Source organism: Anomaloglossus baeobatrachus, chromosome 2, assembly GCF_048569485.1.
Source record: "Anomaloglossus baeobatrachus isolate aAnoBae1 chromosome 2, aAnoBae1.hap1, whole genome shotgun sequence".
Classification (NCBI taxonomy): Eukaryota; Metazoa; Chordata; class Amphibia; order Anura; family Aromobatidae; genus Anomaloglossus; species Anomaloglossus baeobatrachus.
In genome coordinates, this window is record NC_134354.1 from 355,742,502 (window position 1) to 355,814,590 (window position 72,089).

Sequence of the window (72,089 nt, forward strand, 5' to 3'; positions counted from 1 at the left end):
TACACTATGAAACCTTTGAAATCCTGCAAAATAATGGCAACTAGAGACGAGTTTTGACCGCCAGGGGAAAAAAAACAAATTCGTAGCTCTGTTGGTGATGGAAGCTAAAACATCCCGTTATTCAGCAACAAAGCCAAGAACTTTATATACTGCAGGTTGATAGGGGATTATTTCAACACCAAGAAAACATGGGTTTTACTGGGGATTGAACCCAGGACCTTCTGCGTGTAAAGCAGACGTGAATTCCACTACACTATGAAACCTTTGAAAGCCTGCAAAGTAATGGCAATTAGAGACGAGTTTTGACCGCCAGGGAAAAAAAAACAAATTCGTAGCTCTGTTGGTGATGGAAGCTAAAACATCCCGTTATTCGGCAACAAAGCCAAGAACTTCATATATCGTAGATTAACTGAGTATTATTTCAACACCAAGAACAGATTGGTTTTACTGGGGATTGAACGCAGGACCTTCTGCGTGTTAAGCAGACGTGATGACCACTACACTATGAAACCTGACGATAAGTTACTGTGTATTCGCTAGCAGAGCAGAATTGTGACTGACGGGGCCTTTTTATTGCTGAAGGAAAGTATTTTTGGTTAATGAAACATTTACAAATATTATTACATATTTTACCAGTTTTATTCCTACAAAAGGATTTTGCTTAAATTGAAGTTTATATTGAATGTGTTACTTTTTTCTACATAGTTTGGTCTTTTGCTTTAGTATTTATGTAAACTATATATTTTGAAACAAATAGGATTTTTATAATATGGAATTATGTTTTCTGCTAAAATGGTTAATAAAAAAGAAACCCAAAATCGTAGTTCTCTTTGTGATGGAAGCCAAAATGTATTGTCATTTGGCAACGAAATCAAGAATTTCACATATTACAAGTCGATAGGAAATTACTTCAACACCAAAAACAGATTGGTTTCACTGGGGATTGAAACCAGGACCTTCTGCGTGTGAAGCAGGTGTGATGACCACTACACTATGAAACCTTTGAAATCCTGCAAAGTAATGGCAATTAGAGACGAGTTTTGACCGCCAGGGGAAAAAAAAACAAATTTGTAGCTCTGTTGGTGATGGAAGCTAAAACATCCCGTTATTCAGCAACAAAGCCAAGAACTTTATATACTGCAGGTTGATAAGGGATTATTTCAACACCAAGAACACATGGGTTTCACTGGGGATTGACCCCAGGACCTTCTGCGTGTAAAGCAGACGTGATGACCACTACACTATGAAACCTTTGAAAGCCTGCAAAGTAATGGCAATTAGAGACGAGTTTTGACCGCCAGGGAAAAAAAAAAACAAATTCGTAGCTCTGTTGGGGATGGAAGCCAAAACATCCCATCATTCGGCAACAAAGCCAAGAACTTCATATATTGTAGTTTAATTGAGTATTATTTCAACACCAAGAACAGATTGGTTTTACTGGGGATTGAACGCAGGACCTTCTGCGTGTTATGCAGATGTGATGACCACTACTCTATGAAACCTGATGGAAAGTTACTGTGTATTGGCTAGCAGAGCAGAATTGTGACTGACGGGGCCTTTTTATTGCTGAAGGAAAGTATTTTTGGTTAATGAAACATTTACAATTTTTATTACATATTTTACCAGTTTTATTCCTACAAAGGGATTTTGCTTAAAAGGAAGTTTACATTGAATGTGTTACTTTTTTCCACATAGTTTAGTTGTTTGCTTTTGTATTTAAAGGAACTATATATTTTGAAACAAACAGGATTTTTATAATATGGGATTATGTTTTCTGCTAAAATGGTCAATAAAAAAGAAACCCAAAATCGTAGTTCTCTTGGTGAGGGAAGCCAAAATATATTATCAGTTGGCAATAAAACCAAGAATTTCATATATTACAGGTTGATAGAAAATTACTTCAACAGCGAAAACGGCTTGTTTTTACTGGGGATTGAACCCAGGACCTTCTGCGTGTGAAGTAGACGTGATGACCACTCCACTATGAAACCTGTGAAATCCTGCAAAGTAATGGCATTTAGAGACGAGTTTTGACCGCCAGGGGAAAAAAAAAAATAATTTGTAGTTCTGTTTGTGATGGAAGCCAAAACATCCCGTCATTCGGCAACAAAGCCGAGAACTTCATATATTGGAGTTGGATAGCGTATTATTTCAACACCAAGAACACATGGGTTTCACTGGGGATTTTACCCAGGACCTTCTGCATGTAAAGCAGACGTGATTTCCACTACACTATGAAACCTTTGAAAGCCTGCAAAGTAATGGCAATTAGAGACGAGTTTTGACCGCCAGGGAAAAAAAAAACAAATTCGTAGCTCTGTTGGGGATGGAAGGCAAAACATCCCATCATTCAGCAACAAAGCCAAGAACTTCATATATTGTAGTTTAATTGAGAATTATTTCAACACCAAGAACAGATTGGTTTTACTGGGGATTGAACGCAGGACCTTCTGCGTGTTAAGCAGATGCGATGACCACTACTCTATGAAACCTGATGGAAAGTTACTGTGTATTGGCTAGCAGAGCAGAATTGTGACTGACGGGGCCTTTTTATTGCTGAAGGAAAGTATTTTTGGTTAATGAAACATTTACAATTTTTATTACATATTTTACCAGTTTTATTCCTACAAAGGGATTTTGCTTAAAAGGAAGTTTACATTGAATGTGTTACTTTTTTCCACATAGTTTAGTTGTTTGCTGTTGTATTTAAAAGAACTATATATTTTGAAACAAACAGGATTTTTATAATATGGGATTATGTTTTCTGCTAAAATGGTCAATAAAAAAGAAACCCAAAATCGTAGTTCTCTTGGTGATGGAAGCCAAAATATATTATCAGTTGGCAACAAAACAAAGAATTTCATATGTTACAGGTTGATAGCAAATTACTTCAACAGTGAAAACGGCTTGATTTTACTGGGGATTGAACCCAGGACCTTCTGCGTGTGAAGTAGACGTGATGACGACTCCACTATGAAACCTGTGAAATCCTGCAAAGTCATGGCATTTAGAGACGAGTTTTGACCGCCAAGGGAAAAAAACAATAATTTGTAGTTCTGTTTGTGATGGAAGCCAAAACATCCCATCATTCGGCAACAAAGCCGAGAACGTCATATATTGTAGTTGGATAGCATATTATTTCACCACTTAGAACAGATTTGTTTCACTGGTGATTGAACCCAGGACCTTCTGCGTGTTAAGCAGACGTGATGACCACTACACTATGAAACCTGAAAAAAAGTAACTGTGTATTGGCTAGCAGAGCAGAATTGTGACTGACGGGGCCTTTTTATTGCAGAAGGAAAGTATTTTTGGTTAATGAAACAATTACAATTATTATTACATATTTTACCAGTTTTATTCCTACAAAGGGATTTTGCTTAAATTGAAGTTTATATTGAATGTGTTACTTTTTTCTCCATAGTTTGGTCTTTTGCTTTTGTATTTATGGGAACTATATATTTTGAAACAAATAGGATTTTTATAATATGGGATTATGTTTTCTGCTAAAATGGTCAATAAAAAAGAAACCCAAAATCGTAGTTCTCTTTGTGATGGAAGCCAAAATGTATTGTCATTTGGCAACGAAACCAAGAATTTCACATATTACAAGTCGATAGGAAATTACTTCAACACCAAAAACAGATTGGTTTCACTGGGGATTGAACCCAGGACCTTCTGTGTGTGAAGCAGACGTGATGACCACTACACTATGAAACCTGTGAAATCCTGCAAAGTAATGGCAATTAGAGACGAGTTTTGACCACCAGGGGAAAAAAAACAAATTCGTAGCTCTGTTGGTGATGGAAGCTAAAACATCCCGTTATTCGGCAACAAAGCCAAGAACTTTATATACTGCAGGTCGATAGGGGATTATTTCAACACCAAGAACACATGGGTTTCACTGGGGATTGAATCCAGGACCTTCTGCGTGTAAAGCAGATGTGATTTCCACTACACTATGAAACCTTTGAAAGCCTGCAAAGTAATGGCATTTAGAGACGAGTTTTGACCGCCAGGGGAAAAAAATAAAATAATTTGTAGTTCTGTTTGTGATGGAAGCCAAAACATCCCGTCATTCGGCAACAAAGCCGAGAACTTCATATATTGGAGTTGGATAGCGTATTATTTCAACACTAAGAACAGATTGGTTTCACTTGGGATTGAACCCAGGACCTTCTGCGTGTTAAGCAGAAATGATGACCACTACACTAAGAAACCTGACGAAAAGTTACTGTGTATTGGCTAGCAGAGCAGAATTGTGACTGACGGGGCCTTTTTATTGCTGAAGGAAAGTATTTTTGGTTAATGAAACATTTACAATTATTATTACATATTTTACCAGTTTTATTCCTACAAAGGGATTTTGCTTAAATTGAAGTTTATATTGAATGTGTTACTTTTTTCTCCATAGTTTGGTCTTTTGCTTTTGTATTTATGGGAACTATATATTTTGAAACAAATAGCATTTTTATAATATGGGATTATGTTTTCTGCTAAAATAATCAATAAAAAAGAAACCCAAAATCGTAGTTCTCTTTGTGATGGAAGCCAAAATGTATTGTCATTTGGCAACGAAACCAAGAATTTCACATATTACAAGTCGATAGGAAATTACTTCAACACCAAAAACAGATTGGTTTCACTGGGGATTGAACCCAGGACTTTCTGCGTGTGAAGCAGACGTGATGACCACTACACTATGAGACCTTTGAAATCCTGCAAAATAATGGCAATTAGAGACGAGTTTTGACCGCCAGGGAAAAAAAAAAACAAATTCGTAGCTCTGTTGGGGATGGAAGCCAAAACATCCCATCATTCAGCAACAAAGCCAAGAACTTCATATATTGTAGTTTAATTGAGTATTATTTCAACACCAAGAACAGATTGGTTTTACTGGGGATTGAACGCAGGACCTTCTGCGTGTTAAGCAGACGTGATGACCACTCCTCTATGAAACATGATGGAAAGTTACTGTGTATTGGCTAGCAGAGCAGAATTGTGACTGACGGGGCCTTTTTATTGCTGAAGGAAAGTATTTTTTGTTAATGAAACATTTACAATTTTTATTACATGTTATACCAGTTTTATTCCTACAAAGGGATTTTGCTTAAAAGGAAGTTTACATTGAATGTGTTACTTTTTTCCACATAGTTTAGTTGTTTGCTTTTGTATTTAAAGGAACTATATATTTGGAAACAAACAGGATTTTTATAATATGGGATTATGTTTTCTGCTAAAATGGTCAATAAAAAAGAAATCCAAAATCGTAGTTCTCTTGGTGATAAAAGCCAAAATATATTATCAGTTGGCAACAAAACAAAGACTTTCATATGTTACAGGTTGATAGCAAATTACTTCAACAGCGAAAACGGCTTGTTTTTACTGGGGATTTAACCCAGGACCTTCTGCGTGTGAAGTAGACGTGATGACGACTCCACTATGAAACCTGTGAAATCCTGCAAAGTAATGGCATTTAGAGACGAGTTTTGACCGCCAGGGGAAAAAAAAATAATAATTTGAGTTCTGTTTGTGATGGAAGCCAAAACATCCCATCATACGGCAACAAAACCGAGAACTTCATATATTGTAGTTGGATAGCGTATCGTTTCAACACTAAGAACAGATTGGTTTCACTGGGGATTGAACCCAGGACCTTCTTCGTGTTAAGCAGACGTGATGACCACTACACTATGAAACCTGACTATAAGTTACTGTGTATTGGCTAGCAGAGCAGAATTGTGACTGACGGGGCCTTTTTATTGCTGAAGGAAAGTATTTTTGGTTAATGAAACATTTACAATTTTTATTACATATTTTACCAGTTTTATTCCTACAAAGGGATTTTGCTTAAAAGGAAGTTTACATTGAATGTGTTAATTTTTTCCACATAGTTTAGTTGTTTGCTTTTGTATTTAAAGGAACTATATATTTGGAAACAAACAGGATTTTTATAATATGGGATTATGTTTTCCGCTAAAATGGTCAATAAAAATGAAACCCAAAATCGTAGTTCTCTTGGTGAGGGAAGCCAAAATATATTATCAGTTGGCAACAAAACCAAGAATTTCATATATTACGGGTTGATAGCAAATTACTTCAACAGCAAGAACGGCTTGTTTTTACTGGGGATTGAACCCAGGACCTTCTGCGTGTGAAGTAGACGTGATGACCACTCGACTATGAAACCTGTGAAATCCTGCAAAGTAATGGCATTTAGAGACGAGTTTTGACCGCCAGGGGAAAAAAAAAAAATAATTTGTAGTTCTGTTTGTGATGGAAGCCAAAACATACCGTCATTCGGCAACAATGCTGAGAACTTCATATATTGTAGTTGGATAGCGTATTATTTCAACACTAAGAACAGATTGGTTTCACTGGGGATTGAAACCAGGACCTTCTGCGTGTTAAGCAGACGTGATGACCATTTTACTATGAAACCTGACAAAAAGTTACTGTGTATTCGCTAGCAGAGCAGAATTGTGACTGACGGGGCCTTTTTATTGCTGAAGGAAAGTATTTTTGGTTAATGAAACATTTACAATTATTATTACATATTTTACCTGTTTTATTCCTACAAAAGGATTTTGCTTAAATTGAAGTTTATATTGAATGTGTTACTTTTTTCTCCATAGTTTGGTCTTTTGCTTTTGTATTTATGGGAACTATATATTTTGAAACAATTAGGATTTTTATAATATGGGATTATGTTTTCTGCTAAAATGGTCAATAAAAAAGAAACCCACAATCGTAGTTCTCTTGGTGATGGAAGCCAAAATATATTATCAGTTGGCAACAAAACAAAGAATTTCATATGTTACAGGTTGATAGCAAATTACTTCAACAGCGAAAACGGCTTGTTTTTACTGGGGATTGAACCTAGGACCTTCTGCTTTGGAAGTAGACGTGATGACGACTCCACTATGAAACCTGTGAAATCCTGCAAAGTAATGGCATTTAGAGATGAGTTTTGACCGCCAGGGGAAAAAAAAAAAAAAATTGTAGTTCTGTTTGTGATGGAAGCCAAAACATCCCGTCATTCGGCAACAAAGCCGAGAACTTCATATATTGGAGTTGGATAGCGTATTATTTCAACACTAAGAACAGATTGGTTTCACTGGAGATTAAACCCAGGACCTTCTGCGTGTTAAGCAGAAATGATGACCACTACACTATGAAACCTGACGAAAAGTTACTGTGTATTGGCTAGCAGAGCAGAATTGTGACTGACGGGGCCTTTTTATTGCTGAAGGAAAGTATATTTGGTTAATGAAACATTTACAATTATTATTACATATTTTACCAGTTTTATTCCTACAAAGGGATTTTGTTAAATTGAAGTTTATATTGAATGTGTTACTTTTTTCTCCATAGTTTGGTCTTTTGCTTTTGTATTTATGGGAACTATATATTTTGAAACAAATAGGATTTTTTTAATATGGGATTATGTTTTCTGCTAAAATGGTCAATAAAAAAGAAACCCAAAATCGTAGTTCTCTTTGTGATGGAAGCCAAAATGTATTGTCATTTGGCAATGAAACCAAGAATTTCACATATTACAAGTCGATAGGAAATTACTTCAACACCAAAAACAGATTGGTTTCACTGGGGATTGAACCCAGGACGTTCAGCGTGTGAAGCAGACGTGATGACCACTACACTATGAAACCTTAGAAATCATGCAAAATAATGGCAATTAGAGACGAGTTTTGACCGCCAGGGGAAAAAAAACAAATTCGTAGCTCTGTTGGTGATGGAAGCTAAAACATCCCGTTATTCGGCAACAAACCCAAGAACTTTATATACTGCAGGTTGATAGGGGATTCTTTTAACACCAAGAACACATGGGTTTCACTGGGGATTGAACCCAGGACCTTCTGCGTGTAAAGCAGACGTGATTTCCACTACACTATGAAACCTTTGAAAGCCTGCACAGTAATGGCAATTAGAGACGAGTTTTGACCGCCAGGGAAAAAAAAACCAAATTCGTAGCTCTGTTGGGGATGGAAGCCAAAACATCCCATCATTCGGCAACAAAGCCAAGAACTTCATATATTGTAGCTTAATTGAGTATTATTTCAACACCAAGAACAGATTGGTTTTACTGGGGATTGAACGCAGTACCTTCTGCGTGTTAAGCAGACGTGATGACCACTACTCTATGAAACCTGATGGAAAGTTACTGTGTATTGGCTAGCAGAGCAGAATTGTGACTGACGGGGCCTTTTTATTGCTGAAGGAAAGTATTTTTGGTTAATGAAACATTTACAATTTTTATTACATATTTTACCAGTTTTATTCCTACAAAGGGATTTTGCTTAAAAGGAAGTTTACATTGAATGTGTTACTTTTTTCCACATAGTTTAGTTGTTTGCTTTTGTATTTAAAGGAACTATATATTTGGAAACAAACAGGATTTTTATAATATGGGATTATGCTTTCTGCTAAAATGGTCAAAAAAAAAGAAACCCAAAGTCGTAGTTCTCTTGGTGAGGGAAGCCAAAATATATTATCAGTTGGCAACAAAACCAAGAATTTCATATATTATAGGTTGATAGCAAATTACTTCAACAGCGAAAACGGCTTGTTTTTACTGGGGATTGAACCCAGGACCTTCAGCGTGTGAAGTAGATGTGATGACCACTCGACTATGAAACCTGTGAAATCCTGCAAAGTAATGGCATTTAGAGACGAGTTTTGACCGCCAGGGGAAAAAAAAAAAATGATTTGTAGTTCTGTTTGTGATGGAAGCCAAAACATACCGTCATTCGGCAACAATGTCGAGAACTTCATATATTGTAGTTGGATAGCGTATTATTTCAACACTAAGAACAGATTGGTTTCACTGGGGATTGAACGCAGGACCTTCTGCGTGTTAAGCAGACGTGATGACCACTACTCTATGAAACCTGATGGAAAGTTACTGTGTATTGGCTAGCAGAGCAGAATTGTGACTGACAGGGCCTATTTATTGCTGAAGGAAAGTATTTTTTGTTAATGAAACATTTACAATTTTTATTATATATTTTACCAGTTTTATTCCTACAAAGGGAATTTGCTTAAAAGGAAGTTTACATTGAATGTGTTACTTTTTTCTCCATAGTTTAGTTGTTTGCTTTTGTATTTAAAGGAACTATATATTTTGAAACAAACAGGATTTATATAATATGGGATTATGTTTTCTGCTAAAATGGTCAATAAAAAAGAAACCCAAAATCGTAGTTCTCTTGGTGATAAAAGCCAAAATATATTATCAGTTGGCAACAAAACAAAGAATTTCATATGTTACAGGTTGATAGCAAATTACTTCAACAGCGAAAACATATTGGTTTCACTGGGGATTGAATCCAGGACCTTCTGCGTGTGAAGCAGACGTGATGACCACTACACTATGAAACCTTTGAAATCCTGCAAAGTAATGGCAATTAGAGACGAGTTTTGACCGCCAGGGGAAAAAAAACAAATTCGTAGCTCTGTTGGTGATGGAAGCTAAAACATCCCATTCTTCGGCAACAAAGCCAAGAACTTTATATACTGCAGGTTGATAGGGGATTATTTCAACACCAAGAAAACATGGGTTTCACTGGGGATTGAACCCAGGACCTTCTGCGTGTAAAACAGACGTGATTTCCACTACACTATGAAACCTTTGAAAGCCTGCAAAGTAATGGCAATTAGAGACGAGTTTTGACCGCCAGGGAAAAAAAAAACAAATTCGTAGCTCTGTTGGGGATGGAAGCCAAAACATCCCATCATTCGGCAACAAAGCCAAAAACTTCATATATTGTAGTTTAATTGAGTATTATTTCAACACCAAGAACAGACTGGTTTTACTGGGGACTGAACGCAGGACCTTCTGCGTGTTAAGCAGACGTGATGACCACTACTCTATGAAACCTGATGGAAAGTTACTGTGTATTGGCTAGCAGAGCAGAATTGTGACTGACGGGGCCTCTTTATTGCTGAAGGAAAGTATTTTTGGTTAATGAAACATTTACAATTTTTATTACATATTTTACCAGTTTTATTCCTACAAAGGGATTTTGCTTAAAAGGAAGTTTACATTGAATGTGTTACTTTTTTCCACATAGTTTAGTTGTTTGCTGTTGTATTTAAAAGAACTATATATTTTGAAACAAACAGGATTTTTATAATATGGGATTATGTTTTCTGCTAAAATGGTCAATAAAAAAGAAACCCAAAATCGTAGTTCTCTTGGTGATGGAAGCCAAAATATATTATCAGTTGGCAACAAAACAAAGAATTTCATATGTTACAGGTTGATAGCAAATTACTTCAACAGTGAAAACGGCTTGATTTTACTGGGGATTGAACCCAGGACCTTCTGCGTGTGAAGTAGACGTGATGACGACTCCACTATGAAACCTGTGAAATCCTGCAAAGTCATGGCATTTAGAGACGAGTTTTGACCGCCAGGGGAAAAAAAAAAATAATTTGTAGTTCTGTTTGTGATGGAAGCCAAAACATCCCGTCATTCGGCAACAAAGCCGAGAACTTCATATATTGGAGTTGGATAGCGTATTATTTCAACACCAAGAACACATGGGTTTCACTGGGGATTTTACCCAGGACCTTCTGCATGTAAAGCAGACGTGATTTCCACTACACTATGAAACCTTTGAAAGCCTGCAAAGTAATGGCAATTAGAGACGAGTTTTGACCGCCAGGGAAAAAAAAAACAAATTCGTAGCTCTGTTGGGGATGGAAGGCAAAACATCCCATCATTCAGCAACAAAGCCAAGAACTTCATATATTGTAGTTTAATTGAGTATTATTTCAACACCAAGAACAGATTGGTTTTACTGGGGATTGAACGCAGGACCTTCTGCGTGTTAAGCAGATGCGATGACCACTACTCTATGAAACCTGATGGAAAGTTACTGTGTATTGGCTAGCAGAGCAGAATTGTGACTGACGGGGCCTTTTTATTGCTGAAGGAAAGTATTTTTGGTTAATGAAACATTTACAATTTTTATTACATATTTTACCAGTTTTATTCCTACAAAGGGATTTTGCTTAAAAGGAAGTTTACATTGAATGTGTTACTTTTTTCCACATAGTTTAGTTGTTTGCTGTTGTATTTAAAAGAACTATATATTTTGAAACAAACAGGATTTTTATAATATGGGATTATGTTTTCTGCTAAAATGGTCAATAAAAAAGAAACCCAAAATCGTAGTTCTCTTGGTGATGGAAGCCAAAATATATTATCAGTTGGCAACAAAACAAAGAATTTCATATGTTACAGGTTGATAGCAAATTACTTCAACAGTGAAAATGGCTTGATTTTACTGGGGATTGAACCCAGGACCTTCTGCGTGTGAAGTAGACGTGATGACGACTCCACTATGAAACCTGTGAAATCCTGCAAAGTCATGGCATTTAGAGACGAGTTTTGACCGCCAAGGGAAAAAAACAATAATTTGTAGTTCTGTTTGTGATGGAAGCCAAAACATCCCATCATTCGGCAACAAAGCCGAGAACGTCATATATTGTAGTTGGATAGCATATTATTTCACCACTAAGAACAGATTGTTTCACTGGTGATTGAACCCAGGACCTTCTGCGTGTTAAGCAGACGTGATGACCACTACACTATGAAACCTGAAAAAAAGTAACTGTGTATTGGCTAGCAGAGCAGAATTGTGACTGACGGGGCCTTTTTATTGCAGAAGGAAAGTATTTTTGGTTAATGAAACAATTACAATTATTATTACATATTTTACCAGTTTTATTCCTACAAAGGGATTTTGCTTAAATTGAAGTTTATATTGAATGTGTTACTTTTTTCTCCATAGTTTGGTCTTTTGCTTTTGTATTTATGGGAACTATATATTTTGAAACAAATAGGATTTTTTTAATATGGGATTATGTTTTCTGCTAAAATGGTCAATAAAAAAGAAACCCAAAATCGTAGTTCTCTTTGTGATGGAAGCCAAAATGTATTGTCATTTGGCAATGAAACCAAGAATTTCACATATTACAAGTCGATAGGAAATTACTTAAACACCAAAAACAGATTGGTTTCACTGGGGATTGAACCCAGGACGTTCAGCGTGTGAAGCAGACGTGATGACCACTACACTATGAAACCTTTGAAATCATGCAAAATAATGGCAATTAGAGACGAGTTTTGACCGCCAGGGGAAAAAAAACAAATTCGTAGCTCTGTTGGTGATGGAAGCTAAAACATCCCGTTATTCGGCAACAAACCCAAGAACTTTATATACTGCAGGTTGATAGGGGATTCTTTTAACACCAAGAACACATGGGTTTCACTGGGGATTGAACCCATGACCTTCTGCGTGTAAAGCAGACGTGATTTCCACTACACTATGAAACCTTTGAAAGCCTGCAAAGTAATGGCAATTAGAGACGAGTTTTGACCGCCAGGGAAAAAAAAACCAAATTCGTAGCTCTGTTGGGGATGGAAGCCAAAACATCCCATCATTCGGCAACAAAGCCAAGAACTTCATATATTGTAGCTTAATTGAGTATTATTTCAACACCAAGAACAGATTGGTTTTACTGGGGATTGAACGCAGTACCTTCTGCGTGTTAAGCAGACGTGATGACCACTACTCTATGAAACCTGATGGAAAGTTACTGTGTATTGGCTAGCAGAGCAGAATTGTGACTGACGGGGCCTTTTTATTGCTGAAGGAAAGTATTTTTGGTTAATGAAACATTTACAATTTTTATTACATATTTTACCAGTTTTATTCCTACAAAGGGATTTTGCTTAAAAGGAAGTTTACATTGAATGTGTTACTTTTTTCCACATAGTTTAGTTGTTTGCTTTTGTATTTAAAGGAACTATATATTTGGAAACAAACAGGATTTTTATAATATGGGATTATGCTTTCTGCTAAAATGGTCAAAAAAAAAGAAACCCAAAGTCGTAGTTCTCTTGGTGAGGGAAGCCAAAATATATTATCAGTTGGCAACAAAACCAAGAATTTCATATATTATAGGTTGATAGCAAATTACTTCAACAGCGAAAACGGCTTGTTTTTACTGGGGATTGAACCCAGGACCTTCAGCGTGTGAAGTAGATGTGATGACCACTCGACTATGAAACCTGTGAAATCCTGCAAAGTAATGGCATTTAGAGACGAGTTTTGACCGCCAGGGGAAAAAAATAAAATAATTTGTAGTTCTGTTTGTGATGGAAGCCAAAACATCCCGTCATTCGGCAACAAAGCCGAGAACTTCATATATTGGAGTTGGATAGCGTATTATTTCAACACTAAGAACAGATTGGTTTCACTTGGGATTGAACCCAGGACCTTCTGCGTGTTAAGCAGAAATGATGACCACTACACTAAGAAACCTGACGAAAAGTTACTGTGTATTGGCTAGCAGAGCAGAATTGTGACTGACGGGGCCTTTTTATTGCTGAAGGAAAGTATTTTTGGTTAATGAAACATTTACAATTATTATTACATATTTTACCAGTTTTATTCCTACAAAGGGATTTTGCTTAAATTGAAGTTTATATTGAATGTGTTACTTTTTTCTCCATAGTTTGGTCTTTTGCTTTTGTATTTATGGGAACTATATATTTTGAAACAAATAGCATTTTTATAATATGGGATTATGTTTTCTGCTAAAATAATCAATAAAAAAGAAACCCAAAATCGTAGTTCTCTTTGTGATGGAAACCAAAATGTATTGTCATTTGGCAACGAAACCAAGAATTTCACATATTACAAGTCGATAGGAAATTACTTCAACACCAAAAACAGATTGGTTTCACTGGGGATTGAACCCAGGACTTTCTGCGTGTGAAGCAGACGTGATGACCACTACACTATAAGACCTTTGAAATCCTGCAAAATAATGGCAATTAGAGACGAGTTTTGACCGCCAGGGAAAAAAAAAAACAAATTCGTAGCTCTGTTGGGGATGGAAGCCAAAACATCCCATCATTCAGCAACAAAGCCAAGAACTTCATATATTGTAGTTTAATTGAGTATTATTTCAACACCAAGAACAGATTGGTTTTACTGGGGATTGAACGCAGGACCTTCTGCGTGTTAAGCAGACGTGATGACCACTCCTCTATGAAACATGATGGAAAGTTACTGTGTATTGGCTAGCAGAGCAGAATTGTGACTGACGGGGCCTTTTTATTGCTGAAGGAAAGTATTTTTTGTTAATGAAACATTTACAATTTTTATTACATGTTATACCAGTTTTATTCCTACAAAGGGATTTTGCTTAAAAGGAAGTTTACATTGAATGTGTTACTTTTTTCCACATAGTTTAGTTGTTTGCTTTTGTATTTAAAGGAACTATATATTTGGAAACAAACAGGATTTTTATAATATGGGATTATGTTTTCTGCTAAAATGGTCAATAAAAAAGAAATCCAAAATCGTAGTTCTCTTGGTGATAAAAGCCAAAATATATTATCAGTTGGCAACAAAACAAAGACTTTCATATGTTACAGGTTGATAGCAAATTACTTCAACAGCGAAAACGGCTTGTTTTTACTGGGGATTTAACCCAGGACCTTCTGCGTGTGAAGTAGACGTGATGACGACTCCACTATGAAACCTGTGAAATCCTGCAAAGTAATGGCATTTAGAGACGAGTTTTGACCGCCAGGGGAAAAAAAAATAATAATTTGAGTTCTGTTTGTGATGGAAGCCAAAACATCCCATCATACGGCAACAAAACCGAGAACTTCATATATTGTAGTTGGATAGCGTATCGTTTCAACACTAAGAACAGATTGGTTTCACTGGGGATTGAACCCAGGACCTTCTTCGTGTTAAGCAGACGTGATGACCACTACACTATGAAACCTGACTATAAGTTACTGTGTATTGGCTAGCAGAGCAGAATTGTGACTGACGGGGCCTTTTTATTGCTGAAGGAAAGTATTTTTGGTTAATGAAACATTTACAATTTTTATTACATATTTTACCAGTTTTATTCCTACAAAGGGATTTTGCTTAAAAGGAAGTTTACATTGAATGTGTTAATTTTTTCCACATAGTTTAGTTGTTTGCTTTTGTATTTAAAGGAACTATATATTTGGAAACAAACAGGATTTTTATAATATGGGATTATGTTTTCTGCTAAAATGGTCAATAAAAAAGAAACCCAAAATCGTAGTTCTCTTTGTGATGGAAGCCAAAATGTATTGTCATTTGGCAACGAAACCAAGAATTTCACATATTTCAAGTCGACAGGAAATTACTTCAACACCAAAAACAGATTGGTTTCACTGGGGATTGAACCCAGGACGTTCTGCGTGTGAAGCAGACGTGATGACCACTACACTATGGAACCTTTGAAATCCTGCAAAGTAATGGCAATTAGAGACGAGTTTTGACCGCCACGGGAAAAAAAACAAATTCGTTGCTCTGTTGGTGATGGAAGCTAAAACATCCCGTTATTCGGCAACAAAGCCAAGAACTTTATATACTGCAGGTTGATAGGGGATTATTTCAACACCAAGAACACATGGGTTTCACTGGGGATTGAACCCAGGACCTTCTGCGTGTAAAGCAGACGTGATTTCCACTACACTATGAAACCTTAAAAAGCCTGCAAAGTAATGGCAATTAGAGACGAGTTTTGACTGCCAGGGAAAAAAAAACAAATTCGTAGCTCTGTTGGGGATGGAAGCCAAAACATCCCATCATTCGGCAACAAAGCCAAGAACTTCATATATTGTAGTTTAATTGAGTATTATTTCAACACCAAGAACAGTTTGGTTTTACTGGGGATTGAACGCTGGACCTTCTGCGTGTTAAGAAGACGTGATGACCACTACTCTATGAAACCTGATAGAAAGTTACTGTGTATTGGTTAGCAGAGCAGAATTGTGACTGACAGGGCCTTTTTATTGCTGAAGGAAAGTATTTTTGGTTAATGAAACATTTACAATTTTTATTACATATTTTACCAGTTTTATTCCTACAAAGGAATTTTGCTTAAATTGAAGTTTATATTGAATGTGTTACTTTTTTCCACATAGTTTAGTTGTTTGCTTTTGTATTTAAAGGAACTATATGTTTTGAAACAAACAGGATTTTTATAATATGGGATTATGTTTTCTGCTAAAATGGTCAATGAAAAAGAAACCCAAAATTGTAGTTCTCTTGGTGATGGAAGCCAAAATATATTATCAGTTGGCAACAAATCAAAGAATTTCATATGTTACAGGTTGATAGCAAATTACTTCAACAGCAAAAACAGCTTGTTTTTACTGGGGAATGAACTTAGGACCTTCTGCGTGTGAAGTAGCCGTGATGACGACTCCACTATGAAACCTGTGAAATCCAGCAAAGTAATGGCATTTAGAGACGAGTTTTGACCGCCAGGGGAAAAAAAAAATAATTTGTAGTTCTGTTTGTGATGGAAGCCAAAACATCCCGTCATTCGGCAACAAAGCCGAGAACTTCAAATATTGTAGTTGGATAGCGTATTATTTCAACACTAAGAACAGATTGGTTTCACTGGGGATTGAACTCAGGACCTTCTGCGTGTTAAGCAGACGTGTGACCACTACACTATGAAACCTGACAAAAAGTTACTGTGTATTGGCTAGCAGAGCAGAATTGTGACTGACGGGGCATTTTTATTGCTGAAGGAAAGTATTTTTAGTTAATGAAACATTTACAATTATTATTACATATTTTACCAGTTTTATTGCTACAAAGGGATTTTGCTTAAATTGAAGTTTATATTGAATGTGTTACTTTTTTCTCCATAGTTTGGTCTTTTGCTTTTGTATTTATGGGAACTATATAATTTGAAACAAGTAGGAGTTTTATAATACGGGATTATGTTTTCTGCTAAAATGGTCAATAAAAAAGAAACCCAAAATCGTAGTTCTCTTTGTGAAGGAAGCCAAAATGTATTGTCATTTGGCAACGAAACCAAGAATTTCACATATTACAAGTCGATAGGAAATTACTTCAACACCAAAAACAGATTGGTTTCACTGGGGATTGAACCCAGGACCTTCTGCGTGTGAAGCAGACGTGATGACCACTCCACTATGAAACCTTTGAAATCCTGCAAAGTAATGGCAATTAGAGACGAGTTTTGACCGCCATGGGAAAAAAAACAAATTCGTAGCTCTGTTGGTGATGAAAGCTAAAACATCCCGTTATTCGGCAACAAAGCCAAGAACTTCATATATTGTAGTTTAATTGAGTTTCATTTCAACACCAAGAACAGTTTGGTTTTACTGGGGATTGAACGCAGGATCTTCTGCGTGTTAAGCAGACGTGATGACCACTACTCTATGAAACCTGATGGAAAGATACTGTGTATTGGCTAGCAGAGCAGAATTGTGACTCACAGGGCATTTTTATTGATGAAGGAAAGTATTTTTGGTTAATGAAAGATTTACAATTTTTATTACATATTTTACCAGTTTTATTCCAACAAAGGGATTTTGCTTAAATTGAAGTTTATATTGAATGTGTTACTTTTTTCTCCATAGTTTGGTCTTTTGCTTTTGTATTTATGGGAACTATATAATTTGATACAAATAGGATTTTTATAATATGGGATTATGTTTTCTGCTAAAATGGTCAATAAAAAAGAAACCCAAAAGCGTAGTTCTCTTTGTGAAGGAAGCCAAAATGTATTGTCATTTGGCAACGAAACCAAGAATTTCACATATTACAAGTCGATAGGAAATTACTTCAACACCAAAAACAGATTGGTTTCACTGGAGATTGAACCCAGGACCTTCTGCGTGTGAAGCAGACGTGATGACCACTACTCTATGAAACCTTTGAAAACCTGCAAAGTAATGGCAATTAGAGACGAGTTTTGACCCCCAGGGGAAAAAAAACAAATTCGTAGCTCTGTTGGTGATGGAAGCTAAAACATCCCGTTATTCGGCAATAAAGCCAAGAACTTTATATACTGCAGGTTGATAGGGGATTATTTCAACACCAAGAACACATGGGTTTCACTGAGGTTTGAACCCAGGACATTCTGCGTGTAAAGCAGACGTGATTTCCACTACACTATGAAACCTTAGAAAGCCTGCAAAGTAATGGCAATTAGAGATGAGTTTTGACCGCCAGGGAAAAAAAGAAACAAATTCGTAGCTCTGTTGGGGATGGAAGCCAAAACATCCCATCATTCGGCAACAAAGCCAAGAACTTCATATATTGTAGCTTAATTGAGTATTATTTCAACACCAAGAACAGTTTGGTTTTACTGGGGATTGAACGCAGGACCTTCTGCGTGTTAAGCAGACGTGATGACCACTACTCTATGAAACCTGATGGAAAGTTACTGTGTATTGGCTAGCAGAGCAGAATTATGACTGACAGGGCCTTTTTATTGCTGAAGGAAAGTATTTTTAGTTAATGAAACATTTACAATTATTATTACATATTTTACCAGTTTTATTCCTACAAAGGGATTTTGCTTAAATTGAAGTTTATATTGAATGTGTTACTTTTTTCTCCATAGTTTGGTCTTTTGCTTTTGTATTTATGGGAACTATATATTTTGAAACAAATAGGATTTTTATAATCTGGGATTATGTTTTCTGCTAAAATGGTCAATAAAAAAGAAACCCAAAATCGTAGTTCTCTTTGTGATGGAAGCCAAAAGGTATTGTCATTTGGCAACGAAACCAAGAATTTCACATATTACAAGTCGATAGGAAATTACTTCAACACCAAAAACAGATTGGTTTACTGGGGATTGAACCCAGGACCTTCTGCGTGTGAAGCAGACGTGATGACCACTACACTATGAAACCTTTGAAATCCTGCAAAGTATTGGCAATTAGAGACGAGTTTTGACCGCCAGGGGAAAAAAAACAAATTAGTAGCTCTGTTGGTTATGGAAGCTAAAACATTCCATTATTCGGCAACAATGCCAAGAACTTTATATACTGCAGGTTGATAGGGGATAATTTCAACACCAAGAACACATGGGTTTCACTGGGGATTGAACCCAGGACCTTCCGCGTGTAAAGCAGACGTGATTTCCACTACACTATGAAACCTTTGAAAACCTGCAAAGTAATGGCAATTAGAGACGAGTTTTGACCGCCAGGGAAAAAAAAAACAAATTCGTAGCTCTGTTGGGGATGTAAGCCAAAACATCCCATCATTCGGCAACAAAGCCATGAACTTCATATATTGTAGTTTAATTGAGTATTATTTCAACACCAAGAACAGATTGGTTTTACTGGGGATTGAACGCAGGACCTTCTGCGTGTTAAGCAGACGTGATGACCACTACTCTGTGAAACCTGATGGAAAGTTACTGTGTATTGGCTAGCAGAGCAGAATTGTGACTGACGGGGCCTTTTTATTGCTGAAGGAAAGTATTTTTGGTTAATGAAACATTTACAATTTTTATTACATATTTTACCAGTTTTATTCCTACAAAGAGATTTTGCTTAAAAGGAAGTTTACATTGAATGTTTTACTTTTTTCCACATAGTTTAGTTGTTTGCTTTTGTATTTAAAGGAACTATATATTTTGAAACAAACAGGATTTTTATAATATGGGATTATGTTTTCTGCTAAAATTGTCAATAAAAAAGAAACCCAAAATCGTAGTTCTCTTGGTGATGGAAGCCAAAATATATTATCAGTTGGCAATAAAACCAAGAATTTCATATATTACAGGTTGATAGCAAATTACTTCAACAGCGAAAACGGCTTGTTTTTACTGGGGATAGAACCCAGGACCTACTGCATGTGAAGTAGACGTGATGACCACTCCACTATGAAACCTGTGAAATACTGCAAAGTAATGGCATTTAAAGACGAGTTTTGACCGCCAGGGGAAAAAAAAAAAAATTATTTGTAGTTCTGTTTGTGATGGAAGCCAAAACATACCGTCATTCGGCAACAATGCCGAGAACTTCATATATTGTAGTTGGATAGCGTATTATTTCAACACTAAGAACAGATTGGTTTCACTGGGGATTGAACCCAGGACCTTCTGCGTGTTAAGCATATGTGATGACCACTACACTTTGAAACATTTGAAATCCTGCAAAGTAATTGCAATTAGAGACAAGTTTTGACCGCCAGGGGAAAAAAACCAAATTCGTAGCTTTGTTGGTGATGGAAGCTAAAACATCCCGTTATTCGGCAACAAAGCCAAGAACTTTATATACTGCAGGTTGATAGGGGATTATTTCAACACCAAGAACACATGGGTTTCACTGAGGATTGAACCCAGGACCTTCTGCGTGTAAAGCAGACGTGATTTCCACTACACTATGAAACCTTTGAAAGACTGCAAAGTAATGGCAATTAGAGACGAGTTTTGACCGCCAGAGAAAAAAAAAAACAAATTCGTAGCTCTGTTGGGGATGGAAGCCAAAACATCCCATCATTCGGCAACAAAGCCAAGAACTTCATATATTGTAGTTTAATTGAGTATTATTTAAACACCAAGAACAGAATGGTTTTACTGGGGGTTGAACGCAGGACATTCTGCGTGTTATGCAGACGTGATGACCACTACTCTATGAAACCTGATGGAAAGTTACTGTGTATTGGCTAGCAGAGAAGAATTGTGACTGACGGGGCCTTTTTATTGCTGAAGGAAAGTATTTTTGGTTAATGAAACATTTACAATTTTTATTACATATTTTACCAGTTTTATTCCTACAAAGGGATTTTGCTTAAAAGGAAGTTTACATTGAATGTGTTACTTTTTTCCACATAGTTTAGTTGTTTGCTTTTGTATTTAAAGGAACTATATATTTTGAAACAAACAGGATTTTTATAATATGGGATTATGTTTTCTGCTAAAATGGTCAATAAAAAAGAAACCCAAAATAGTAGTTCTCTTGGTGAGGGAAGCCGAAATATATTATCAGTTGGCAACAAAACCAAGAATTTCATATATTACAGGTTGATAGCAAATTACTTCAACAGCAAAAAAGGCTTGTTTTTACTAGGGATTGAAACCAGGACCTTCTGCGTGTGAAATAGACGTGAAGACCACTCCACTATGAAACCTGTGAAATCCTGCGAAGTAATGGCTTTTAGAGACGAGTTTTGACCGCCAAGGGAAAAAAAAAAAAATAATTTGTAGTTCTGTTTGTGATAGAAGCCTAAACATACCGTCATTCGGCAACAATGCCGAGAACTTCATATATTGTAGTTGGATAGCGTACTATTTCAACACTAAGAAAAGATTGGTTTCACTGGGGATTGAACCCAGGACCTTCTGCGTGTAAAGCAGACGTGATGACCACTACACTATGAAACCTGACGAAAAGTTACTGTGTATTGGTTAGCAGAGCAGAATTGTGACTGACGGCGCCTTTTTATTGCTGAAGGAAAGTATTTTTGGTTAATGAAACATTTACAATTATTATTACATATTTTACCAGTTTTATTCCTACAAAGGGATTTTGCTTAAATTGAAGTTTATATTGAATGTGTTACTTTTTTCTCCATAGTTTGGTCTTTTGCTTTTGTATTTATGGGAACTATATATTTTGAAACAAATAGGATTTTTATAATATGGGATTATGTTTTCTGCTAAAATGGTCAATAAAAAAGAAACCCAAAATCGTAGTTCTCTTTGTGATGGAAGCCAAAATGTATTGTCATTTGGCAACGAAACCAAGAATTTCACAAATTACAAGTCGATAGGAAATTACTTCAACACCAAAAACAGATTGGTTTCACTGGGGATTGAATCCAGGACCTTCTGCGTGTGAAGCAGACGTGATGACCACTACACTATGAAACCTTTGAAATTCTGCAAAGTAATGGCAATTAGAGATGAGTTTTGACCGCCAGGAAAAAAAAAAACAAATTCGTAGCTCTGTTGGGGATGGAAGCCAAAACATCTCATCATTCAGCAACAAAGCCAAGAACTTCATATATTGTAGTTTAATTGAGTATTATTTCAACACCAAGAACAGATTGGTTTTACTGGGGATTGAGCGCAGGACCTTCTGCGTGTTAAGCAGACGTGATGACCACTACTCTATGAAACCTGATGGGAAGTTACTGTGTATTGGCTAGCAGAGCAGAATTGTGACTGACGGGGCCTTTTATTGCTGAAGGAAAGTATTTTTGGTTAATGAAACATTTACAATTTTTATTACATATTTTACCAGTTTTATTCCTACAAAGGGATTTTGCTTAAAAGGAAGTTTACATTGAATGTGTTACTTTTTTCCACATAGTTTAGTTGTTTGCTTTTGTATTTAAAGGAACTATATATTTTGAAACAAACAGGATTTTTATAATATGGGATTATGATTTCTGCTAAAATGGTCAATAAAAAAGAAACCCAAAATCGTAGTTCTCTTGGTGAGGGAAGCCAAAATATATTATCAGCTGGCAACAAAACCAAGAATTTCATATGTTACAGGTTGATAGCAAATTACTTCCCATCATTCATCAACAAAGCCAAGAACTTCATATATTGTAGTTTAATTGAGTATTATTTCAACACCAAGAACAGATTGGTTTTACTGGGGATTGAACGCAGGACCTTATGCGTGTTAAGCAGACGTGATGACCACTACTCTATGAAACCTGATGGGAAGTTACTGTGTTTTGGCTAGCAGAGCAGAATTGTGACTGACGCGGCCTTTTTATTGCTGAAGGAAAGTATTTTTGGTTAATGAAACATTTACAATTTTTATTACATATTTTACCAGTTTTATTCCTACAAAGGGATTTTGCTTAAAAGGAAGTTTACATTGAATGTGTTACTTTTTTCCACATAGTTTAGTTGTTTGCTTTTGTATTTAAAGGAACTATATATTTTGAAACAAACAGGATTTTTATAATATGGGATTATGTTTTCTGCTAAAATGGTCAATAAAAAAGAAACCCAAAATCGTAGTTCTCTTGGTGATGGAAGCCAAAATATATTATCAGTTGGCAAAAAAAGAAAGAATTTCATATGTTACAGGTTGATAGCAAATTACCTCCCATCATTCGGCAACAAAGCCAAGAGCTTCAAATATTGTAGTTTTATTGAGTATTATTTCACCAACAAGAACAGATTGGTTTTACTGGGGATTGAACGCAGGACCTTCTGCGTGTTAAGCAGACGTGATGACCACTACTCTATAAAACCTGATGGAAAGTTACTGTGTATTGGCTAGCAGAGCAGAATTGTGACTGACGGCGCCTTTTTATTGCTGAAGGAAAGTATTTTTGGTTAATGAAACATTTACAATTATTATTACATATTTTACCAGTTTTATTCCTACAAAGGGATTTTGCTTAAATTGAAGTTTATATTGAATGTGTTACTTTTTTCTCCATAGTTTGGTCTTTTGCTTTTGTATTTATGGGAACTATATATTTTGAAACAAATAGGATTTTTATAATATGGGATTATGTTTTCTGCTAAAATGGTCAATAAAAAAGAAACCCAAAATCGTAGTTCTCTTTGTGATGGAAGCCAAAATGTATTGTCATTTGGCAACGAAACCAAGAATTTCACAAATTACAAGTCGATAGGAAATTACTTCAACACCAAAAACAGATTGGTTTCACTGGGGATTGAATCCAGGACCTTCTGAGTGTGAGAAGCAGACGTGATGACCACTACACTATGAAACCTTTGAAATTCTGCAAAGTAATGGCAATTAGAGATGAGTTTTGACCGCCAGGGGAAAAAAAACAAATTCGTAGCTCTGTTGGTGATGGAAGCTAAAACATCCCATTATTCGGCAACAAAGCCAAGAACTTTATATACTGCAGGTTGATAGGGGATTACTTCAACACCAAGAACACATGGGTTTCACTGGGGATTGAACCCAGGACCTTCTGCGTGTAAAGCAGACGTGATTTCCACTACACTATGAAACCTTTGAAATCCTGCAAAGTAATGGCAATTAGAGACGAGTTTTGACCGCCAGGGAAAAAAAAAAAACAAATTCGTAGCTCTGTTGGGGATGGAAGCCAAAACATCCCATCATTCAGCAACAAAGCCAAGAACTTCATATATTGTAGTTTAATTGAGTATTATTTCAACACCAAGAACAGATTGGTTTTACTGGGGATTGAACGCAGGACCTTCTGCGTGTTAAGCAGACGTGATGACCACTACTCTATGAAACCTGATGGGAAGTTACTGTGTATTGGCTAGCAGAGCAGAATTGTGACTGACGGGGCCTTTTTATTGCTGAAGGAAAGTATTTTTGGTTAATGAAACATTTACAATTTTTATTACATATTTTACCAGTTTTATTCCTACAAAGGGATTTTGCTTAAAAGGAAGTTTACATTGAATGTGTTACTTTTTTCCACATAGTTTAGTTGTTTACTTTTGTATTTAAAGGAACTATATATTTTGAAACAAACAGGATTTTTATAATATGGGATTATGTTTTCTGCTAAAATGGTCAATAAAAAAGAAACCCAAAATCGTAGTTCTCTTGGTGAGGGAAGCCAAAATATATTATCAGTTGGCAACAAAACCAAGAATTTCATATGTTACAGGTTGATAGCAAATTACTTCCCATCATTCATCAACAAAGCCAAGAACTTCATATATTGTAGTTTAATTGAGTATTATTTCAACACCAAGAACATATTGGTTTTACTGGGGATTGAACGCAGGACCTTCTGCGTGTTAAGCAGACGTGATAACCACTACTCTATGAAACCTGATGGGAAGTTACTGTGTATTGGCTAGCAGAGCAGAATTGTGACTGACGCGGCCTTTTTATTGCTGAAGGAAAGTATTTTTGGTTAATGAAACATTTACAATTTTTATTACATATTTTACCAGTTTTATTCCTACAAAGGGATTTTGCTTAAAAGGAAGTTTACATTGAATGTATTACTTTTTTCCACATAGTTTAGTTGTTTGCTTTTGTATTTAAAGGAACTATATATTTTGAAACAAACAGGATTTTTATAATATGGGATTATGTTTTCTGCTTTTATTGCTGAAGGAAAGTATTTTTGGTTAATGAAACATTTACAATTTTTATTACATATTTTACCAGTTTTATTCCTACAAAGGGATTTTGCTTAAAAGGAAGTTTACATTGAATGTGTTACTTTTTTTCCACATAGTTTAGTTGTTTGCTTTTGTATTTAAAGGAACTATATATTTTGAAACAAACAGGATTTTTATAATATGGGATTATGATTTCTGCTAAAATGGTCAATAAAAAAGAAACCCAAAATCGTAGTTCTCTTGGTGAGGGAAGCCAAAATATATTATCAGCTGGCAACAAAACCAAGAATTTCATATGTTACAGGTTGATAGCAAATTACTTCCCATCATTCATCAACAAAGCCAAGAACTTCATATATTGTAGTTTAATTGAGTAATATTTCAACACCAAGAACAGATTGGTTTTACTGGGGATTGAACGCAGGACCTTATGCGTGTTAAGCAGACGTGATGACCACTACTCTATGAAACCTGATGGGAAGTTACTGTGTTTTGGCTAGCAGAGCAGAATTGTGACTGACGCGGCCTTTTTATTGCTGAAGGAAAGTATTTTTGGTTAATGAAACATTTACAATTTTTATTACATATTTTACCAGTTTTATTCCTACAAAGGGATTTTGCTTAAAAGGAAGTTTACATTCAATGTGTTACTTTTTTCCACATAGTTTAGTTGTTTGCTTTTGTATTTAAAGGAACTATATATTTTGAAACAAACAGGATTTTTATAATATGGGATTATGTTTTCTGCTAAAATGGTCAATAAAAAAGAAACCCAAAATCGTAGTTCTCTTGGTGATGGAAGCCAAAATATATTATCAGTTGGCAAAAAAAGAAAAAATTTCATATGTTACAGGTTGATAGCAAATTACCTCCCATCATTCGGCAACAAAGCCAAGAGCTTCAAATATTGTAGTTTTATTGAGTATTATTTCACCAACAAGAACAGATTGGTTTTACTGGGGATTGAACGCAGGACCTTCTGCGTGTTAAGCAGACGTGATGACCACTACTCTATAAAACCTGATGGAAAGTTACTGTGTATTGGCTAGCAGAGCAGAATTGTGACTGACGGCGCCTTTTTATTGCTGAAGGAAAGTATTTTTGGTTAATGAAACATTTACAATTATTATTACATATTTTACCAGTTTTATTCCTACAAAGGGATTTTGCTTAAATTGAAGTTTATATTGAATGTGTTACTTTTTTCTCCATAGTTTGGTCTTTTGCTTTTGTATTTATGGGAACTATATATTTTGAAACAAATAGGATTTTTATAATATGGGATTATGTTTTCTGCTAAAATGGTCAATAAAAAAGAAACCCAAAATCGTAGTTCTCTTTGTGATGGAAGCCAAAATGTATTGTCATTTGGCAACGAAACCAAGAATTTCACAAATTACAAGTCGATAGGAAATTACTTCAACACCAAAAACAGATTGGTTTCACTGGGGATTGAATCCAGGCCCTTCTGAGTGTGAGAAGCAGACGTGATGACCACTACACTATGAAACCTTTGAAATTCTGCAAAGTAATGGCAATTAGAGATGAGTTTTGACCGCCAGGGGAAAAAAAACAAATTCGTAGCTCTGTTGGTGATGGAAGCTAAAACATCCCATTATTCGGCAACAAAGCCAAGAACTTTATATACTGCAGGTTGATAGGGGATTACTTCAACACCAAGAACACATGGGTTTCACTGGGGATTGAACCCAGGACCTTCTGCGTGTAAAGCAGACGTGATTTCCACTACACTATGAAACCTTTGAACGCCTGCAAAGTAATGGCAATTAGAGACGAGTTTTGACCGCCAGGGAAAAAAACAAACAAATTCGTAGCTCTGTTGGGGATGGAAGCCAAAACATCCCATCATTCAGCAACAAAGCCAAGAACTTCATATATTGTAGTTTAATTGAGTATTATTTCAACACCAAAAACAGATTGGTTTTACTGGGGATTGAACGCAGGACCTTCTGCGTGTTAAGCAGACGTGATGACCACTACTCTATGAAACCTGATGGGAAGTTACTGTGTATTGGCTAGCAGAGCAGAATTGTGACTGACGGGGCCTTTTTATTGCTGAAGGAAAGTATTTTTGGTTAATGAAACATTTACAATTTTTATTACATATTTTACCAGTTTTATTCCTACAAAGGGATTTTGCTTAAAAGGAAGTTTACATTGAATGTGTTACTTTTTTCCACATAGTTTAGTTGTTTACTTTTGTATTTAAAGGAACTATATATTTTGAAACAAACAGGATTTTTATAATATGGGATTATGTTTTCTGCTAAAATGGTCAATAAAAAAGAAACCCAAAATCGTAGTTCTCTTGGTGAGGGAAGCCAAAATATATTATCAGTTGGCAACAAAACCAAGAATTTCATATGTTACAGGTTGATAGCAAATTACTTCCCATCATTCATCAACAAAGCCAAGAACTTCATGTATTGTAGTTTAATTGAGTATTATTTCAACACCAAGAACATATTGGTTTTACTGGGGATTGAACGCAGGACCTTCTGCGTGTTAAGCAGACGTGATGACCACTACTCTATGAAACCTGATGGGAAGTTACTGTGTATTGGCTAGCAGAGCAGAATTGTGACTGACGCGGCCTTTTTATTGCTGAAGGAAAGTATTTTTGGTTAATGAAACATTTACAATTTTTATTACATATTTTACCAGTTTTATTCCTACAAAGGGATTTTGCTTAAAAGGAAGTTTACATTGAATGTATTACTTTTTTCCACATAGTTTAGTTGTTTGCTTTTGTATTTAAAGGAACTATATATTTTGAAACAAACAGGATTTTTATAATATGGGATTATGTTTTCTGCTAAAATGGTCAATAAAAAAGAAACCCAAAATCGTAGTTCTCTTGGTGATGGAAGCCAAAATATATTATCAGTTGGCAAAAAAAGAAAGAATTTCATATGTTACAGGTTGATAGCAAATTACCTCCCATCATTCGGCAACAAAGCCAAGAGCTTCAAATGTTGTAGTTTAATTGAGTATTATTTCACCAACAAGAACAGATTGGTTTTACTGGGGATTGAACGCAGGACCTTCTGCGTGTTAAGCAGACGTGATGACCACTACTCTATGAAACCTGATGGAAAGTTACTGTGTATTGGCTAGCAGAGCAGAATTGTGACTGACGGAACTTTTTATTGCTGAAGGAAAGTATTTTTTGTTAATGAAACATTTACAATTTTTATTACATATTTTACCAGTTTTATTCCTACAAAGGGTTTTTGCTTAAAAGGAAGTTTACATTGAATGTGTTACTTTTTTCCACATAATTTAGTTGTTTGCTTTTGTATTTAAAGGAACTATATATTTTGAAACAAACAGGATTTTTATAATATGGGATTATGTTTTCTGCTAAAATGGTCAATAAAAAAGAAACCAAAAATCGTAGTTCTCTTGGTGATAAAAGCCAGAATATATTATCAGTTGGCAACAAAACAAAGAATTTCATATGTTACAGGTTGATAGCAAATTACTTCAACAGCAAAAACGGCTTGTTTTACTGGGAATTGAACCAAGGACCTTCTGCGTGTGAAGTAGACGTGATGACCACTCCACTATGAAAGCTGTGAAACCCTGCAAAGTAATGGCATTTAGAGACGAGTTGTGACCGCCAGGGGAAAAAAAAAAAAAAAATAATTTGTAGTTCTGTTTGTGATGGAAGCCAAAACATCCCATCATTCGGCAACAAAGCCAAGAACTTTATATACTGCAGGTTGATAGGGCATTATTTCAACACCAAGAACACATGGGTTTCACTGGGGATTGAACCCAGGACCTTCTGCGTGTAAAGCAGACGTGATTTCCACTACACTATGAAACCTTTGAAAGCCTGCAAAGAAATGGCAATTAGAGACGAGTTTTGACCGCCAGGGAAAAAAAAAACAAATTCGTAGCTCTGTTGGTGATGGAAGCCAAAACATCCCATCATTCGGCAACAAAGCCAAGAACTTCAAATATTGTAGTTTAATTGGGTCTTATTTCAACACGAAGAACAGATTGGTTTTACTGGAGATTGAACGCAGGACCTTCTGCGTGTTAAGCAGATGTGATGACCACTACTCTATGAAACCTGATGGCAAATTACTGTGTATTGGCTAGCAGAGCAGAATTGTGACTGACGGGGCCTTTTTATTGCTGAAGGAAAGTATTTTTGGTTAATGAAACATTTACAATTGTTATTACATATTTTACCAGTTTTATTCCTACAAAGGGAGTTTGCTTAAATTGAAGTTTATATTGAATGTGTTACTTTTTTCTCCATAGTTTGGTCTTTTGCTTTTGTATTTATGGGAACTATATATTTTGAAACAAACAGGATTTTTATAACATGGGATTATGTTTTCTGCTAAAATGGTCAATAAAAAAGAAACCCAAAATCGTAGTTCTCTTGGTGATGGAAGCCAAAATATATTATCAGTTGGCAACAAAACCAAGAATTTCATAAATTACAGGTTGATAGCAAATTACTTCAACAGCGAAAACGGATTGTTTTTACTGGTGATTGAACCCAGGACCTACTGCGTGTGAAGTAGACGTGATGACCACTCCACTATGAAAGCTATGAAATCCTGCAAAGTAATGGCATTTAGAGACGAGTTTTGACCACCAGGGGAAAAAAAATAATTTGTAGTTCTGTTTGTGATGGAAGCCAAAACATCCCGTCATTCGGCAACAAAGCCGAGAACTTCATATATTGTAGTTGGATAGCGTATTATTTCAACACTAAGAACAGATTGGTTTAACTGGTGATTGAACCCAGGACCTACTGCGTGTTAAGCAGACGTGATGACCACTACACTATAAAGCCTGACAAAAAGTTACTGTGTATTGGCTAGCAGAGCAGAATTGTGACTGACGGGGCCTTTTTATTGCTGAAGGAAAGTATTTTTGGTTAATGAAACATTTACAATTTTTATTACATATTTTACCAGTTTTATTCCTACAAAGGGATTTTGCTTAAATTGAAGTTTATATTGAATGTGTTACTTTTTTCTACATAGTTTAGTCGTTTGCTTTTGTATTTAAAGGAACTATATATTTTGAAACAAACAGGATTTTTATAATATGGGATTATGTTTTCTGCTAAAATAGTCAATAAAAAAGAAACCCAAAATCGTAGTTCTCTTGGTGATGGAAGCCAAAATATATTATCAGTTGGCAACAAAACCAAGAATTTCATATGTTACAGGTTGATAGCAAATTACTTCAACAGCAAAAACGGCTTGTTTTTACTTGGGATTGAACCCGGGACCTTCTGCGTGTGAAGCAGACGTGATGAAAACTACACTATGAAACCTTTGAAATCCTGCGAAGTAATGGCAATTAGAGTCGTGTTTTGACCGCCAGGGGAAAAAAAACAAATTCGTAGCTCTGTTGGTGATGGAAGCTAAAACATCCCGTTATTCGGCAACAAAGCCAAGAACTTTATATACTGCAGGTTGATAGGGGATTATTTCAACACCAAGAACACATGGGTTTCACTGGGGATTGAACCCAGGACCTTCTGCATGTAAAGCAGACGTGATTTCCACTACACTATGAAACCTTTGAAAGCCTGCAAAGAAATGGCAATTAGAGACGAGTTTTGACCGCCAGGGAAAAAAAAAAACAAGTTCGTAGCTCTGTTGGGGATGGAAGCCAAAACAATCCATCTTTCGGCAACAAAGCCAAGAACTTCATATATTGTAGTTTAATTGAGTATTATTTCAACATCAAGAACAGATTGGTTTTACTGGGGATTGAACGCAGGACCTTCTGCGTGTTAAGCAGACGTGATGACCACTACTCTATGAAACCTGATGGAAAGTTACTGTGTATTGGCCAGCAGAGCAGAATTGTGACTGACGGGGCCTTTTTATTGCTGAAGGAAAGTATTTTTGGTTAATGAAACATTTACAATTTTTATTACATATTTTACCAGTTTTATTCCTACAAAAGGATTTTGCTTAAATTGAAGTTTATATTGAATGTGTTACTTTTTTCTCCATAGTTTGGTCTTTTGCTTTTGTATTTATGGGAACTATATATTTTGAAACAAATAGGATTTTTATAATATGGGATTATGTTTTCTGCTAAAATGGTCAATAAAAAAGAAACCCAAAATCGTAGTTCTCTTTGTGATGGAAGCCAAAATATATTGTCATTTGGCAACGAAACCAAGAATTTCACATATTACAAGTCGATAGGAAATTACTTCAACACCAAAAACAGATTGGTTTCACTGGGGATTGAACCCAGGACCTTCAGCGTGTAAAGCAGACGTGATTTCCACTACACTATGAAACCTTTGAAAGCCTGCAAAGTAATGGCAATTAGAGACGAGTTTTGACCGCCAGGGAAAAAAAAACAAATTCGTAGCTCGGTTGGGGATGGAAGCCAAAATATCCCATCATTCGGCAACAAAGCCAAGAACTTCATATATTGTAGTTTAATTGAGTATTATTTCAACACCAAGAACAGATTGGTTTTACCGGGGATTGAACGCAGGACCTTCTGCGCGTTAAGCAGATGTGATGACCACTACTCTATGAAACCTGATGGAAAGTTACTGTGTATTGGCCAGCAGAGCAGAATTGTGACTGACGGGGCCTTTTTATTGCTGAAGGAAAGTATTTTTGGTTAATGAAACATTTACAATTTTTATAACATATTTTACCAGTTTTATTCCTACAATGAGATTTTGCTTAAAAGGAAGTTTACATTGAATGTGTTACTTTTTTCCACATAGTTTAGTTGTTTGCTTTTGTATTTAAAGGAACTATATATTTTGAAACAAACAGGATTTTTATAATATGGGATTATGTTTTCTGCTAAAATGGTCAATAAAAAAGAAACCCAAAATCGTAGTTCTCTTGGTGATGGAAGCCAAAATATATTATCAGTTGGCAACAAAACAAAGAATTTCAAATATTACAGGTGGATAGCAAATTACTTCAACAGCAAAAACTGCTTGTTTTTAATGGGGATTGAACCCAGGACCTTCTGCGTGTGAAGTAGACGTGATGACCACTCCACTATGAAACCTGTGAAATCCTGCAAAGTAATGGCATTTAGAAACGAGTTTTGACCGCCAGGGGAAAAAAAAATAATAATTTGTAGTTCTGTTTGTGATGGAAGCCAAAACATACCGTCATTCGGCAACAATGCCGAGAACTTCATATATTGTAGTTGGACAGCGTATTATTTCAACACTAAGAACAGATTGGTTTCACTGGGGATTGAACCCAGGACCTTCTGCGTGTTAAGCAGACGTGATGACAACTACACTATGAAACCTGACGAAAAGTTACTGTGTATTGGCTAGCAGAGCAGAATTGTGACTGACGGGGCCTTTTTATTGCTGAAGGTAAGTATTTTTGGTTAATGAAACATTTACAATTATTATTACATATTTTACCAGTTTTATTCCTACAAAGGGATTTTGCTTAAATTGAAGTTTATATTGAATGTGTTACTTTTTTCTCCATAGTTTGGTCTTTTGCTTTTGAATTTATGGGAACTATATATTTTGAAACAAATAGGATTTTTATAATATGGGATTATGTTTTCTGCTAAAATGGTCAATAAAAAAGAAACCCAAAATCGTAGTTCTCTTTGTGATGGAAGCCAAAATGTATTGTCATTTGGCAACGAAACCAAGAATTTCACATATTACAAGTCGATAGGAAATTACTTCAACACCAAAAACAGATTGGTTTTACTGGGGATTTCTGCGTGTTAAGCAGACGTGATGACCACTACTCTATAAAACCTGATGGACAGTTACTGTGTATTGGCTAGCAGAGCAGAATTGTCACTGACGGGGCCTTTTTATTGCTGAAGGAAAGTATTTTTGGTTACTGAAACATTTACAATTTTTATTACATATTTTACCAGTTTTATTCCTACAAAGGGATTTTGCTTAAAAGGAAGTTTACATTGAATGTGTTACTTTTTTCCACATAGTTTAGTTGTTTGCTTTTGTATTTAAAGGAACTATATATTTTGAAACAATCAGGATTTTTATAATATGGGATTATGTTTTCTGCTAAAATGGTCAATAAAAAAGAAACCCAAAATCGTAGTTCTCTTTGTGATGGAAGCCAAAATGTATTGTCATTTGGCAACGAAACCAAGAATTTCACATATTACAAGTCGATAGGAAATTACTTCAACACCAAAAACAGATTGGTTTCACTGGGGATTGAACCCAGGACCTTCTGCGTGTGAAGCAGACGTGATGACCACTACACTATGAAACCTTTGAAATCCTGCAAAGTAATGGCAATTAGAGTCGTGTTTTGACCGCCAGGGGAAAAAAAACAAATTCGTAGCTCTGTTGGTGATGGAAGCTAAAACATCCCGTTATTCGGCAACAAAGCCAAGAACTTTATATACTGCAGGTTGATAGGGGATTATTTCAACACCAAGAACACATGAGTTTCACTGGGGATTGAACCCAGGACCTTCTGCGTGTAAAGCAGACGTGATTTCCACTACACTATGAAACCTTAGAAAGCCTGCAAAGAAATGGCAATTAGAGACGAGTTTTGACCGCCAGGGAAAAAAAAGAAACAAATTCGTAGCTCTGTTGGGGATGGAAGCCAAAACATTCCATCTTTCGGCAACAAAGCCAAGAACTTCATATATTGTAGTTTAATTGAGTATTATTTCAACATCAAGAACAGATTGGTTTTACTGGGGATTGAACGCAGGACCTTCTGCGTGTTAAGCAGACGTGATGACCACTACTCTATGAAACCTGATGGAAAGTTACTGTGTATTGGCCAGCAGAGCAGAATTTTGACTGATGGGGCCTTTTTATTGCTGAAGGAAAGTATTTTTGGTTAATGAAACATTTACAATTTTTATTACATATTTTACCAGTTTTATTCCTACAAAGGGATTTTGCTTAAAAGGAAGTTTACATTGAATGTGTTACTTTTTTCCACATAGTTTAGTTGTTTGCTTTTGTATTTAAAGGAACTATATATTTTGAAACAAACAGGATTTTTATAATATGGGATTATGTTTTCTGCTAAAATGGTCAATAAAAAAGAAACAAAAAATCGTAGTTCTCTTGGTGATGGAAGCCAAAATATATTATCAGTTGGCAACATAACAAAGAATTTCATATGTTACAGGTTGATAGCAAATTACTTAAACAGCGAAAACGGCTTGTTTTTACTGGGGATTGAACCCAGGACCTTCTGCGTGTGAAGTAGACGTGATGACGACTCCACTATGAAACCTGTGAAATCCTGCAAAGTAATGGCATTTAGAGACGAGTTTTGACCGCCAGGGGAAAAAAAAAAATAATTTGTAGGTCTGTTTGTGATGGAAGCCAAAACATCCCGTCATTCGGCAACAAAGCCGAGAACTTCATATATTGTAGTTGGATAGCGTATTATTTCAACAATAAGAACTGATTGGTTTCACTGGGGATTGAACTCAGGACCTTCTGCGTGTTAAGCAGACGTGATGACCACTACACTATGAAACCTGACGAAAAGTTACTGTGTATTGGCTAGCAGAGCAGAATTGTGACTGACGGGGCCTTTTTATTGCTGAAGGAAAGTATTTTTGGTTAATGAAACATTTACAATTATTATTACATATTTTACCAGTTTTATTCCTACAAAGGAATTTTGCTTAAATTGAAGTTTATATTGAATGTGTTACTTTTTTCTCCATAGTTTGGTCTTTTGCTTTTGTATTTATGGGAACTATATATTTTGAAACAAATAGGATTTTTATAATATGGGATTATGTTTTCTGCTAAAATGGTCAATAAAAAAGAAACCCAAAATCGTAGTTCTCTTGGTGATGGAAGTCAAAATATATTATCAGTTGGCAACAAAACAAAGAATTTCATATGTTACAGGTTGATAGCAAATTACTTCAACAGCGAAAACGGCTTGTTTTAACTGGGGATTGAACCCAGGACTTTCTGCGTGTGAAGTAGACGTGATGACGACTCCACTATGAAACCTGTGAAATCCTGCAAAGTAATGGCATTTAGAGACGAGTTTTGACCGCCAGGGGAAAAAAAAAAAAAATTTGTTGTTCTGTTTGTGATGGAAACCAAAACATCCCGTCATTCAATAACAAAGCCGAGAACTTCATATATTGTAGTTGGATAGCGTATTATTTCAACACTAAGAACAGATTGGTTTCACTGGGGATTGAACCCAAGACCTTCTGCGTGTTAAGCAGACGTGGTGACCACTACACTATGAAACCTGACGAAAATTTACTGTGTATTGGCTAGCAGAGCAGAATTGTGACTGACGGGGCCTTTTTATTGCTGAAGGAAAGTATTTTTGGTTAATGAAACATTTACAATTTTTATTACATATTTTACCAGTTTTATTCCTACAAAGGGATTTTGCTTAAAAGGAAGTTTACATTAAATGTGTTCCTTTTTTCCACATAGTTTAGTTGTTTGCTTTTGTATTTAAAGGAACTATATATTTTGAAATAAACAGGATTTTTATAATATGGGATTATGTTTTCTGCTAAAATGGTCAATAAAAAAGAAACCCAAAATCGTAGTTCTCTTGGTGAGGGAAGCCAAAATATATTATCAGTTGGCAACAAAACCAAGAATTTCATATATTACAGGTTGATAGCAAATTACTACAACAGCGAAAACGGCTTGTTTTTGTTGGGGATTGAACCCAGGACCTTCTGCGTGTGAAGTAGACGTGATGACCGCTCCACTATGAAACCTGTGAAATCCTCCGAAGTAATGGCATTTAGAGACGAGTTTTGACCGCCAGGGGAAAAAAAAAAATAATTTGTAGTTCTGTTTGTGATGGAAGCCAAAACATACCGTCATTCGGCAACAATGCCGAGAACTTCATATATTGTAGTTGGATAACGTATTATTTCAACACTAAGAACATTAAATGTGTTACTTTTTTCCACATAGTTTAGTTGTTTCCATTTATATTTATGGGAACTATATATTTTGAAACAAATAGGATTTTTATAATATGGGATTATGTTTTCTGCTAAAATGGTCAATTAAAAAGAAACCCAAAATCGTAGTTCTCTTTGTGATGGAAGCCAAAATGTATTGTCATTTGGCAACGAAACCAAGAATTTCACATACTACAGGTCGATAGGAAATTACTTCAACACCAAAAATAGATTGGTTTCACTGGGGATTGAACCCAGGACCTTCTGCGTGTGAAGCAGAAGTGATGACCACTACACTATGAAACCTTTGAAATTTTGCAAAGTAATGGCAATTAGAGACGAGTTTTGACCGCCAGGGGAAAAAAAACAAATTCGTAGCTCTGTTGGTGATGGAAGCTAAAACATCCCGTTATTTGTCAACAAAGCCAAGCACTTTATATACTGCAGGTTGATAGGGGATTATTTCAACACCAAGAACACATGGGTTTCACGGGGATTGAACCCAGGACCTTCTGCGTGTAAAGCAGACGTGATTTCCACTACACTATGAAACCTTTAAAAGCCTGCAAAGTAATGGCAATTAGAGACGAGTTTTGACCGCCAGGGAAAAAAAAAACCAAATTCGTAGCTCTGTTGGGATGGAAGCTAAAACATCCCTTTATTCGGCAACAAAGCCAAGAACTTTATATACTGCAGGTTGATAAAGGATTATTTCAACACCAAGGACACATGGGTATCACTGGGGATTGAACCCAGGACCTTCTGCGTGTAAAGCAGACGTGATTTCCACTACACTATGAAACCTTTGAAAGCATGCAAAGTAATGGCAATTAGAGACGAGTTTTGACCGCCAGGGAAAAAAAAACAAATTCGTAGCTCTGTTGGGGATGGAAGCCAAAACATCCCATCATTCGGCAACACAGCCTAGAACTTCATATATTGTAGTTTAATTGGGTATTATTTCAACACCAAGAACAGATTGGTTTCACTGGGGCAATTGAACCCAGGACTTTCTGCATGTTAAGCAGACGTGATGGCCACTACACTATGAAACCTGACAAAAAGTTACTGTGTATTGGCTAGCAGAGCAGAATTGTGACTGACGGGGCCTTTGCTGAAGGAAAGTATTTTTGGTTAATGAAACATTTACAATTATTATTACATATTTTACCAGTTTTATTCCTACAAAGGGATTTTGCTTAAATTGAAGTTTATATTGATCGTAGTTCTCTTTGTGATGGAAGCCAAAATGAATTGTCATTTGGCAACGAAACCAAGAATTTCACATATTACAAGTCGATAGGAAATTACTTCATCACCAAAAACAGATTGGTTTCACTGGGGATTGAACCCAGGACCTTCTGCGTGTGAAGCAGATGTGATTTCCACTACACTATGAAACCTTTGAAAGCATGCAAAGTAATGGCAATTAGAGACGAGTTTTGACCGCCAGGGAAAAAAAAAACAAATTCGTAACTCTGTTGGGGATGGAAGCCAAAACATTCCATTATTCGGCAACAAAGCCAAGAACTTCATTTATTGTAGTTTAATTGAGTATTATTTCAACACCAAGAACAGATTGGTTTCACTGGGGATTGAACGCAGGACCTTCTGCGTGTTAAGCAGACGTGATGACCACTACTCTATAAAACCTGATGGAAAGTTACTGTGTATTGGCTAGCAGAGCAGAATTGTGACTGACGGGGCCTTTTTATTGCTGAAGGAAAGTATTTTTGGTTAATGAAACATTTACAATTTTTATTACATATTTTACCAGTTTTATTCCTATAAAGGGATTTTTCTTAAAAGGAAGTTTACATTGAATGTGTTACTTTTTTCCACATAGTTTAGTTGTTTGCTTTTGTATTTAAAGGAACTATATATTTTGAAACAAACAGGATTTTTATAATATGGGATTATGTTTTCTGCTAAAATGGTCAATGAAAAAGAAACCCAAAATCGTAGTTCTCTTGGTGAGGGAAGCCAAAATATATTATCAGTTGGCAACAAAACCAAGAATTTCATATATTATAGGTTGATAGCAAATTACTTCAACAGCAAAAATGGCTTGTTTTTACTGGGGAATGAACCCAGGACCTTCTGCGTGTGAAGTAGACGTGTTGACCACTCCACTATGAAACCTGTGACACCCTGCAAAGTAATGGCATTTAGAGACGAGTTTTGACCGCCAGGGGAAAAAAAAAAATAATTTGTAGTTCTGTTTGTGATGGAAGCCAAAACATACCGTCATTCGGCAACAATGCCGAGAACTTCATATATTGTAGTTGGATAACATATTATCTCAAAACTAAGAACAGATTGGTTTCACTGGGGATTGAACCCAGGACCTCCTGTGTGTTAAGCAGACGTGATGACCACTACACTATGAAACCCGACAAAAAGTTACTGTGTATTGGCTAGCAGAGCAGAATTGTGACTGACGGGGCCTTTTTATTGCTGAAGGAAAGTATTTTTGGTTAATGAAACATTTACAATTATTATTACATATTTTACCAGTTTTATTCCTACAAAGGGATTTTGCTTAAATTGAAGTTTATATTGAATGTGTTACTTTTTTCTCCATAGTTTGGTCTTTTGCTTTTGTATTTATGGGAACTATATATTTTGAAACAAATAGGATTTTTATAATATGGGATTATGTTTTCTGCTAAAATGGTCAATAAAAAAGAAACCCAAAATCGTAGTTCTCTTGGTGATGGAAGTCAAAATATATTATCAGTTGGCAACAAAACAAAGAATTTCATATGTTACAGGTTGATAGCAAATTACTTCAACAGCGAAAACGGCTTGTTTTAACTGGGGATTGAACCCAGGACTTTCTGCGTGTGAAGTAGACGTGATGACGACTCCACTATGAAACCTGTGAAATCCTGCAAAGTAATGGCATTTAGAGACGAGTTTTGACCGCCAGGGGAAAAAAAAAAAAAAATTTGTTGTTCTGTTTGTGATGGAAACCAAAACATCCCGTCATTCAATAACAAAGCCGAGAACTTCATATATTGTAGTTGGATAGCGTATTATTTCAACACTAAGAACAGATTGGTTTCACTGGGGATTGAACCCAAGACCTTCTGCGTGTTAAGCAGACGTGGTGACCACTACACTATGAAACCTGACGAAAAGTTACTGTGTATTGGCTAGCAGAGCAGAATTGTGACTGACGGGGCCTTTTTATTGCTGAAGGAAAGTATTTTTGGTTAATGAAACATTTACAATTTTTATTACATATTTTACCAGTTTTATTCCTACAAAGGGATTTTGCTTAAAAGGAAGTTTACATTAAATGTGTTCCTTTTTTCCACATAGTTTAGTTGTTTGCTTTTGTATTTAAAGGAACTATATATTTTGAAATAAACAGGATTTTTATAATATGGGATTATGTTTTCTGCTAAAATGGTCAATAAAAAAGAAACCCAAAATCGTAGTTCTCTTGGTGAGGGAAGCCAAAATATATTATCAGTTGGCAACAAAACCAAGAATTTCATATATTACAGGTTGATAGCAAATTACTACAACAGCGAAAACGGCTTGTTTTTGTTGGGGATTGAACCCAGGACCTTCTGCGTGTGAAGTAGACGTGATGACCGCTCCACTATGAAACCTGTGAAATCCTCCAAAGTAATGGCATTTAGAGACGAGTTTTGACCGCCAGGGGAAAAAAAAAAAATAATTTGTAGTTCTGTTTGTGATGGAAGCCAAAACATACCGTCATTCGGCAACAATGCCGAGAACTTCATATATTGTAGTTGGATAACGTATTATTTCAACACTAAGAACATTAAATGTGTTACTTTTTTCCACATAGTTTAGTTGTTTCCATTTATATTTATGGGAACTATATATTTTGAAACAAATAGGATTTTTATAATATGGGATTATGTTTTCTGCTAAAATGGTCAATTAAAAAGAAACCCAAAATCGTAGTTCTCTTTGTGATGGAAGCCAAAATGTATTGTCATTTGGCAACGAAACCAAGAATTTCACATACTACAGGTCGATAGGAAATTACTTCAACACCAAAAATAGATTGGTTTCACTGGGGATTGAACCCAGGACCTTCTGCGTGTGAAGCAGAAGTGATGACCACTACACTATGAAACCTTTGAAATTTTGCAAAGTAATGGCAATTAGAGACGAGTTTTGACCGCCAGGGGAAAAAAAACAAATTCGTAGCTCTGTTGGTGATGGAAGCTAAAACATCCCGTTATTTGTCAACAAAGCCAAGCACTTTATATACTGCAGGTTGATAGGGGATTATTTCAACACCAAGAACACATGGGTTTCACGGGGATTGAACCCAGGACCTTCTGCGTGTAAAGCAGACGTGATTTCCACTACACTATGAAACCTTTAAAAGCCTGCAAAGTAATGGCAATTAGAGACGAGTTTTGACCGCCAGGGAAAAAAAAAACCAAATTCGTAGCTCTGTTGGGATGGAAGCTAAAACATCCCGTTATTCGGCAACAAAGCCAAGAACTTTATATACTGCAGGTTGATAAAGGATTATTTCAACACCAAGGACACATGGGTATCACTGGGGATTGAACCCAGGACCTTCTGCGTGTAAAGCAGACGTGATTTCCACTACACTATGAAACCTTTGAAAGCATGCAAAGTAATGGCAATTAGAGACGAGTTTTGACCGCCAGGGAAAAAAAAACAAATTCGTAGCTCTGTTGGGGATGGAAGCCAAAACATCCCATCATTCGGCAACACAGCCTAGAACTTCATATATTGTAGTTTAATTGGGTATTATTTCAACACCAAGAACAGATTGGTTTCACTGGGGCAATTGAACCCAGGACTTTCTGCATGTTAAGCAGACGTGATGGCCACTACACTATGAAACCTGACAAAAAGTTACTGTGTATTGGCTAGCAGAGCAGAATTGTGACTGACGGGGCCTTTGCTGAAGGAAAGTATTTTTGGTTAATGAAACATTTACAATTATTATTACATATTTTACCAGTTTTATTCCTACAAAGGGATTTTGCTTAAATTGAAGTTTATATTGATCGTAGTTCTCTTTGTGATGGAAGCCAAAATGAATTGTCATTTGGCAACGAAACCAAGAATTTCACATATTACAAGTCGATAGGAAATTACTTCAACACCAAAAACAGATTGGTTTCACTGGGGATTGAACCCAGGACCTTCTGCGTGTGAAGCAGATGTGATTTCCACTACACTATGAAACCTTTGAAAGCATGCAAAGTAATGGCAATTAGAGACGAGTTTTGACCGCCAGGGAAAAAAAAAACAAATTCGTAACTCTGTTGGGGATGGAAGCCAAAACATTCCATTATTCGGCAACAAAGCCAAGAACTTCATTTATTGTAGTTTAATTGAGTATTATTTCAACACCAAGAACAGATTGGTTTTACTGGGGATTGAACGCAGGACCTTCTGCGTGTTAAGCAGACGTGATGACCACTACTCTATAAAACCTGATGGAAAGTTACTGTGTATTGGCTAGCAGAGCAGAATTGTGACTGACGGGGCCTTTTTATTGCTGAAGGAAAGTATTTTTGGTTAATGAAACATTTACAATTTTTATTACATATTTTACCAGTTTTATTCCTATAAAGGGATTTTTCTTAAAAGGAAGTTTACATTGAATGTGTTACTTTTTTCCACATAGTTTAGTTGTTTGCTTTTGTATTTAAAGGAACTATATATTTTGAAACAAACAGGATTTTTATAATATGGGATTATGTTTTCTGCTAAAATGGTCAATGAAAAAGAAACCCAAAATCGTAGTTCTCTTGGTGAGAGAAGCCAAAATATATTATCAGTTGGCAACAAAACCAAGAATTTCATATATTATAGGTTGATAGCAAATTACTTCAACAGCAAAAATGGCTTGTTTTTACTGGGGAATGAACCCAGGACCTTCTGCGTGTGAAGTAGACGTGTTGACCACTCCACTATGAAACCTGTGACACCCTGCAAAGTAATGGCATTTAGAGACGAGTTTTGACCGCCAGGGGAAAAAAAAAAATAATTTGTAGTTCTGTTTGTGATGGAAGCCAAAACATACCGTCATTCGGCAACAATGCCGAGAACTTCATATATTGTAGTTGGATAACATATTATCTCAAAACTAAGAACAGATTGGTTTCACTGGGGATTGAACCCAGGACCTCCTGTGTGTTAAGCAGACGTGATGACCACTACACTATGAAACCCAACAAAAAGTTACTGTGTATTGGCTAGCAGAGCAGAATTGTGACTGACGGGGCCTTTTTATTGCTGAAGGAAAGTATTTTTGGTTAATGAAACATTTACAATTATTATTACATATTTTACCAGTTTTATTCCTACAAAGGGATTTTGCTTGAATTGAAGTTTATATTGAATGTGTTACTTTTTTCTCCATAGTTTGGTCTTTTGCTTTTGTATTTATGGGAACTATATATTTTGAAACAAATAGGATTTTTATAATATGGGATTATGTTTTCTGCTAAAATGGTCAATAAAAAAGAAACCCAAAATCGTAGTTCTCTTTGTGATGGAAGCCAAAATGTATTGTCATTTGGCAACGAAACCAAGAATTTCACATATTACAAGTCGATAGGAAATTACTTCAACACCAAAAACAGAGTGGTTTCACTGGGGATTGAACCCAGGACCTTCTGCGTGTGAAGCAGACGTGATGACCACTACACTATGAAACCTTTGAAATCCTGCAAAGTAATGGCAATTAGAGACGAGTTTTGACCGCCAGGGAAAAAAAACAAATTCATAGCTCTGTTGGTGATGGAAGCTAAAACATCCCGTTATTTGGCAACAAAGCCAAGAACTTTCTATACTGCAGGTTGATAGGGGATTATTTCAACACCAAGAACACATGGGTTTCACTGGGGATTGAACCCAGGACCTTCTGTGTGTAAAGCACACGTGATTTCCACTACACTATGAAACCTTTGAAAGCCTGCAAAGTAATGGCAATTAGAGACGAGTTTTGACCGCCAGGGAAAAAAAAAACAAATTCGTAACTCTGTTGGGGATGGAAGCCAAAACATTCCATTATTCGGCAACAAAGCCAAGAACTTCATTTATTGTAGTTTAATTGAGTATTATTTCAACACCAAGAACAGATTGGTTTCACTGGGGATTGAACGCAGGACCTTCTGCGTGTTAAGCAGACGTGATGACCACTACTCTATAAAACCTGATGGAAAGTTACTGTGTATTGGCTAGCAGAGCAGAATTGTGACTGACGGGGCCTTTTTATTGCTGAAGGAAAGTATTTTTGGTTAATGAAACATTTACAATTTTTATTACATATTTTACCAGTTTTATTCCTACAAAGGGATTTTGCTTAAAAGGAAGTTTACATTGAATGTGTTACTTTTTTCCACATAGTTTAGTTGTTTGCTTTTGTATTTAAAGGAACTATATATTTTGAAACAAACAGGATTTTTACAATATGGGATTATGTTTTCTGCTAAAATGGTCAATAAAAAAGAAACCCAAAATCGTAGTTCTCTTGGTGAGGGAAGCCAAAATATATTATCAGTTGGCAACAAAACCAAGAATTTCATATATTACAGGTTGATAGCAAATTACTTCAACAGCGAAAACGGCTTGTTTTTACTGGGGATTGAACCCAGGACCTTCTGCGTGTGAAGTAGACGTGATGACCACTCCACTATGAAACCTGTGAATTCCTGCAAAGTAATGGCATTTAGAGACGAGTTTTGACCGCCAGGGGAAAAAAATAAATAATTTGTAGTTCTGTTTGTGATGGAAGCCAAAACATCCCGTCATTCGGCAACAAAGCCGAGAACTTCATATATTGTAGTTGGATAGCGTATTTTTTCAACACTAAGAACAGATTGGTTTCACTGGGGATTGAACTCAGGACCTTCTGCGTGTTAAGCAGACGTGTGACCACTACACTATGAAACCTGACGAAAAGTTACTGTGTATTGGCTAGCAGAGCAGAATTGTGACTGACGGGGCCTTTTTATTGCTGAAGGAAAGTATTTTTAGTTAATGAAACATTTACAATTATTATTACATATTTTACCAGTTTTATTCCTAGAAAGGGATTTTGCTTAAATTGAAGTTTATATTGAATGTGTTACTTTTTTTTCCATAGTTTAGTTGTTTGCTTTTGTATTTAAAGGAACTATATATTTTGAAACAAATAGGATTTTTATAATATGGGATTATGTTTTCTGCTAAAATGGTCAACAAAAAAGAGACCAAAAATCGTAGTTCTCTTGGTGAGGGAAGCCAAAATATATTATCAGTTGGCAACAAAACCAAGAATTTCATATATTACAGGTTGATAGCAAATTACTTCAACAGCAAAAACGGCTTGTTTTTACTGGGGATTGAACCCTGGACCTTCTGCGTGTGAAGTAGACGTGATGACCACTCCACTATGAAACCTTTGAAAGCCTTCAAAGTAATGGCAATTAGAGACGAGTTTTGACCGCCAGGGAAAAAAAAAACAAATTCGTAGCTCTGTTGGGGATGGAAGCCAAAACATCCCATCATTCGGCAACAAAGCCAAGAACTTCATATATTGTAGTTTAATTGAGTATTATTTCAACACCAAGAACTGATTGGTTTTTACTGGGGATTGAATGCAGGACCTTCTGCGTGTTAAGCAGACGTGATGACCACTACTCTATGAAACCTGATGGAAAGTTACTGTGTATTGGCTAGCAGAGCAGAATTGTGACTGACGGGGCCTTTTTATTTCTGAAGGAAAGTAATTTTGGTTAATGAAACATTTACAATTTTTATTACATATTTTACCAGTTTTATTCCTACAAAGGGATTTTGCTTAAAAGGAAGTTTACATTGAATGTGTTACTTTTTTCCACATAGTTTAGTTGTTTGCTTTTGTATTTAAAGGAACTATATATTTTGAAACAAACAGGATTTTTATAATATGGGATTATGTTTTCTGCTAAAATGGTCAATAAAAAAGAGACCAAAAATCGTAGTTCTCTTGGTGAGGGAAGCCAAAATATATTATCAGTTGGCAACAAAACCAAGAATTTCATTTATTACAGGTTGATAGCAAATTACTTCGACAGCGAAAACGGCTTGTTTTTACTGGGGATTGAACCCTGGACCCTCTGCGTGAGAAGTAGACGTGATGACTACTCAACTATGAAACCTGTGCAATCCTGCAAAGTAATAGCATTTAGAGACGAGTTTTGACCGCCAGGGGAAAAAAAATAATAATTTGTAGTTCTGTTTGTGATGGAAGCCAAAACATCCCATCATTCGGCAACAAAGCTGAGAACTTCATATATTGTAGTTGGATAGCATATTATTTCAACACTAAGAACAGATTGGTTTCACTGGGGATTGAACTCAGGACCTTCTGCGTGTTAAGTAGACATGTGACTACTACACTATGAAACCTGACGAAAAGTTACTGTGTATTGGCTAGCAGAGCAGAATTGTGACTGACGGGGCCTTTTTATTGCTGAAGGAAAGTATTTTTAGTTAATGAAACATTTACAATTATTATTACATATTTTACCAGTTTTATTCCTACAAAGGGATTTTGCTTAAATTGAAGTTTATATTGAATGTGTTACTTTTTTCTCCATAGTTTAGTTGTTTGCTTTTGTATTTAAATTAACTATATATTTTGAAACAAACAGGATTTTTATAATATGGGATTATGTTTTCTACTAAAATGGTCAATAAAAAAGAGACCAAAAATCGTAGTTCTCTTGGTGAGGGAAGCCAAAATATATTATCAGTTGGCAACAAAACCAAAAATTTCATATATTACAGGTTGATAGCAAATTACTTCAACAGCAAAAACAGCTTGTTTTTACTGGGGATTGAACCCTGGACCTTCTGCGTGTGAAGTAGACGTGATGACCACTACACTATGAAACCTTTGAAATCCTGCAAAGTAATGGCAATTAGAGACGAGTTTTGACCGCCAGGGGAAAAAAAATAAAATAATTTGTAGTTCTGTTTGTGATGGAAGCCAAAACATACCGTCATTCGGCAACAATGCCGAGAACTTCATATATTGTAGTTGGATAGCGTATTATTTCAACACTAAGAACAGATTGGTTTCATTGGGGATTGAACCCAGGACCTTCTGCTTGTTAAGCAGACGTGATGACCACTACACTATGAAACCTGACAAAATGTTATTGTTTATTGGCTAACAGTGCAGAAGTGTGACTGACGAGGCCTTTTTATTGCTGAAGGAAAGTATTTTTGGTTAATGAAACATTTACAATTATTATTACATATTTTACCAGTTTTATTCCTACAAAGGGATTTTGCTTAAATTGAAGTTTATATTAAATGTGTTACTTTTTTCTCCATAGTTTGGTCTTTTGCTTTTGTATTTATGGGAACTATATATTTTGAAACAAATAGGATTTTTATAATATGGGATTATGTTTTTAACCAAAATAGTATTTTTGGTTAATGAAACATTTACAATTATTATTACATATTTTACCAGTTTTATTCCTACAAAGGGATTTTGCTTAAATCCACTACACTATGAAACCTTTGAAATTCTGCAAAGTAATGGCAATTAGAGACGAGTTTTGACCATCAGGGGAAAAAAAACAAATTCGTAGCTCTGTTGGTGATGGAAGCTAAAACATCCCGTTATTCGGCAACAAAGCCAAGAACTTTATATACTGCAGGTTGATAGGGGATTATTTCAACACCAAGAACACATGGGTTTCACTGGGGATTGAACCCAGGACCTTCTGCGTGTAAAGCAAACGTGATTTCCACTACACTATGAAACCTTTGAAATCCTGCAAAGTAATGGCAATTAGAGACGAGTTTTGACCGCCAGGGAAAAAAAAAACAAATTCGTAGCTCTGTTGGGGATGGAAGCCAAAACATCCCATCATTCGGCAACAAAGCCAAGAACTTCATATATTGTTTTTTAATTGAGTATTATTTCAACACCAAGAACAGATTGGTTTTACTGGGGACTGAACGCAGGACCTTCTGCGTGTTAAGCAGACGTGATGACTACTACTCTATGAAACCTGATGGAAAGTTCCTGTGTATTGGCTAGCAGAGCAGAATTGTGACTGACAGGGCCTTTTTATTGCTGAAGGAAAGTATTTTTGGTTAATGAAACATTTACAATTTTTATTACATATTTTACCAGTTTTATTCCTACAAAGAGATTTTGCTTAAAAGGAAGTTTACATTGAATGTGTTACTTTTTTCCACATAGTTTAGTTGTTTGCTTTTGTATTTAAAGGAACTATATATTTTGAAACAAACAGGATTTTTATAATATGGGATTATGTTTTCTGCCAAAATGGTCAATAAAAAAGAGACCCAAAATCGTAGTTCTCTTGGTGAGGGAAGCCAAAATATATTATCAGTTGGCAACAAAACCAAGAATTTCATATATTACAGGTTGATAGAAAATTACTTCAACAGCAAAAACGGCTTGTTTTTACTGGGGATTGAACCCTGGACCTTCTGCGTGTGAAGTAGACGTGATGACCACTCCACTATGAAACCTGTGAAATCCTGCAAAGTAATGGCATTTAGAGACGCGTTTTGACCGCCAGGGGAAAAAAAAAATAATTTGTAGTTCTGTTTGTGATGGAAGCCAAAACATCCCGTCATTTGGCAACAATGCCGAAAACTTAATATATTGTAGTTGGATAGCGTATTATTTCAACACTAAGAACAGATTGGTTTCACTGGGGATTGAACCCAGGACCTTCTGCGTGTTAAGCAGACGTGATAACCACTACACTATGAAACCTGACGAAAAGTCATTGAGTATTGGGACGGGCCTTTTTATTGCTGAAGGAAAGTATTTTTGGTTAATGAAACATTTACAATTATTATTACATATTTTACCAATTTTATTCCTACAAAGGGATTTTGCTTAAATTGAAGTTTATATTGAATGTGTTACTTTTTTCTCCAAAGTTTGGTCTTTTGCTTTTGTATTTATGGGAACTATATATTTTGAAACAAATTGGATTTTTATAATATGGGATTATGTTTTCTGCTAAAATGGTCAATAAAAAAGAAACCCAAAATCGTAGTTCTCTTTGTGATGGAAGCCAAAATGTATTGTCATTTGGCAACGAAACCAAGAATTTCACATATTACAAGTAGAGATGAGCGAACCGGTCCCCGTTCGGCTCGAGGTCGGTTCGCCGAACGGAGGTCCCGTTCGAGTTCGGTTCGTCGAACGTTTGACGAACCGAACTCGAACTGCATAGGAAACAATGGCAGGCAATCACAAACACAGAAAAACACTTAGAAAACACCCTCAAAGGTGTCCAAAAGGTGACAAACAACTCACAACACAAACACATGGGAAAGTGACAAGGACAAATTCTCATGTGAAAACAAAACAGCGTTACGAGGAAAAAGAGGACGAGACACAGATATAGGCATGGCATGCCCTTCTAAAATCATGTAAAACACCGCAAGGTGACTCCAAGCGGAGTCTCCCTTTTTTTCCAAAAATTGTGCCCCACACACACCCACCCATTCAGTGGCAGCACTTGTGCCCTAGTTGAACACTTCACAGCTAGATTTGCATCAAGCACATTCAAAAATACGCCATTCTTATCCGTCCCCAGGATGACACCGGGATAGGTAGCAAAGTCTTTCCTGATCCCAGCTCTGTTCATCTTGGCTTCTTTTAAAAACACATCAAGCAAGGGTTACTCCAAGCAGAGCCTCCTTTTTTTCCAAAAATTGTGCCCCACACACACCCACCCATTCAGTGGCAGCACTTGTGCCCTAGTTGTACACTTCACAGCTAGATTTGCATCAAGCACATTCAAAAATACGCCATTCTTATCCGTCCCCAGGATGACACCGGTGTAGGTAGCAAAGTCTTTCCTGATCCCAGCTCTGTTCATCTTGGCTTCTTTTAAAAACACATCAAGCAAGGGTTACTCCAAGCAGAGCCTCCCTTTTTTCCAAAAATTGTGCCCCACACACACCCACCCATTCAGTGGCAGCACTTGTGCCCTAGTTGTACACTTCACAGCTAGATTTGCATCAAGCACATTCCAAAATACGCCATTCTTATCCGTCCCCAGGATGACACCAGGGTAGGTAGCAAAGTCTTTCCTGATCCCAGCTCTGTTCATCTTGGCTTCTTTTAAAAACACATCAAGCAAGGGTTACTCCAAGCGGAGCCTCCCTTTTTTTCCAAAAATTGTGCCCCACACACACCCACCCATTCAGTGGCAGCACTTGTGCCCTAGTTGTACACTTCACAGCTAGATTTGCATCAAGCACATTCAAAAATACGCCATTCTTATCCGTCCCCAGGATGACACCGGGGTAGGTAGCAAAGTCTTTCCTGATCCCAGCTCTGTTCATCTTGGCTTCTTTTAAAAACACATCAAGCAAGCGTTACTCCAAGCGGAGCCTCCCTTTTTTCCAAAAATTGTGCCCCACACACACCCACCCATTCAGTGGCAGCACTTGTGCCCTAGTTGTACACTTCACAGCTAGATTTGCATCAAGCACATTCCAAAATACGCCATTCTTATCCGTCCCCAGGATGACACCGGGGTAGGTAGCAAAGTCTTTCCTGATCTCAGCTCTGTTCATCTTAGCTTCTTTTAAAAACACATCAAGCAAGGGTTACTCCAAGCTGAGCCTCCCTTTTTTCCAAAAATTGTGCCCCACACACACCCACCCATTCAGTGGCAGCACTTGTGCCCTAGTTGTACACTGCACAGCTAGATTTGCATCAAGCACATTCAAAAATACGCCATTCTTATCCGTCCCCAGGATGACACCGGGGTAGGTAGCAAAGTCTTTCCTGACCCCAGCTCTGTTCATCTTGGATCATTTTTAAAAAACACATCAAGCAAGGGTTACTCCAAGCGGAGCCTCCCTTTTTTCCAAAAATTGTGCCCCACACACACTCACCCATTCAGTGGCAGCACTTGTGCCCTAGTTGTACACTTCACAGCTAGATTTGCATCAAGCACATTCCAAAATACGCCATTCTTATCCGTCCCCAGGATGACACCGGGGTAGGTAACAAAGTCTTTCCTGATCCCAGCTCTGTTCATCTTGGCTTCTTTTAAAAACACATCAAGCAAGGGTTACTCCAAGCGGAGCCTCCCTTTTTTCCAAAAATTGTGCCCCACACACACCCACCCATTCAGTGGCAGCACTTGTGCCCTAGTTGTACACTTCACAGCTAGATTTGCATCAAGCACATTCCAAAATACGCCATTCTTATCCATCCCCAGGATGACACCAGGGTAGGTAGCAAAGTCTTTCCTGATCCCAGCTCTGTTCATCTTGGCTTCTTTTAAAAACACATCAAGCAAGGGTTACTCCAAGCGGAGCCTCCCTTTTTTTCCAAAAATTGTGCCGCACACACACCCACCCATTCAGTGGCAGCACTTGTGCCCTAGTTGTACACTTCACAGCTAGATTTGCATCAAGCACATTCCAAAATACGCCATTCTTATCCGTCCCCAGGATGACACCAGGGTAGGTAGCAAAGTCTTTGCTGAACCATGACTTGTTTATCTTGGCTTCTTTTAAAAACAATGTAAGCAAGGGTTACTCCAAGCGGAGCCTCCCTTTTTTCCAAAAATTGTGCCCCACACACACCCACCCATTCAGTGGCAGCACTTGTGCCCTAGTTGTACACTTCACAGCTAGATTTGCATCAAGCACATTCAAAAATACGCCATAATTAACCGTCCCCAGGATGACACCAGGGTAGGTAGCAAAGTCTTTCCTGATCCCAGCTCTGTTCATCTTGGCTTCTTTTAAAAACACATCAAGCAAGGGTTACTCCAAGCGGAGCCTCCCTTTTTTCCAAAAATTGTGCCCCACACACACCCACCCATTCAGTGGCAGCACTTGTGCCCTAGTTGTACACTTCACAGCTAGATTTGCATCAAGCACATTCAAAAATACGCCATTCTTATCCGTCCCCAGGATGACACCGGGGTAGGTAGCAAAGTCTTTCCTGACCCCAGCTCTGTTCATCTTGGATCATTTTTAAAAAACACAGCAAGCAAGGGTTACTCCAAGCGGAGTCTCCCTTTTTTTCCAAAAATTGTGCCCCACACACACCCACCCATTCAGTGGCAGCACTTGTGCCCTAGTTGTACACTTCACAGCTAGATTTGCATCAAGCACATTCAAAAATACGCCATTCTTATCCGTCCCCAGGATGACACCGGGGTAGGTAGCAAAGTCTTTCCTGATCCCAGCTCTGTTCATCTTAGCTTCTTTTAAAAACACATCAAGCAAGGGTTACTCCAAGCGGAGCCTCCCTTTTTTCCAAAAATTGTGCCCCACACACACCCACCCATTCAGTGGCAGCACTTGTGCCCTAGTTGTACACTTCACAGCTAGATTTGCATCAAGCACATTCAAAAATACGCCATTCTTATCCGTCCCCAGGATGACACCGGGGTAGGTAGCAAAGTCTTTCCTGACCCCGGCTCTGTTCATCTTGGATCATTTTTAAAAAACACAGCAAGCAAGGGTTACTCCAAGCGGAGTCTCCCTTTTTTTCCAAAAATTGTGCCCCACACACACCCACCCATTCAGTGGCAGCACTTGTGCCCTAGTTGTACACTTCACAGCTAGATTTGCATCAAGCACATTCAAAAATATGCCATCCTTATCCGTCCCCAGGATGACACCGGGGTAGGTAGCAAAGTCTTTCCTGATCCCAGCTCTGTTCATCTTGGCTTTTTTTAAAAACACATCAAGCAAGGGTTACTCCAAGCGGAGCCTCCCTTTTTTCCAAAAATTGTGCCCCACACACACCCACCCATTCAGTGGCAGCACTTGTGCCCTAGTTGTACACTTCACAGCTAGATTTGCATCAAGCACATTCAAAAATACGCCATTCATATCCGTCCCCAGGATGACACCGGGGTAGGTAGCAAAGTCTTTGCTGAACCATGACTTGTTCATCTTGGCTTCTTTTAAAAACAATGTAAGCAAGGGTTACTCCAAGCGGAGCCTCCCTTTTTTAAAAAAAAAATTGGGCCACACACACACACACCCCATCAGTGGCAGCAGTTGTGCCCTAGTTGCAAACAGGATGTTTTGATTTGCATCAAGCACATTCCAAATCCACAAGCATTTACTCTCCCCAGGATGACACAGGGGTAGTAAATTCCTTCTGGATCCATGACTTGTTCATTTTGATGAACGTCAGTCTGTCCACATTGTCACTGGACAGACGCGTGCGCTTATCTGTCAGCACACAACCAGCAGCACTGAAGACACGTTCAGAGACAACGCTGGCAGCTGGACACGACAAAATCTCCAAGGCGTAACTGGAGAGCTCTGGCCATTTTTCTAGATTTGAAGCCCAAAAGGAGCAAGGCTCCATTTGCAAAGTCATGGCATCGATGTTCATTTGGAGATACTCCTGTATCATCCTCTCCAGCCGTTGACTATGTGTCAGACTTGTTGTCTCTGGTGGCCTTGCAAAGGAGGGTCTAAAAAAATTATGAAAAGATTCCATAAAATTGCTGTTACCAGCACCAGATACGGTCCTACTGGTACGGGTAGACTGTTGAAGATGACGAGACCGTCCCATGTTTGTCAAGTTACAACTGGGAGATTCACTCCCTGCACCTGCACGGTTGTTTGGTGGAAAAGCCGATCTAAGATCGAGTAACAGCTTCTGCTGATACTCCTGCATACGTGCGTCCCTTTCTATGGCTGGAATTATGTCACAAAATTTGGACTTGTACCGGGGATCTAATAGTGTGGCAAGCCAGTAGTCATCATCACTTCTAATTTTGACAATACGAGGGTCATGTTGGAGGTAGTGTAACAAGAAGGCACTCATGTGTCTTGCGCAGCCATGCGGACCAAGTCCATGCTGTGTTTGTGGCATAGAGGTGCTAACCATTCTTTCTTCCTCTGACATCTCCCCCCAACCTCTTTCAACTGAAATTTGACCAAGGTCTCCCTCATCTGCTGAGTCTTCCATGTCCATGGACACTTCGTCCTCCATTTCTTCATGTCCTCCTGCACCTTCCACAACATCTCGCCTGCTACCATGCGCCCTTGTTGATCCCTGTCCCCCATGGTCCCATGCCTGGCGCCTTGGTGATGATGAACGTCTGGACCTTGGTGATGTTGTTGTGTCTTGCGCATGTGAATCCTCCTGTAGTTCCTCCCCTTCCTGTTGTCCCACCCCCTGACTCCGAATAGTGTTTAGCGTCTGCTCCAGCATGTAAATGACTGGAATCGTCATGCTGATAATGGCATTGTCAGCGCTAAACATATTCGTCGCCATGTCGAAACTATGCAGAAGGGTGCATAGGTCCTTGATCTGAGACCACTCCATCAGGGTGATCTGCCCCACCTCTGCATCTCGTTGGCCCAGGCTATACGTCATGACGTATTGCACCAGGGCTCGGCGGTGCTGCCACAGTCGCTGTAACATGTGGAGAGTTGAATTCCAGCGTGTCGCCACATCGCATTTCAGACGATGAACCGGCAGGCCGAAAGACTTCTGGAGTGATGCAAGTCGCTCAGCAGCGGCGCTTGAACGGCGGAAGTGAGCAGACAGTTTTCGTGCCCTGTTCAGAAGGCCATCTAGGCCGGGATAGTGTGTTAAAAATTGCTGCACGACAAGGTTCAACACGTGAGCCATACAAGGTACGTGTGTCACCTTGCCCAGGCGAAGGGCCGCACCCAGGTTTGCAGCATTGTCGCACACGGCCTTACCAGGCTGCAGGTTGAGTGGAGACAACCATTTATTAAACTCGGAACGCAGAGCTGACCACAACTCCTCAGCTGTGTGACTCTTATTCCCAAGACATGTCAAGCAAAAGACCGCCTGATGCCGTTGCGCTCTGCTGCCAGCATAGTAATGAGGGGTGCGTGATTCCTTCTGTGCTGTGAGAATGCTGGTGGCCTGACCAGGCAGGCTTGGGGCGGAGGTGGAGGACCCAGATGAGGTGGAGGATGCAGAAGCAGTGGCGGAACTTGGACAGACAGAGGATTGACACACAAGTCGTGGGGACGGCAAGACTTGTGCAGCAGACCCTTCACCATCTATCACCATAGTTACCCAGTGCCCAGTCAGCGACATGTAACGTCCCTGTCCATGCTTACTGGTCCAAGTATCGGTGGTGAAATGCACCCGTTGACACACAGAGTTTCTCAAGGAAGTGGTGATGTTGTGTGCGACATGCTGGTGTAGCGCGGGCACACCTTTCTTAGAGAAGTAGTGGCGACTAGGCATCTGGTACTGGGGCACAGCGACAGACATAAGGTCTCTAAAATCCTGTGTGTCCACTAGGCGGAAAGGCAGCATTTCGGTAGCCAACAGCTTACAGAGGGATAGAGTCAACCTCTTAGCTTTGTCATGGGTCGCAGGAAGTGGCCTTTTATTTGACCACATCTGAGGGACAGAGATCTGGCTGCTGTGTGTAGACGGTGTTGAGTAGGGTGTCCCTGGAAAAATGCAGGTTTGTGAGGAAAGTGCAGGCGGAGACATGATGTTGCCTTCATCCAACGTTGGTGCTATCGATGTCTGAAAGAGCTGTACACACTCACTTGTTTCCTCTTCCAAACCAACTGACGACCTACCAAGCAAACTGCCTGTTGCGGTTACAGTGGTGGAAGTTGTGGGTGGAAAAACAGGTGTGACAGCTGTCCCCACAGTCCTAGAAGATGACGAGCGCGCGGATGCCATGGAAGGGGCAGGCGGTGGATGGTTCGCTCCGCTAGGCCGCATTGCAGCACGGTGAGCTTCCCACCGGGCCATATGATATTTATTCATGTGACGATTCATGCAAGAAGTTGTCAAACAGCTGAGGTTTTGACCTCTACTAAGAGAACCCTGACAAATTTTACAGATCACATAATTTGGCCGATCTTTTTCTATGTCAAAAAAGGACCAGGCTAGGCAAGGCTTAGAGGCCATGCGACCTGTTGATCCACCCCGAATAATGCTCAGAGGCAGAGTGGTGGCTGAGGATGCAGTTGTAGACGTGCTACCAGTACTCCGACGTTGTCCAGGAAGGCGCAAGGTAACTTTGTCATCAGTTGCATCCTCCTCCACCACCTCTGTTGACCTCCTCGAGTGCCTGACTGTGGGTTGACAGTAGGTGGGATCTAGAACTTCATCATCAATTGTTGTGTTTGCACTCCCCTCCCCCTCAGACCGAGCCTCTTCTTGCCCTGACCGAATATTTAAGTTGTCATCCCAATCGGGTATCTGAGTCTCATCTTCATCAGTATGTTCCTCATTGTCTATAACCACAGGTGTTACAGTTTGTGACAAAGGGTCAACATTATGCTCAGAAACTTGGTCCTCACGGCCTGAATCAGAGTCACAAAGGTTCTGGGCATCACTGCAGACCATTTTCTGTTCTGTACTCACTGTAGCTTGGGAGCAGACCTCTGATTCCCATGCTATAGTGTGACTGAACAGCTCTGCAGACTCAGCCATCTCAGTTCCACCATACTGTGCAGGGCTGATGGAGACTTCAGAGCTGGGAGAAAGCAAGTTTGATTGGGATGACAACTCAGAGGACTGGTGTTTTTTGGATGCGGTACTTGAAGTGGCTGAGAGGGCACTTGTTGGACCACTTGAGATCCATTCAAGCATTTTCCTTTTTTGGCCATCATCTACCTTTGTTCCTGTTGTTCGTGTCCGTTAAAAAGGGAGCACATCGGATTGTCCACGGTAAGTAGTAGACATCTTACTTTTGCTGGTAGATGGTCTATCTTCAGCAGATGATAATGGAGCTTTGCCACCTTCCCCACGGACAAAACCTTTTTTGCCTTTTCCACCACGCCTCTTCCCCTTTCCACCAGCATCTGATATTTTGCCACTCATGTTGAATGCGACAAGATTGTGCACTGAAAATGTGGTAGTAAAAATTGAGAGGTGGTGTAGATTGCAGTGGTGGTCTAGCTTTATTAACAGCAGAATAATAAAGAATAAATATCCCTGACAATGCAACTACAGCCCTTAAACTGGCAGCAAAAATGCTAGTATAATGGCTTAGTTATAATGAGTTGGAGTGTGCAAAGCAGGCAGAGGTGCTGCAAATGTCTTTGCACTAGTGTGACTAGACAACAGTCCAATAGCCATGTTTAGGGTGACACTAGGTACACTGAGTGTTTGCTAGTATAATGGCTTAGTTATAATGAGTTGGAGTGTGCAATGCAGGCAGAGGTGCTGCAAATGTCTTTGCACTAGTGTGACTATAGCAAAGTCCAATAGCGACGTTTAGGATGCCACTAGGTACACTGAGTGTTTGCTAGTATAATGGCTTAGTTATAATGAGTTGGAGTGTGCAATGCAGGCAGAGGTGCTGCAAATGTCTTTGCACTAGTGTGACTATAGCAAAGTCCAATAGCCACGTTTAGGATGCCACTAGGTACACTGAGTGTTTGCTAGTATAATGGCTTAGTTATAATGAGTTGGAGTGTGCAATGCAGGCAAAGGTGCTGGAAATGTCTTTGCACTAGTGTGACTAGACAACAGTCCAATAGCCACGTTTAGGATGCCACTAGGTACACTGAGTGTTTGCTAGTATAATGGCTTAGTTATAATGAGTTGGAGTGTGCAAAGCAGGCAGAGGTGCTGCAAATGTCTTTGCACTAGTGTGACTAGACAACAGTCCAATAGCCACGTTTAGGATGCCACTAGGTACACTGAGTGTTTGCTAGTATAATGGCTTAGTTATAAGGAGTTGGAGTGTGCAATGCAGGCAGAGGTGCTGCAAATGTCTTTGCACTAGTGTGACTATAGCAAAGTCCAATAGCGACGTTTAGGATGCCACTAGGTACACTGAGTGTTTGCTAGTATAATGGCTTAGTTATAATGAGTTGGAGTGTGCAATGCAGGCAGAGGTGCTGCAAATGTCTTTGCACTAGTGTGACTATAGCAAAGTCCAATAGCCACGTTTAGGATGCCACTAGGTACACTGAGTGTTTGCTAGTATAATGGCTTAGTTATAATGAGTTGGAGTGTGCAATGCAGGCAAAGGTGCTGGAAATGTCTTTGCACTAGTGTGACTAGACAACAGTCCAATAGCCACGTTTAGGATGCCACTAGGTACACTGAGTGTTTGCTAGTATAATGGCTTAGTTATAATGAGTTGGAGTGTGCAAAGCAGGCAGAGGTGCTGCAAATGTCTTTGCACTAGTGTGACTAGACAACAGTCCAATAGCCACGTTTAGGATGCCACTAGGTACACTGAGTGTTTGCTAGTATAATGGCTTAGTTATAAGGAGTTGGAGTGTGCAATGCAGGCAGAGGTGCTGCAAATGTCTTTGCACTAGTGTGACTAGACAACAGTCCAATAGCCACGTTTAGGATGCCACTAGGTACACTGAGTGTTTGCTAGTATAATGGCTTAGTTATAATGAGTTGGAGTGTGCAATGCAGGCAGAGGTGCTGCAAATGTCTTTGCACTAGTGTGACTATAGCAAAGTCCAATAGCCACGTTTAGGATGCCACTAGGTACACTGAGTGTTTGCTAGTATAATGGCTTAGTTATAATGAGTTGGAGTGTGCAATGCAGGCAGAGGTGCTGCAAATGTCTTTGCACTAGTGTGACTATAGCAAAGTCCAATAGCCACGTTTAGGATGCCACTAGGTACACTGAGTGTTTGCTAGTATAATGGCTTAGTTATAATGAGTTGGAGTGTGCAATGCAGGCAGAGGTGCTGCAAATGTCTTTGCACTAGTGTGACTAGACAACAGTCCAATAGCCACGTTTAGGATGCCACTAGGTACACTGAGTGTTTGCTAGTATAATGGCTTAGTTATAATGAGTTGGAGTGTGCAATGCAGGCAGAGGTGCTGCAAATGTCTTTGCACTAGTGTGACTAGACAACAGTCCAATAGCCACGTTTAGGATGCCACTAGGTACACTGAGTGTTTGCTAGTATAATGGCTTAGTTATAATGAGTTGGAGTGTGCAAAGCAGGCAGAGGTGCTGCAAATGTCTTTGCACTAGTGTGACTAGACAACAGTCCAATAACCACGTTTAGGATGCCACTAGGTACACTGAGTGTTTGCTAGTATAATGGCTTAGTTATAAAGAGTTGGAGTGTGCAATGCAGGCAGAGGTGCTGCAAATGTCTTTGCACTAGTGTGACTATAGCAAAGTCCAATAGCCACGTTTAGGATGCCACTAGGTACACTGAGTGTTTGCTAGTATAATGGCTTAGTTATAATGAGTTGGAGTGTGCAATGCAGGCAGAGGTGCTGCAAATGTCTTTGCTCTAGTGTGACTAGACAACAGTCCAATAGCCACGTTTAGGATGCCACTAGGTACACTGAGTGTTTGCTAGTATAATGGCTTAGTTATAATGAGTTGGAGTGTGCAAAGCAGGCAGAGGTGCTGCAAATGTCTTTGCACTAGTGTGACTAGACAACAGTCCAATAGCCACGTTTAGGATGCCACTAGGTACACTGACTGTTTGCTAGTATAATGGCTTAGTTATAATGAGTTGGAGTGTGCAATGCAGGCAGAGGTGCTGCAAATGTCTTTGCACTAGTGTGACTAGACAACAGTCCAATAGCCACGTTTAGGATGCCACTAGGTACACTGAGTGTTTGCTAGTATAATGGCTTAGTTATAATGAGTTGGAGTGTGCAATGCAGGTAGAGGTGCTGCAAATGTCTTTGCACTAGTGTGACTAGACAACAGTCCAATAGCCACGTTTAGGATGCCACTAGGTACACTGAGTGTTTGCTAGTATAATGGCTTAGTTATAATGAGTTGGAGTGTGCAATGCAGGCAGAGGTGCTGCAAATGTCTTTGCACTAGTGTGACTAGACAACAGTCCAATAGCCACGTTTAGGATGCCACTAGGTACACTGAGTGTTTGCTAGTATAATGGCTTAGTTATAATGAGTTGGAGTGTGCAATGCAGGCAGAGGTGCTGCAAATGTCTTTGCACTAGTGTGGCTAGACAACAGTCCAATAGCCACGTTTAGGATGCCACTAGGTACACTGAGTGTTTGCTAGTATAATGGCTTAGTTATAATGAGTTGGAGTGTGCAATGCAGGTAGAGGTGCTGCAAATGTCTTTGCACTAGTGTGACTAGACAACAGTCCAATAGCCACGTTTAGGATGCCACTAGGTACACTGAGTGTTTGCTAGTATAATGGCTTAGTTATAATGAGTTGGAGTGTGCAATGCAGGCAGAGGTGCTGCAAATGTCTTTGCACTAGTGTGACTAGACAACAGTCCAATAGCCACGTTTAGGATGCCACTAGGTACACTGAGTGTTTGCTAGTATAATGGCTTAGTTATAAGGAGTTGGAGTGTGCAATGCAGGCAGAGGTGCTGCAAATGTCTTTGCACTAGTGTGACTAGACAACAGTCCAATAGCCACGTTTAGGATGCCACTAGGTACACTGAGTGTTTGCTAGTATAATGGCTTAGTTATAATGAGTTGGAGTGTGCAATGCAGGCAGAGGTGCTGCAAATGTCTTTGCACTAGTGTGACTATAGCAAAGTCCAATAGCCACGTTTAGGATGCCACTAGGTACACTGAGTGTTTGCTAGTATAATGGCTTAGTTATAATGAGTTGGAGCGTGCAATGCAGGCAGAGGTGCTGCAAATGTCTTTGCACTAGTGTGACTATAGCAAAGTCCAATCGCCACGTTTAGGATGCCACTAGGTACACTGAGTGTTTGCTAGTATAATGGCTTAGTTATAATGAGTTGGAGTGTGCAATGCAGGCAGAGGTGCTGCAAATGTCTTTGCACTAGTGTGACTAGACAACAGTCCAATAGCCACGTTTAGGATGCCACTAGGTACACTGAGTGTTTGCTAGTATAATGGCTTAGTTATAAGGAGTTGGAGTGTGCAATGCAGGCAGAGGTGCTGCAAATGTCTTTGCACTAGTGTGACTAGACAACAGTCCAATAGCCATGTTTAGGGTGCCACTAGGTACACTGAGTGTTTGCTAGTATAATGGCTTAGTTATAATGAGTTGGAGTGTGCAATGCAGGCAGAGGTGCTGCAAATGTCTTTGCACTAGTGTGACTATAGCAAAGTCCAATAGCCACGTTTAGGATGCCACTAGGTACACTGAGTGTTTGCTAGTATAATGGCTTAGTTATAATGAGTTGGAGTGTGCAATGCAGGCAGAGGTGCTGCAAATGTCTTTGCACTAGTGTGACTATAGCAAAGTCCAATAGCCACGTTTAGGATGCCACTAGGTACACTGAGTGTTTGCTAGTATAATGGCTTAGTTATAATGAGTTGGAGTGTGCAAAGCAGGCAGAGGTGCTGCAAATGTCTTTGCACTAGTGTGACTAGACAACAGTCCAATAGCCACGTTTAGGATGCCACTAGGTACACTGAGTGTTTGCTAGTATAATGGCTTAGTTATAATGAGTTGGAGTGTGCAATGCAGGCAGAGGTGCTGCAAATGTCTTTGCACTAGTGTGACTAGACAACAGTCCAATAGCCACGTTTAGGATGCCACTAGGTACACTGAGTGTTTGCTAGTATAATGGCTTAGTTATAATGAGTTGGAGTGTGCAATGCAGGCAGAGGTGCTGCAAATGTCTTTGCACTAGTGTGACTATAGCAAAGTCCAATAGCCACGTTTAGGATGCCACTAGGTACACTGAGTGTTTGCTAGTATAATGGCTTAGTTATAATGAGTTGTAGTGTGCAATGCATGCAGAGGTGCTGCAAATGTCTTTGCACTAGTGTGACTATAGCAAAGTCCAATAGCCACGTTTAGGATGCCACTAGGTACACTGAGTGTTTGCTAGTATAATGGCTTAGTTATAATGAGTTGGAGTGTGCAATGCAGGCAGAGGTGCTGCAAATGTCTTTGCACTAGTGTGACTAGACAACAGTCCAATAGCCACGTTTAGGATGCCACTAGGTACACTGAGTGTTTGCTAGTATAATGGCTTAGTTATAATGAGTTGGAGTGTGCAATGCAGGCAGAGGTGCTGCAAATGTCTTTGCACTAGTGTGACTAGACAACAGTCCAATAGCCACGTTTAGGATGCCAATAGGTACACTGAGTGTTTGCTAGTATAATGGCTTAGTTATAATGAGTTGGAGTGTGCAAAGCAGGCAGAGGTGCTGCAAATGTCTTTGCACTAGTGTGACTAGACAACAGTCCAATAGCCACGTTTAGGATGCCACTAGGTACACTGAGTGTTTGCTAGTATAATGGCTTAGTTATAATGAGTTGGAGTGTGCAATGCAGGCAGCGGTGCTGCAAATGTCTTTGCACTAGTGTGACTATAGCAAAGTCCAATAGCCACGTTTAGGATGCCACTAGGTACACTGAGTGTTTGCTAGTATAATGGCTTAGTTATAATGAGTTGGAGTGTGCAATGCAGGCAGAGGTGCTGCAAATGTCTTTGCACTAGTGTGACTAGACAACAGTCCAATAGCCACGTTTAGGATGCCACTAGGTACACTGAGTGTTTGCTAGTATAATGGCTTAGTTATAATGAGTTGGAGTGTGCAAAGCAGGCAGAGGTGCTGCAAATGTCTTTGCACTAGTGTGACTAGACAACAGTCCAATAGCCACGTTTAGGATGACACTAGGTACACTGACTGTTTGCTAGTATAATGGCTTAGTTATAATGAGTTGGAGTGTGCAATGCAGGCAGAGGTGCTGCAAATGTCTTTGCACTAGTGTGACTATAGCAAAGTCCAATAGCCACGTTTAGGATGCCACTAGGTACACTGAGTGTTTGCTAGTATAATGGCTTAGTTATAATGAGTTGGAGTGTGCAATGCAGGCAGAGGTGCTGCAAATGTCTTTGCACTAGTGTGACTATAGCAAAGTCCAATAGCCACGTTTAGGATGCCACTAGGTACACTGAGTGTTTGCTAGTATAATGGCTTAGTTATAATGAGTTGGAGTGTGCAAAGCAGGCAGAGGTGCTGCAAATGTCTTTGCACTAGTGTGACTAGACAACAGTCCAATAGCCACGTTTAGGATGCCACTAGGTACACTGAGTGTTTGCTAGTATAATGGCTTAGTTATAATGAGTTGGAGTGTGCAATGCAGGCAGAGGTGCTGCAAATGTCTTTGCACTAGTGTGACTAGACAACAGTCCAATAGCCACGTTTAGGATGCCACTAGGTACACTGAGTGTTTGCTAGTATAATGGCTTAGTTATAATGAGTTGGAGTGTGCAATGCAGGCAGAGGTGCTGCAAATGTCTTTGCACTAGTATGACTATAGCAAAGTCCAATAGCCACGTTTAGGATGCCACTAGGTACACTGAGTGTTTGCTAGTATAATGGCTTAGTTATAATGAGTTGTAGTGTGCAATGCATGCAGAGGTGCTGCAAATGTCTTTGCACTAGTGTGACTATAGCAAAGTCCAATAGCCACGTTTAGGATGCCACTAGGTACACTGAGTGTTTGCTAGTATAATGGCTTAGTTATAATGAGTTGGAGTGTGCAATGCAGGCAGAGGTGCTGCAAATGTCTTTGCACTAGTGTGACTAGACAACAGTCCAATAGCCACGTTTAGGATGCCACTAGGTACACTGAGTGTTTGCTAGTATAATGGCTTAGTTATAATGAGTTGGAGTGTGCAAAGCAGGCAGAGGTGCTGCAAATGTCTTTGCGCTAGTGTGACTAGACAACAGTCCAATAGCCACGTTTAGGATGCCACTAGGTACACTGAGTGTTTGCTAGTATAATGGCTTAGTTATAATGAGTTGGAGTGTGCAATGCAGGCAGAGGTGCTGCAAATGTCTTTGCACTAGTGTGACTATAGCAAAGTCCAATAGCCACGTTTAGGATGCCACTAGGTACACTGAGTGTTTGCTAGTATAATGGCTTAGTTATAATGAGTTGGAGTGTGCAATGCAGGCAGAGGTGCTGCAAATGTCTTTGCACTAGTGTGACTAGACAACAGTCCAATAGCCACGTTTAGGATGCCACTAGGTACACTGAGTGTTTGCTAGTATAATGGCTTAGTTATAATGAGTTGGAGTGTGCAAAGCAGGCAGAGGTGCTGCAAATGTCTTTGCACTAGTGTGACTAGACAACAGTCCAATAGCCACGTTTAGGATGCCACTAGGTACACTGACTGTTTGCTAGTATAATGGCTTAGTTATAATGAGTTGGAGTGTGCAATGCAGGCAGAGGTGCTGCAAATGTCTTTGCACTAGTGTGACTATAGCAAAGTCCAATAGCCACGTTTAGGATGCCACTAGGTACACTGAGTGTTTGCTAGTATAATGGCTTAGTTATAATGAGTTGGAGTGTGCAATGCAGGCAGAGGTGCTGCAAATGTCTTTGCACTAGTGTGACTATAGCAAAGTCCAATAGCCACGTTTAGGATGCCACTAGGTACACTGAGTGTTTGCTAGTATAATGGCTTAGTTATAATGAGTTGGAGTGTGCAATGCAGGCAGAGGTGCTGCAAATGTCTTTGCACTAGTGTGACTAGACAACAGTCCAATAGCCACGTTTAGGATGCCACTAGGTACACTGAGTGTTTGCTAGTATAATGGCTTAGTTATAATGAGTTGGAGTGTGCAATGCAGGCAGAGGTGCTGCAAATGTCTTTGCACTAGTGTGACTAGACAACAGTCCAATAGCCACGTTTAGGATGCCACTAGGTACACTGAGTGTTTGCTAGTATAATGGCTTAGTTATAATGAGTTGGAGTGTGCAAAGCAGGCAGAGGTGCTGCAAATGTCTTTGCACTAGTGTGACTAGACAACAGTCCAATAACCACGTTTAGGATGCCACTAGGTACACTGAGTGTTTGCTAGTATAATGGCTTAGATATAATGAGTTGGAGTGTGCAATGCAGGCAGAGGTGCTGCAAATGTCTTTGCACTAGTGTGACTATAGCAAAGTCCAATAGCCACGTTTAGGATGCCACTAGGTACACTGAGTGTTTGCTAGTATAATGGCTTAGTTATAAGGAGTTGGAGTGTGCAATGCAGGCAGAGGTGCTGCAAATGTCTTTGCACTAGTGTGACTAGACAACAGTCCAATAGCCACGTTTAGGATGCCACTAGGTACACTGAGTGTTTGCTAGTATAATGGCTTAGTTAAAATGAGTTGGAGTGTGCAAAGCAGGCAGAGGTGCTGCAAATGTCTTTGCACTAGTGTGACTAGACAACAGTCCAATAGCCACGTTTAGGATGCCACTAGGTACACTGACTGTTTGCTAGTATAATGGCTTAGTTATAATGAGTTGGAGTGTGCAATGCAGGCAGAGGTGCTGCAAATGTCTTTGCACTAGTGTGACTAGACAACAGTCCAATAGCCACGTTTAGGATGCCACTAGGTACACTGAGTGTTTGCTAGTATAATGGCTTAGTTATAATGAGTTTTAGTGTGCAATGCAGGTAGAGGTGCTGCAAATGTCTTTGCACTAGTGTGACTAGACAACAGTCCAATAGCCACGTTTAGGATGCCACTAGGTACACTGAGTGTTTGCTAGTATAATGGCTTAGTTATAATGAGTTGGAGTGTGCAAAGCAGGCAGAGGTGCTGCAAATGTCTTTGCACTAGTGTGACTAGACAACAGTCCAATAGCCACGTTTAGGATGCCACTAGGTACACTGACTGTTTGCTAGTATAATGGCTTAGTTATAATGAGTTGGAGTGTGCAATGCAGGCAGAGGTGCTGCAAATGTCTTTGCACTAGTGTGACTATAGCAAAGTCCAATAGCCACGTTTAGGATGCCACTAGGTACACTGAGTGTTTGCTAGTATAATGGCTTAGTTATAATGAGTTGGAGTGTGCAATGCAGGCAGAGGTGCTGCAAATGTCTTTGCACTAGTGTGACTATAGCAAAGTCCAATAGCCACGTTTAGGATGCCACTAGGTACACTGAGTGTTTGCTAGTATAATGGCTTAGTTATAATGAGTTGGAGTGTGCAATGCAGGCAGAGGTGCTGCAAATGTCTTTGCACTAGTGTGACTAGACAACAGTCCAATAGCCACGTTTAGGATGCCACTAGGTACACTGAGTGTTTGCTAGTATAATGGCTTAGTTATAATGAGTTGGAGTGTGCAATGCAGGAAGAGGTGCTGCAAATGTCTTTGCACTAGTGTGACTAGACAACAGTCCAATAGCCACGTTTAGGATGCCACTAGGTACACTGAGTGTTTGCTAGTATAATGGCTTAGTTATAATGAGTTGGAGTGTGCAAAGCAGGCAGAGGTGCTGCAAATGTCTTTGCACTAGTGTGACTAGACAACAGTCCAATAACCACGTTTAGGATGCCACTAGGTACACTGAGTGTTTGCTAGTATAATGGCTTAGTTATAATGAGTTGGAGTGTGCAATGCAGGCAGAGGTGCTGCAAATGTCTTTGCACTAGTGTGACTATAGCAAAGTCCAATAGCCACGTTTAGGATGCCACTAGGTACACTGAGTGTTTGCTAGTATAATGGCTTAGTTATAATGAGTTGGAGTGTGCAATGCAGGCAGAGGTGCTGCAAATGTCTTTGCACTAGTGTGACTAGACCACAGTCCAATAGCCACGTTTAGGATGCCACTAGGTACACTGAGTGTTTGCTAGTATAATGGCTTAGTTATAATGAGTTGGAGTGTGCAAAGCAGGCAGAGGTGCTGCAAATGTCTTTGCACTAGTGTGACTAGACAACAGTCCAATAGCCACGTTTAGGATGCCACTAGGTACACTGACTGTTTGCTAGTATAATGGCTTAGTTATAATGAGTTGGAGTGTGCAATGCAGGCAGAGGTGCTGCAAATGTCTTTGCACTAGTGTGACTAGACAACAGTCCAATAGCCACGTTTAGGATGCCACTAGGTACACTGAGTGTTTGCTAGTATAATGGCTTAGTTATAATGAGTTGGAGTGTGCAATGCAGGTAGAGGTGCTGCAAATGTCTTTGCACTAGTGTGACTAGACAACAGTCCAATAGCCACGTTTAGGATGCCACTAGGTACACTGAGTGTTTGCTAGTATAATGGCTTAGTTATAATGAGTTGGAGTGTGCAATGCAGGCAGAGGTGCTGCAAATGTCTTTGCACTAGTGTGACTAGACAACAGTCCAATAGCCACGTTTAGGATGCCACTAGGTACACTGAGTGTTTGCTAGTATAATGGCTTAGTTATAATGAGTTGGAGTGTGCAATGCAGGCAGAGGTGCTGCAAATGTCTTTGCACTAGTGTGGCTAGACAACAGTCCAATAGCCACGTTTAGGATGCCACTAGGTACACTGAGTGTTTGCTAGTATAATGGCTTAGTTATAATGAGTTGGAGTGTGCAATGCAGGCAGAGGTGCTGCAAATGTCTTTGCACTAGTGTGACTAGACAACAGTCCAATAGCCACGTTTAGGATGCCACTAGGTACACTGAGTGTTTGCTAGTATAATGGCTTAGTTATAATGAGTTGGAGTGTGCAATGCAGGCAGAGGTGCTGCAAATGTCTTTGCACTAGTGTGACTAGACAACAGTCCAATAGCCACGTTTAGGATGCCACTAGGTACACTGAGTGTTTGCTAGTATAATGGCTTAGTTATAAGGAGTTGGAGTGTGCAATGCAGGCAGAGGTGCTGCAAATGTCTTTGCACTAGTGTGACTAGACAACAGTCCAATAGCCACGTTTAGGATGCCACTAGGTACACTGAGTGTTTGCTAGTATAATGGCTTAGTTATAATGAGTTGGAGTGTGCAATGCAGGCAGAGGTGCTGCAAATGTCTTTGCACTAGTGTGACTATAGCAAAGTCCAATAGCCACGTTTAGGATGCCACTAGGTACACTGAGTGTTTGCTAGTATAATGGCTTAGTTATAATGAGTTGGAGTGTGCAATGCAGGCAGAGGTGCTGCAAATGTCTTTGCACTAGTGTGACTATAGCAAAGTCCAATAGCCACGTTTAGGATGCCACTATGTACACTGAGTGTTTGCTAGTATAATGGCTTAGTTATAATGAGTTGGAGTGTGCAATGCAGGCAGAGGTGCTGCAAATGTCTTTGCACTAGTGTGACTAGACAACAGTCCAATAGCCACGTTTAGGATGCCACTAGGTACACTGAGTGTTTGCTAGTATAATGGCTTAGTTATAATGAGTTGGAGTGTGCAATGCAGGCAGAGGTGCTGCAAATGTCTTTGCACTAGTGTGACTAGACAACAGTCCAATAGCCACGTTTAGGATGCCACTAGGTACACTGAGTGTTTGCTAGTATAATGGCTTAGTTATAATGAGTTGGAGTGTGCAAAGCAGGCAGAGGTGCTGCAAATGTCTTTGCACTAGTGTGACTAGACAACAGTCCAATAACCACGTTTAGGATGCCACTAGGTACACTGAGTGTTTGCTAGTATAATGGCTTAGTTATAATGAGTTGGAGTGTGCAATGCAGGCAGAGGTGCTGCAAATGTCTTTGCACTAGTGTGACTATAGCAAAGTCCAATAGCCACGTTTAGGATGCCACTAGGTACACTGAGTGTTTGCTAGTATAATGGCTTAGTTATAATGAGTTGGAGTGTGCAATGCAGGCAGAGGTGCTGCAAATGTCTTTGCACTAGTGTGACTAGACAACAGTCCAATAGCCACGTTTAGGATGCCACTAGGTACACTGAGTGTTTGCTAGTATAATGGCTTAGTTATAATGAGTTGGAGTGTGCAAAGCAGGCAGAGGTGCTGCAAATGTCTTTGCACTAGTGTGACTAGACAACAGTCCAATAGCCACGTTTAAGATGCCACTAGGTACACTGACTGTTTGCTAGTATAATGGCTTAGTTATAATGAGTTGGAGTGTGCAATGCAGGCAGAGGTGCTGCAAATGTCTTTGCACTAGTGTGACTAGACAACAGTCCAATAGCCACGTTTAGGATGCCACTAGGTACACTGAGTGTTTGCTAGTATAATGGCTTAGTTATAATGAGTTGGAGTGTGCAATGCAGGTAGAGGTGCTGCAAATGTCTTTGCACTAGTGTGACTAGACAACAGTCCAATAGCCACGTTTAGGATGCCACTAGGTACACTGAGTGTTTGCTAGTATAATGGCTTAGTTATAATGAGTTGGAGTGTGCAATGCAGGCAGAGGTGCTGCAAATGTCTTTGCACTAGTGTGACTAGACAACAGTCCAATAGCCACGTTTAGGATGCCACTAGGTACACTGAGTGTTTGCTAGTATAATGGCTTAGTTATAATGAGTTGGAGTGTGCAATGCAGGCAGAGGTGCTGCAAATGTCTTTGCACTAGTGTGACTAGACAACAGTCCAATAGCCACGTTTAGGATGCCACTAGGTACACTGAGTGTTTGCTAGTATAATGGCTTAGTTATAAGGAGTTGGAGTGTGCAATGCAGGCAGAGGTGCTGCAAATGTCTTTGCACTAGTGTGACTAGACAACAGTCCAATAGCCACGTTTAGGATGCCACTAGGTACACTGAGTGTTTGCTAGTATAATGGCTTAGTTATAATGAGTTGGAGCGTGCAATGCAGGCAGAGGTGCTGCAAATGTCTTTGCACTAGTGTGACTATAGCAAAGTCCAATAGCCACGTTTAGGATGCCACTAGGTACACTGAGTGTTTGCTAGTATAATGGCTTAGTTATAATGAGTTAGAGTGTGCAATGCAGGCAGAGGTGCTGCAAATGTCTTTGCACTAGTGTGACTAGACAACAGTCCAATAGCCACGTTTAGGATGCCACTAGGTACACTGAGTGTTTGCTAGTATAATGGCTTAGTTATAATGAGTTGGAGTGTGCAATGCAGGCAGAGGTGCTGCAAATGTCTTTGCACTAGTGTGACTATAGCAAAGTCCAATAGCCACGTTTAGGATGCCACTAGGTACACTGAGTGTTTGCTAGTATAATGGCTTAGTTATAATGAGTTGGAGTGTGCAATGCAGGCAGAGGTGCTGCAAATGTCTTTGCACTAGTGTGACTATAGCAAAGTCCAATAGCCACGTTTAGGATGCCACTAGGTACACTGAGTGTTTGCTAGTATAATGGCTTAGTTATAATGAGTTGGAGTGTGCAAAGCAGGCAGAGGTGCTGCAAATGTCTTTGCACTAGTGTGACTAGACAACAGTCCAATAGCTACGTTTAGGATGCCACTAGGTACACTGAGTGTTTGCTAGTATAATGGCTTAGTTATAATGAGTTGGAGTGTGCAATGCAGGCAGAGGTGCTGCAAATGTCTTTGCACCAGTGTGACTAGACAACAGTCCAATAGCCACGTTTAGGATGCCACTAGGTACACTGAGTGTTTGCTAGTATAATGGCTTAGTTATAATGAGTTGGAGTGTGCAAAGCAGGCAGAGGTGCTGCAAATGTCTTTGCACTAGTGTGACTAGACAACAGTCCAATAACCACGTTTAGGATGCCACTAGGTACACTGAGTGTTTGCTAGTATAATGGCTTAGTTATAATGAGTTGGAGTGTGCAATGCAGGCAGAGGTGCTGCAAATGTCTTTGCACTAGTGTGACTATAGCAAAGTCCAATAGCCACGTTTAGGATGCCACTAGGTACACTGAGTGTTTGCTAGTATAATGGCTTAGTTATAATGAGTTGGAGTGTGCAATGCAGGCAGAGGTGCTGCAAATGTCTTTGCACTAGTGTGACTAGGCAACAGTCCAATAGCCACGTTTAGGATGCCACTAGGTACACTGAGTGTTTGCTAGTATAATGGCTTAGTTATAATGAGTTGGAGTGTGCAAAGCAGGCAGAGGTGCTGCAAATGTCTTTGCACTAGTGTGACTAGACAACAGTCCAATAGCCACGTTTAGGATGCCACTATGTACACTGACTGTTTGCTAGTATAATGGCTTAGTTATAATGAGTTGGAGTGTGCAATGCAGGCAGAGGTGCTGCAAATGTCTTTGCACTAGTGTGACTAGACAACAGTCCAATAGCCACGTTTAGGATGCCACTAGGTACACTGAGTGTTTGCTAGTATAATGGCTTAGTTATAATGAGTTGGAGTGTGCAATGCAGGTGGAGGTGCTGCAAATGTCTTTGCACTAGTGTGACTAGACAACAGTCCAATAGCCACGTTTAGGATGCCACTAGGTACACTGAGTGTTTGCTAGTATAATGGCTTAGTTATAATGAGTTGGAGTGTGCAATGCAGGCAGAGGTGCTGCAAATGTATTTGCACTAGTGTGGCTAGATAACAGTCCAATAGCCACGTTTAGGATGCCACTAGGTACACTGAGTGTTTGCTAGTATAATGGCTTAGTTATAATGAGTTGGAGTGTGCAATGCAGGCAGAGATGCTGCAAATGTCTTTGCACTAGTGTGACTAGACAACAGTCCAATAGCCACGTTTAGGATGCCACTAGGTACACTGAGTGTTTGCTAGTATAATGGCTTAGTTATAATGAGTTGGAGTGTGCAATGCAGGCAGAGGTGCTGCAAATGTCTTTGCACTAGTGTGACTAGACAACAGTCCAATAGCCACGTTTAGGATGCCACTAGGTACACTGAGTGTTTGCTAGTATAATGGCTTAGTTATAAGGAGTTGGAGTGTGCAATGCAGGCAGAGGTGCTGCAAATGTCTTTGCACTAGTGTGACTAGACAACAGTCCAATAGCCACGTTTAGGATGCCACTAGGTACACTGAGTGTTTGCTAGTATAATGGCTTAGTTATAATGAGTTGGAGTGTGCAATGCAGGCAGAGGTGCTGCAAATGTCTTTGCACTAGTGTGACTATAGCAAAGTCCAATAACCACGTTTAGGATGCCACTAGGTACACTGAGTGTTTGCTAGTATAATGGCTTAGTTATAATGAGTTGGAGCGTGCAATGCAGGCAGAGGTGCTGCAAATGTCTTTGCACTAGTGTGACTATAGCAAAGTCCAATAGCCACGTTTAGGATGCCACTAGGTACACTGAGTGTTTGCTAGTATAATGGCTTAGTTATAATGAGTTGGAGTGTGCAATGCAGGCAGAGGTGCTGCAAATGTCTTTGCACTAGTGTGACTAGACAACAGTCCAATAGCCACGTTTAGGATGCCACTAGGTACACTGAGTGTTTGCTAGTATAATGGCTTAGTTATAAGGAGTTGGAGTGTGCAATGCAGGCAGAGGTGCTGCAAATGTCTTTGCACTAGTGTGACTAGACCACAGTCCAATAGCCACGTTTAGGATGCCACTAGGTACACTGAGTGTTTGCTAGTATAATGGCTTAGTTATAATGAGTTGGAGTGTGCAAAGCAGGCAGAGGTGCTGCAAATGTCTTTGCACTAGTGTGACTAGACAACAGTCCAATAGCCACGTTTAGGATGCCACTAGGTACACTGACTGTTTGCTAGTATAATGGCTTAGTTATAATGAGTTGGAGTGTGCAATGCAGGCAGAGGTGCTGCAAATGTCTTTGCACTAGTGTGACTAGACAACAGTCCAATAGCCACGTTTAGGATGCCACTAGGTACACTGAGTGTTTGCTAGTATAATGGCTTAGTTATAATGAGTTGGAGTGTGCAATGCAGGTAGAGGTGCTGCAAATGTCTTTGCACTAGTGTGACTAGACAACAGTCCAATAGCCACGTTTAGGATGCCACTAGGTACACTGAGTGTTTGCTAGTATAATGGCTTAGTTATAATGAGTTGGAGTGTGCAATGCAGGCAGAGGTGCTGCAAATGTCTTTGCACTAGTGTGACTAGACAACAGTCCAATAGCCACGTTTAGGATGCCACTAGGTACACTGAGTGTTTGCTAGTATAATGGCTTAGTTATAATGAGTTGGAGTGTGCAATGCAGGCAGAGGTGCTGCAAATGTCTTTGCACTAGTGTGGCTAGACAACAGTCCAATAGCCACGTTTAGGATGCCACTAGGTACACTGAGTGTTTGCTAGTATAATGGCTTAGTAATAATGAGTTGGAGTGTGCAATGCAGGCAGAGGTGCTGCAAATGTCTTTGCACTAGTGTGACTAGACAACAGTCCAATAGCCACGTTTAGGATGCCACTAGGTACACTGAGTGTTTGCTAGTATAATGGCTTAGTTATAATGAGTTGGAGTGTGCAATGCAGGCAGAGGTGCTGCAAATGTCTTTGCACTAGTGTGACTAGACAACAGTCCAATAGCCACGTTTAGGATGCCACTAGGTACACTGAGTGTTTGCTAGTATAATGGCTTAGTTATAATGAGTTGGAGTGTGCAATGCAGGCAGAGGTGCTGCAAATGTCTTTGCACTAGTGTGACTATAGCTAACTCCAATAGCCACGTTTAGGATGCCACTAGGTACACTGAGTGTTTGCTAGTATAATGGCTTAGTTATAATGAGTTGGAGTGT

At 39.0% G+C, this 72,089-nt stretch overlaps 16 non-coding genes across 16 annotated transcripts; all 16 read right to left on the reverse strand.

Moving 5' to 3' along the window:
• Positions 1 to 7,846: 7,846 nt before the first annotated feature.
• TRNAV-UAC (transfer RNA valine (anticodon UAC)) lies at positions 7,847 to 7,919 on the reverse strand. Its single transcript has one exon. It is a non-coding gene; the product is annotated as a tRNA-Val (tRNA).
• Positions 7,920 to 9,575: 1,656 nt separating this feature from the next.
• Positions 9,576 to 9,648, reverse strand: TRNAV-UAC (transfer RNA valine (anticodon UAC)). The gene has a single exon. It is a non-coding gene; the product is annotated as a tRNA-Val (tRNA).
• A 5,852-nt stretch (positions 9,649 to 15,500) lies between these two features.
• On the reverse strand, positions 15,501 to 15,573 carry TRNAV-UAC (transfer RNA valine (anticodon UAC)). Its single transcript has one exon. It is a non-coding gene; the product is annotated as a tRNA-Val (tRNA).
• Positions 15,574 to 21,185: 5,612 nt separating this feature from the next.
• On the reverse strand, positions 21,186 to 21,258 carry TRNAV-UAC (transfer RNA valine (anticodon UAC)). The gene has a single exon. It is a non-coding gene; the product is annotated as a tRNA-Val (tRNA).
• Positions 21,259 to 23,761: 2,503 nt separating this feature from the next.
• TRNAV-UAC (transfer RNA valine (anticodon UAC)) lies at positions 23,762 to 23,834 on the reverse strand. Its single transcript has one exon. It is a non-coding gene; the product is annotated as a tRNA-Val (tRNA).
• Positions 23,835 to 26,621: 2,787 nt separating this feature from the next.
• TRNAV-UAC (transfer RNA valine (anticodon UAC)) lies at positions 26,622 to 26,694 on the reverse strand. Its single transcript has one exon. It is a non-coding gene; the product is annotated as a tRNA-Val (tRNA).
• A 2,019-nt stretch (positions 26,695 to 28,713) lies between these two features.
• On the reverse strand, positions 28,714 to 28,786 carry TRNAV-UAC (transfer RNA valine (anticodon UAC)). The gene has a single exon. It is a non-coding gene; the product is annotated as a tRNA-Val (tRNA).
• Positions 28,787 to 30,438: 1,652 nt separating this feature from the next.
• Positions 30,439 to 30,511, reverse strand: TRNAV-UAC (transfer RNA valine (anticodon UAC)). The gene has a single exon. It is a non-coding gene; the product is annotated as a tRNA-Val (tRNA).
• Positions 30,512 to 31,178: 667 nt separating this feature from the next.
• Positions 31,179 to 31,251, reverse strand: TRNAV-UAC (transfer RNA valine (anticodon UAC)). The gene has a single exon. It is a non-coding gene; the product is annotated as a tRNA-Val (tRNA).
• Positions 31,252 to 33,133: 1,882 nt separating this feature from the next.
• On the reverse strand, positions 33,134 to 33,206 carry TRNAV-CAC (transfer RNA valine (anticodon CAC)). The gene has a single exon. It is a non-coding gene; the product is annotated as a tRNA-Val (tRNA).
• Positions 33,207 to 33,381: 175 nt separating this feature from the next.
• Positions 33,382 to 33,455, reverse strand: TRNAV-UAC (transfer RNA valine (anticodon UAC)). The gene has a single exon. It is a non-coding gene; the product is annotated as a tRNA-Val (tRNA).
• Positions 33,456 to 36,101: 2,646 nt separating this feature from the next.
• On the reverse strand, positions 36,102 to 36,174 carry TRNAV-CAC (transfer RNA valine (anticodon CAC)). Its single transcript has one exon. It is a non-coding gene; the product is annotated as a tRNA-Val (tRNA).
• A 3,743-nt stretch (positions 36,175 to 39,917) lies between these two features.
• TRNAV-CAC (transfer RNA valine (anticodon CAC)) lies at positions 39,918 to 39,990 on the reverse strand. Its single transcript has one exon. It is a non-coding gene; the product is annotated as a tRNA-Val (tRNA).
• Positions 39,991 to 42,493: 2,503 nt separating this feature from the next.
• On the reverse strand, positions 42,494 to 42,566 carry TRNAV-CAC (transfer RNA valine (anticodon CAC)). Its single transcript has one exon. It is a non-coding gene; the product is annotated as a tRNA-Val (tRNA).
• Positions 42,567 to 46,582: 4,016 nt separating this feature from the next.
• On the reverse strand, positions 46,583 to 46,655 carry TRNAV-UAC (transfer RNA valine (anticodon UAC)). Its single transcript has one exon. It is a non-coding gene; the product is annotated as a tRNA-Val (tRNA).
• A 916-nt stretch (positions 46,656 to 47,571) lies between these two features.
• On the reverse strand, positions 47,572 to 47,644 carry TRNAV-AAC (transfer RNA valine (anticodon AAC)). Its single transcript has one exon. It is a non-coding gene; the product is annotated as a tRNA-Val (tRNA).
• Positions 47,645 to 72,089: the final 24,445 nt, after the last annotated feature.